At 38.7% G+C, this 72,089-nt stretch overlaps 3 protein-coding genes across 3 annotated transcripts; 1 reads left to right on the top strand and 2 right to left on the bottom strand.

The window, feature by feature from the left end:
* Window positions 1–7,702: 7,702 nt before the first annotated feature.
* Window positions 7,703–10,775, bottom strand: cbln4 (cerebellin 4 precursor). The gene is made up of 3 exons (XM_022763398.1): window positions 10,424–10,775; window positions 8,932–9,048; window positions 7,703–7,900 (listed from the first exon to the last, which is right to left on the bottom strand). Exons 1-3 carry the CDS (start codon window positions 10,688–10,690, stop codon window positions 7,703–7,705), a joined length of 582 nt encoding a protein of 193 aa, XP_022619119.1. The 5' UTR covers window positions 10,691–10,775.
* A 9,988-nt stretch (window positions 10,776–20,763) lies between these two features.
* Window positions 20,764–57,180, bottom strand: LOC111234874 (formin-like protein 13). The gene is made up of 18 exons (XM_022763069.1): window positions 56,987–57,180; window positions 56,042–56,170; window positions 54,218–54,292; window positions 53,084–53,257; window positions 52,694–52,851; window positions 51,487–51,675; window positions 51,008–51,249; window positions 50,610–50,767; window positions 50,132–50,294; window positions 44,384–44,495; window positions 40,396–40,486; window positions 36,289–36,375; window positions 31,876–32,028; window positions 29,244–29,373; window positions 29,083–29,115; window positions 28,609–28,706; window positions 27,421–27,504; window positions 20,764–22,151 (listed from the first exon to the last, which is right to left on the bottom strand). Exons 1-18 carry the CDS (start codon window positions 57,059–57,061, stop codon window positions 22,050–22,052), a joined length of 2,253 nt encoding a protein of 750 aa, XP_022618790.1. The 5' UTR covers window positions 57,062–57,180; the 3' UTR covers window positions 20,764–22,049.
* Window positions 57,181–62,356: 5,176 nt separating this feature from the next.
* On the top strand, window positions 62,357–69,833 carry LOC111234934 (tumor necrosis factor receptor superfamily member 5-like). Its single transcript, XM_022763166.1, has 9 exons — window positions 62,357–62,452; window positions 62,991–63,072; window positions 64,199–64,321; window positions 64,407–64,553; window positions 64,665–64,758; window positions 67,646–67,695; window positions 68,246–68,332; window positions 68,451–68,473; window positions 68,995–69,833. The coding sequence occupies exons 1-9, from the start codon at window positions 62,384–62,386 to the stop codon at window positions 69,307–69,309; spliced, it is 990 nt and encodes a 329-aa protein (XP_022618887.1). The 5' UTR covers window positions 62,357–62,383; the 3' UTR covers window positions 69,310–69,833.
* Window positions 69,834–72,089: the final 2,256 nt, after the last annotated feature.

The raw sequence follows: 72,089 nt of genomic DNA, 5'->3' as shown, positions 1-72,089 counted from the left end.
ATGCTGGTAGTTATGGAATCTCACCAGCACAGATCGTGGTCTCTGGGTAAAGGTGGACTTGGGGGCCAGCGAGCGGTGTGCTCCCTCCAAATTCAGGCGGCAGTTTTTGGGAGCCAGGTCTCAAAAGGCTGCGTTGGATCATTGCCTTCAATGCCCTCAGGGAGTACGACAATGCAAATGTTTTTCCTTCTCCCACTGATGAGTTGTTCAGGGTGCACAAGTTGTGATAGTGGGCCCAGCTTGTCCTCAATAACTTTAGAGATGTTAGTTGTAATTTCACGAATTGCTTCACTAACTGCTGGTTCAAGTGAGCTAACGTTAGCTCCGGCACTAGCTCCGGTGTTGACTCCAGTTTGGAGGTTTGTTGGCTAGGCTTGTCCGAGACTTTGGAGAGTGGGTGTTTCCTGCATGGCATGTTGTCAGCCTGCCTCAAAAAGTAGTTGTTAAGGCTCATTGTAGGCTATGAAGTTATAAAAGTTTGTAGAGTGTAGGGTAAAATGTATGAATCAGTAAATTGGCGCACTAGCTCTCCTGAACAAGGCCGTCCTTCAAGCTGCCATCTTGAAAACCCCAGCTAGTGTAAACTAATGCTGATATTCTCCAACTCCCAGTTTTTAATGTTAATTGTTAAATATGGGGATGTACACGTGAATGGTAGTACCAGAAATAGTTGTGTATAGACACTAAAAGAGAGTTGGAGAGAGAAACTTCTTTCTCACTTCCACATAGCTGGAGTGAAGCATGTGAATATTGGATTTTCAGTTTCGGACAGTTACAGAGATTGTCAGACACAGTGTTTCCCCCCCAGTTCTGACATTGGAAAGGTGTTGGAGTAAGGGGTTTCCAAAGCTATTTGACCACCTGACAGAAGCATACAAGCAGACTAACACAAGTGTGGCTGGAGTTGCTGGAGTGTAAACTTTCCCAAACTAAATAAAGTGCACAACAGTGTCTGTGTTGTTACAAACTCTGAAATAAAAGTATCTTTACTTCCACAGGGTGGATGTTCCAGTCCTCTATATAACCTGTAAGCCCTCAAAATAATGCCATTAGCTAATGGCAAGCTGCTTGCTTGTGGAGGTGATGCTCAGCTCCTGTAGGTAGTAAGTAAGCTACCCAAACATCCTATTTGCAGCTAGGTGCTTAGATTGAACAATTTCTGCTCATGATTGTTATTTTCGTGTAAAGAAAAACATGTAATGAAATGTAAAGTACAAAAAGAGCTTTGAAATGTCTGCACCTTTTACTTAGTTGCTGTTTAAATACATATATTTCCCTGCAGCTGACTGAATGTTTTAGATTTACAGGATTTTTTTGGTGTTGTGTAGCTATGAGAGCAGAGTTGCATGGTACTAATACAGTATGCAGTATCCACTTAGCAAGATTGTTGAAAAAGCAGTGCAAATCCATAATGTAACACAGCACATGCAAAATAATATGTTTTTTTTTTTTTAAGTATGGGTCTTGTGAATACCTTTCACCACGTCTGGGATGAATGTTTTGTTCTGTTTAGAGAAGGCTGGTGTTTTGTTTTACTTGGATTACTGAGTTATAATTCAGTTCAGGGGGTTATGTGTCCCACTGGATGCAATCAAAGTGAACGGTGCTCTGCATATCTCAAACCAAGTGCTGGCAACAATCTGCGTGAAGTGCTACACTGTTTAGAGACAATATATTCAATCACACTTCGCTGTTGTCCTCTGAAATGCCAGCAGAAAGGTCAGAATTAAGTTTGAAATTCCACCAGCGCACCTGCCATCATATAGCTTTGAGGACAATGGGAACTCATGTTGCTTAAATCCTCTTTTCTGCAGTAGAGTTTTGTCCCACAGCTACATGACCATAAAATCACTGAGTGTAAAAGTTCCCCCGATAACCTTCTGTTTGCCGTCTAATGAAATTCATATGAATTCGAGAGATATGCAGTTTACTTAAAATGACTTTCTGGCAGGATGATTCTTATCTCGTAAACAGTCCGTCTGACAGCCTAAACACACCCCGAAACAAATCAAGCTGCAGTGGCAGATAGCCCCCCCCCACCCCCACAAATGATTTTAGGACCAGATTCATTAACAGAGGGTATTATTGCTCTTTCAAGACATAATGTGACATCACAAAACCAGTTTCAACCCATTTACCGCTGCTTTAATTCCAAAGAAATACAACGTGGTAGAAAAAAAGGCATTTTGAAACCTGTGTTCATTGATTATTTGTAATTAATAATGACACAGTCACATTTTTTTTTATTCAAAATGTTTGATATTCATGGAATTGTAGCATCACAGTATATCCTGCACATATCCATGAGTGGTGGGCAAGTATTTTAAGGCAGATACATGCTAAAACACTGAGCTAGACCCATCTTATTGTATAATTATAGATATATTTTATTTTGTAAGTAGTGATTGATATATGATATGATAATATGATTTCCAAATCGTAGTGATACAGTTTAATGAATGCAACCAGCTGTGTTATACACCATCAGTTCAGCTTGCTTCCTTAGAACTTCCCTCATGGGTTCTGATTTTGTGTTTTTTTTTTTTTTTGTGCGTCATCAATGCCCAAAGTCTGCTTTTGATGATTTCCTTTGAAAGTTATCGCCATACTCATCGTACTTTCAAGTAAGTCAAATAAGTCAACATCCGCATCATGTGGCAATCACAACATACAATTGTAAACATATAGTGTTCATTTTATATTTACACCATTCTGTGCATTTGAAATACTACTCTGAGCATCTCTCCCAAAATAAATAAGGAAAAACTACCCAAGGAAAAAAACAACAACTAAAAAACAACAACTTTAGGCTTATATCAAAGGCCTCATGATAAAATCAGGTATCTCTGGTGAGAATATAATGAAAGTACATAGTTACAGTTTCCACAACAGTTTCCACAGTGGATGAGCTTAAGTACCCACTTTAGACCCACCTCTACTGAGCAGTGGTTGATTTGCAAAGACACAGAAATCAAAGAACCAAAATAAAAAAAAAAGATTATATGATATTTAGATATAGATGTATACAAAGGCTGAAAAGTAGTCCCTGCAAAAAATTTGTAAATTTGTAAATTTTTAAACATTTTTTGAACATATAATGAGACAATAAATGTTAGAGAATTTGACAATCTTAGACAGGTATGTAAATACAAACAAATTTGTTTCAAGACTTGAATAAAGTTTCATTCTTGATACTTTGGGAGCCATTTGACATGTTTCAATAATCAATAATCACAATAATCAAGTGAAAGGTACCAGGTGCCAGGTAGATTTGACTGAAAAAATCTGTGTTTTTATGGTTTTACAGTTTCTTTTCTATTTATTATTATTCATCATTACTTTAACATCCCAAATTGAAAATATTCCAATTAAATTAAATCATATTTTCAGATTAAGCCAAGATGTAATGCTAAAAATAATAGAAGTAATAATTTGGAACTTTTGAAGCATGTCAATTAGAGGATTTAAAACTCTGTTTTTTGTTTATAATCATCTCAGTAAAAGAAAATACATTCCATCACCTCCTGGCACTTGTTTCCTATGTGACATATTTCTACAGAAAGCTGAGAAAAAGTTAGTCAGTGTCCTATTTGCAGTAAAGTGGGACTGTACAATACAGAGAGAAAACAGGGCAAAACAATTGACCTTGGTCAAACCATAAATAGCATGTGCCAATGTGAATAGCAGCATTCAAAAGAAGCATACAACATAAGCAGACCACATTACAATTCTGAAACTTCATATGAACAGAAGAAACTCTTTTCAAAATAGCAGTAAATATGACTGACAATACTGACTCTATTTCAACTTTAAAACTGAAAACTAAACTGACTTGATACTGCCGAAAATATGGGTTTGACACATATTTATTCACAATGCAGAATTCCCTATATGTTGTGTGCTACAATAAATACATGTTATAAAGTATATACTGCACATACCATATGGCCAGCTTCAAAAAATAGAATTTCTGCAACCTTGAAATTATTTTAAACATCATGTTTATATATCACATACCAGCACTTGGGGGCTGGAGTGTGCTATAAAGGAAAGTTATTTCACTGTTTATTAGTGTATGTATTAGAATAACAATTTATTGACTTAACCAACCACTTATGGAAAAAGTTTTTTTAAATGGTCATTAATGAATGATGAATACATTAATTCATATTGAAAATAATTTACAATAATTTCTGTTGCTTTATTTACTAATGGGTGTTCTTGTCATATTCTTTTGTGTTTTGTAAATGAAAGAAATTCAGTTAGCTTGTGTGCTATCCTAAAAATGAAATAAGTCCACCTCAAAGAAAAAACAGGAGCTCTGATTGGCCAACTGAAAAGGGAATTTTGCTGACTAGCCAATGACAACTGAAATACCCTTTTCAAAAATTAAAATTTTTATTCATCATTGAAAGTCAGAATTCTCCAATACATTAATTAATTGGAACATTTAATGTTCACATTAAAACATTTTAAACCCATAGATTACCATTTGCATCATTTAAATACTAAATTAAATAATAATAGACCTATCATTAACTACTAATGTGAGCAGAGACAAATGTAAGGTAATGTAGACCCAAAAAACAAACACTATTTCACTATTATGACTATTTCAGTTTAGCAAAAGAAATGCACATAGTGTCATAAAAAAATTGCATTAAGTTACTGATTTAATAAAGACAGTCAGTCTTGTTTTAACAGAGCTGCAATATTAATATCAGTGTGCAGTTTTCAACCTTGTTTCCTTGTGCAGCTGTTGGTATGAAGTGTGACACATCCATAGCTGTAAACATTCAGGAGGCTGATTGAGCTGCACAGTGATTTCATTTCTACCTTTACATCTTTATTCACATCCAAAAGCTGAAAAATCACTTTTCTCAGAGGCTTTCATGGTCATGAAAATTGATAGTGATGCCAAGGGCAACTTATCAATCACTGACCAAAAAATAAATAAATAAATAAAAATCTAAGCAGACAGCAAACAACACTTAGCAACATAAATCTGACCAGTTAAAGTGAACACCCAAAACACATCAGAGAGGAACGTGATGGGAGTGCGTATTATTATTACAGGTTGAAATGATAATTTAAAATAAGCTCCAAAAGAAACAAGCCTCTGCAAGCTTCTGGGTTGATTTTAAAAAATGTAGCTGCACACTGCACCAGCAGCACATACTGCAGTAAGGCCAGCAGTAACTCAGCTGTAGACATGAAGGGGACAGCCATCACATACTGTAAGAGCGCACAGAGCTCAAGAGCAACAATTAAGCAATTTATTAATTCATCATTTATCCCAGGCTGCCCAGTGAAAGCTATTTATGCTCACCAACTGTGACAGGAATAGGTTTATTATCAGCCTGTTAACCAGTTAACATTCTCTGATGGCCATTAAACTTTATTAAGATCCATAAACCATGAGTTGACTTGTGCAAGATTTATTATAAATACACAGGTTGAAATTACATTTATATACCACACATTTTCAGCAGAAGATAACGTTTTAAGAGAAATGTAATGGCGCCTGAACAAACTGTAAATTGTTCAATAACAACATATTTTATTTGTTTTCCCCATAATATCCACTCTTGCAATAAAATATCCACTTGTACTATAGCAGGTCAAGCATTATTAACATTTTTATAGTTGTATTTATAGGCACAATGTCAGGGAAAGATTATGGTATTTGTTGAATATTGAAAAAGGCAACAGTGACTTGAATTATTTACTTTATTAACATGTAACCAAAAATTATGATCTTTCCCTAACCTCATACCTGGAATCACTGATTTTTTTTCTGCTCACTTGGAAGCAGCAGAAACGCGCTGTAAACACAACACTAACATATATTTTCACCTTTTAAGATGACGTGGTGAACTTGTTAGCAAACAGTTGCCTATTTACACACCCAGCAGGTACAGAGCAGCATAAGCGTTCATTTGGATTTTTGCTTCTGGCCACCTGCTGGATGTTAAATGTATTATTCACTCTTCTTTTATAGCGCTGTTTTTGGTCTCCACCAACTCTTGCTCCACTATGTTCACCAGCTAGTCAGTAACATTGTGCTGTTTGGTGCTGATGAGAGCAGTGACGGTGACAGTTGCAGGCCATAAAAAAAGTGAAACTGCATAGCTGTGGGTTCATCACTACGAGCAAAGAAAGAATTACATTTCCCTTAATATGCATGTGGCAAAACAAAATGGTGGAATATAAATGTAACATCAAAGAGACAAGGTGGACAGGTAAGATAAACTGACCACTAGAATTCATCAAAAGCATAACACTAGTATCAGTAGGGAGCCTAAATGATCAGACACGGTAAGACACTATGGGCCCCTGGGCATGGACATGTTAAAGGCCCCACAACTCCCTAAATAGGAGCAATACCCCCATATTGAAAGAAACTCAAAATGGCAACAAAGTCAAATTTTGTGTCTCTCTGGTTGTTTGGCGTCTTGGTGTCTCTTTGTAGTTATTTAGCAGCTCCTTGAGGTTGTTTTGTGTGTCTTTGTAGTCATCTTATATCTCTTTGTGGTTGTTTGGCATTATTCTTCTATTAGTCAGTTTATGTCTCTTTTTAGTTGTTTTGCATTTGTTTTAGTTATTTGATGTCTCTTTGTGGTTGTTTGTAGTGGTCTCTTTATAGTCATTATGTCTCTTTATAGCTGTCTTGCATCTTTTTGTAGTTGTTTTGCATTTGTGGTCATTTAGTGTCTCTTTGTGGTTGTTTGGCATTATTTTGTAGTTATTTTATGTATCATTTTAGTTCTTTTGCAGTTTCGTAGTTATTTGATGTCTCTTTGTGATTGTTTGGTGTCTCTTTTGTGGTCATTATGTGTCTCTTTGCAGCTGTCCTGCATCTATTTGTATATGTTTGGTGTCTATTTGTAGTTGTTTTGCATCTTTAGTTATTTGATGTCTCATGGTAGTTGTCTTGCATCTATTTGTAGTTGTTTTTATTTGTGGTCATTCTGTCTCTCTTTGTGGTAATTTTGCATCTCTTTCAGCAACATATTGGAGTTGAAGCCTAGGGGGCCCCCTGATCTGTTGGGGCCCTGGGCCTGTGCCTCATGGGCCCATTCAGTAATCCATCAGTGCCTCTTGTCATTAATCACTCTTGTCATTGATTCTTGTCATGAATCCCCCTCAAATTCAAATTAATTAGTTAAATCAAGTCATCTTCCATAAACATGGATCTAGGTTATCAGTGACCCATCATCCCTCTTGTTTGACTTGGAACAAGTAGCTCCAAAGAAAATAAATACCCCCCAATACTTAGCAATGTTAAAACTTTGGTGATGACAAGTCACACAAATAACACAGGCGTATAGAATTTACACCCAAGAGGCAGATGTACTAGAATGCAACAGTTGTCATGAAAAAAATCAGTATGCTAAACATATTCCAACAGGTCAAAGTTTGAAGAGTACTTTTGGGATGTTTTAGTGTTCCTCTCTGAGGCTGCTTGAGTGACAGGAACATAGAGCGGGATAGGGAACATTTCAAGTCTCTTTCATCTGGACAGGGACTCAGCACTTCAGAGAATGCAAAAACGAAGTCTTATTTCCTCTCTCTGATGTTATCCATTTCCATTTATCATAATTCAACCATTTGTCAAGATCCGACCGATGCAGCAGTAATGTTTTGATTATACAGTGACAACACATTATGAAGAAGTCAGTAAGCTTACAATCTTCTTTTCTTACAGAGGGAACACAAGAAAGCCAGAAAACGTTGAGTACTGCCATCCACCGACTAGGTTTCCCTTCTCCAGCTTTAGATAGACTTTGTCCTCCTTTTCTAGATAAAGCAGAACTCCATTGGTGGCCGCCTCACGAGTCACATCTTTGTCACCCGCAAAGGCAGAGATCACTGGTTTCCCATTCAACATCAGGTTCACCTGGACAATCCAAAAAATTAACAATAAGCAACCGTAATGGAAAAGGAATAGTAATAGAAGATCTGCTTTTGCATAGTTTACTTAACAACAACAGCAAATACAACAATAAACATATTAGTAATAATGATAATGATAATAATAATAATGATAGTCATTTAAAATACTTTTACAATATGCTAATACAAACTTTGAATTAAAGTTTAGAGATTATTTGGTATAATTTGTGTTTTTGTTATTGCTGGCACATATATTGATTTTTCGAAATATTGTTTTTTTTCTGTGTGTTGTGCTACTGATAAATTTCAGCTCAGTTTTAGATGTGATTGGTTTTTCTTTTGGTGAGCTGTCATTATGAGCCCTTTTGGGTTTTTTTTAAATCTCAATAGCACAATCATTTTTACTATAATGCATTATAATGTTTTTGTGTGAGTGCCTTGTTAATTGTGCAAAAAAACAAAATTAAATTGTAACAAAATTAAAGCACTTCAGCTCTACATTTAAATGAAATACAGCAAATAAAAGTATGAAATAGAACAAAATACCCACTACCCAAAAATACAATAAAAATAAGATGAAAAAAAATTATACATAAAAATAAATAAAAATGAATAAACCAATTAAAAAATTTTGCAGTTAGCATTTTTTTTACATTCTTTTTAAGAGGTTTTGAAAAGTATGTGCAAAGTGAGAATATGTCACTAACTTTTTGTTAATTTGCAAATAACAATAACAAAATGATCAAATACAAAAATAAAAAACAAAAAACCTTATTATAATTATTATTACATTTACAAATCATGGTTCAATTTTACATTGTCTATGCTTTGTCTCTTTTAGTTATAAATGGTGAATAGTGTGAATTGTGTCAATACTAATAATACTAAACTTAAAGGGAGGGTCCAGATAAAACAATGATTTGCTTAGAGAGATAGTCGTCGTCACCCCCCCCCCCCCCCCCAGTCCCAACAATGAAACATTTTTCCAACTCAATCAATTGTACTGTAGCTGTCTGAAGTAAACAGAAATGATACCTGTATGGTTTGACTCTGGTACACTTTAATGACATGGAAGTTAAAACTGTAGATTCCTTTTCTCGGGGACAAAAATACTGATTCAAATGTGAAGTAGTTTCCTATATTCACAAGAACCTATGAGAGGAAGACAAAAAAGACACTGTGACAAAGGTGTTTATATAGTCAGCACCTCAACAAAGGTTTTAATCTAAAGGAATGCTTTGGAATTAGAAATTAGAAATAACCCACTCGCACAGGATTGACTGTAGTGACTACCAGGCTTCCCCCTTGTTCAGACACAAACTGAATGCGACACACTTCAAAAGACATTCAATTCAACCTTTTGTCTGAATGGATTAAAACACAACATTTAACTATTCTACTTCACGAGAAAACAATATGATGTTTGATCAAAGAAATTTGTTGAGAAATGAATCTTGTTAGATTTTATAGACAAAAGAAGGATTTTCCCAGACTTTACCCTGAAAAGAATCAAGCTTGAAAAAATCAGAAGCTTTATTCATCCTGCTTCTTAAAGTGGCACATGCGGAGTAACCTAATGCATATCATAGACTTGTTTAAAAAAAAAAAAAACACATATTCTTACTTTTGCTTAAATGATGCACTCTGTATGTAAGTCAGAATATACAGCGTAGTACTTAACGCTGTCTCATGAGTGTCCCTAATGGTTTTCAATACTCTAAAGTTGCGTTAGACCAAGGCCTACAGTATTTACACTGATACAGAAAATGAACTCCTTTTGGTCATGATTGATGGAGGCAGGAGAAGCTCCTGTCAGTACCTGCAGAGTCTCAAACACTCCAATCCCACCTGTTCAAGACACCCCTGCAGGCTCAGCCAGAACCTTTGACAAATGTTGCTTTCATAGCAACAGCATGCACATGATCCACACCAATCAGATTACTTGCAGTGCGTTATGACACCAAAAAGATCACGTTATGTAATTTAAATGAGAGGGCAGAGGATCAGTTGAGTGATATTGTTACAAACACCTTTACGCGCGGCCCACCGCTGGGTGACTAATCAAATCCTTGTTGTTTGTGCTGTTGCTTGATTTGTTTGGGTGTATTATGTTATGGTGATTGAGTGTGCGTGTGTACGTGCGCGCGCGCGTGCGCATGGTGGGGGTATAGCTTTGAGGCACAACTGATAGGTGCGTGCAGGCTCTGCGGGAAGCCTGCCCTCAGACATAATCCAGTCACTTTCAAGCCTGCCTGCATGTGATTATGTGCACTTGTAGGCTATAGTATCCTCATGCCAACTGCTGCCAGACTCAAACTAAACTCTTAAAACTGCCATGACACTTTAATGTTTTGCATTACATCTCAGAACTGAGCTAAAGGTGGAAGATTTATTAGAAATCAAAGGACTGAAATTGACCAAGACAAAGTATAAGGTTTTGACAGACAGGGAAATACAGAAAAAGTGTTATCAAAGGCAAACTTAACCACTTTTTAACATTTGTACTGTTCAATAAAATTATCTTAACCTGGTCGAAGTAGATTATTCTTGTTTTGTTGCTCATCTCCGAGGGCTCATGGTTGTTGCTCCGGACTGCAGAGAAAGCCACCTTGGAGTTGGCGGCGCGCACTGAGATGCCTAGCGGAGAGGACGAAGCCTTCCAGTCCGTGGTCGGGTTCGAGTCGCACACCACGAGGCATTTACCCTCCAGGACGATCGGTTCCGTGTCATTCTGACCACTCGCCATCTCAAAGATCACAGTCCAGCCGAGCATCAGTATGAGGGAGTTCACCATGGCGTTCTCTCTCTCTCTCTCTCTCGCTCTGACAGCTGTGCCAGCGCCGATTCGAAAAAGAGAGACCGTCTCCTGCACCACACAAGTTTCCGAGTCCCCTCCACTGGTCTCTCCCGTCGCAGACGTGTCTGACGCTGTTGGATTCTCTTATTGGATCCTTAGATATGCCATATCCGAGTTAGACATTAACAAAAAAAACTAACGAATCCTTATTAAGTATAAACCTTATTTTGAAGTCCACAGAGTGAGAGAGATCACTGACTGTTGTCTATGCGTCTCATTTTCAGGCAGACTTTATTTTAAAGCTCGAGGATGAGACAAAAGTACACCATGTGAAATGTTTTAGGGGAGACTGGTCCAATCTGAGAGGCGAATCAGTCGATGAATCGTCCATAGCCCTCACTCCCACTCCGAAAAACGCGTCTGACAGCAGATGTTCTCCGCAGTGATGTGCTGCATGTGTGCGCGCCTAGCCATCCACTTTACGCACGCACGTGGCAAAAGTTATAATTAACTGTCCCCTCGTAATTTGCTTAAAGCTTATATTCCTCTAATTCTCTATAAAATAGCCTCCAACCAAAGTGTACATTCATTAATTGGTCGTAATTATATGACTACCAGAGGACACACTGGATATAATCTGATAGCTCTGACTTTCCATCTCTGAGATTCAGGAGCAAATCCACGAAATAATTATCCCCAAACACATTTCTATTCATTTCCGGTTTTGAGTGATTCTGTAATCTTTAAGTACAGAACTGAATCTGCCCTCAAGCAAGAGTTTGACTCTTTCTTTTTTTTTGTAAGAGCTCCCTGTGTCCACTGTGGCTGTAGGTTTCGCAGTGATGCAGTGACTCATCATAATCTCAGTGCACAGGTGGGCTGAAAATCCTCCAGGTTTGACTTGCAGTTCCACGGCGCAGTGGTGTTCCACAGAAGTCAGTGATGGGGACCTCTACTCTATAAATGCTTGTCTTGGTGACGTCTATGCATTGCTGTCCTCACTTTACCTGAAGTAAAACTTCATGTGTCTGCAGCTTGTCTCATTAAAACCAGATGGTGTAGACTTTTCTCACCTAGTTGAAGAGACCTTCACATCAGATTCATTAATCTCACCTTTAAATTCCCCAATGTGGCAGTTTCACTCTGTTATTGTTATAATTGGATGATGGGTTCATGAATTCATCAACCACTGTAAGATTCATTGTTCTATCCTTTCAACACGTCGCCCAAAGTGTCCCACAAGAATATTGACAAGAGATTAGAGATGTGAGCACATCACCTCTGGCCTTGTGTCACTACAGGCTCCCATAAAACAGCAGATCAATTTTTATGTCCTTTCTCTGACTTACAGACTCATACATTGTCTGGCTCCATCAGGTTTTAACCCAGTTTAATGGATGGATGGATGGATGGATGGATAGGTTTGTCTACAGTCAATCCATCAATCAACCATTGATGGATTTACTTAAGTTCAAACAGACCCATAATTGCATAACTCATTGAATCAACGTAATTAAAATGAAAAAGAATGAAATGAAATGAACTACAACTATTTTTCTCACAAATTACAGAAAACTGTTTTGAATAAACTGTTACGAAAATATTAGGAAATAACAAACCTTTGAAAGAACTATATCATTATATCATCTTGTGCATAATATTTCTTCTCAGACCATCAGTCAAATCTCATATCTTCATCAGCAAATGGACTTGCTCAGCTGTCATGGAGAGTGAAGTATGTATAAATATATGAATAATTCATAAATCGTAGGATGAGTTATAATAGTTGACTGAACACTTAACAATCTTATATTAGTGCATGAGAAAACTATTAATTAAAGGATTCAAAGGTTTATTTCTCATGTAATCATGCAGAAGGTATAGAGAAAGCTTATCTGACATGCTTTTACAGCTTTGCTAAAAGAATAGTGAGAAAAACAAGTTAAATGTCAAGCAATTTTAAAGGTCCTTTATTTTACACTTCTCCAGTGTTTTATTTGAAGTGTTGATCTCGATAAGCAGATATATTTGTGGTTTTAAGAACCAAAAACCATCTCACTGTAGTTTTACATCTCCTCTCTCAGGCTTGTCTGTGGAGCTCTAGCAACAACAGGTCGGTGAGCCGATGATCAGAGGAGAGGCTCTGATCCTTTCTTCTGATTGGCTGACTGTTTTCTCAGTGATAGCATAAAAATATAGCAGATTTCAGGTAAACACTCAGAGAAACCAATTTCTGCAAGGTTGGATGGTGGGTCCAGGCGGGCGGGGCTTGGGGAATGGCTGACGTAGGTGGCTGCTTTGTTGTGACATCACAAAGTTACAGGAAGTCCTGACGGAATGTTTTAAGGCACAATTTCTGAATACGGGCTGTGTGCATTTCTCTGTGGACTGAGCGCTTTGATAAAGTGTTACAGCGAATATGCAATGCAAAAATATGCATGGTGTTTATAAGTGCTGAATGGGCAGATGGATAGATGGATACATAGATAGACTTTGTAAAGTGTGGTCTGTTGCGTTAAACTAAAATAAGCCTGAATCCTGCATCCAGCATTTTTGTTGTTGGGGTTTCATTTTCTTTTCTCATTAAATCTTTGCTCATGACTGCAGCTTTTTGATCTTTGTGGCCGAACAACAACAAATCATTAGATTACACCGTGTTAAGTGCTAAAAAAAATGTGAAACAGCCAGTGACCAAATGGACCTCAACCACAAATAAACTGACCTGTGCCAATACACAATGTGCTTCACATATGAATGTTTTAAAAAAAAAAAAAAGGACATACTGAGAGCAGGCTATTGAGTACAGCTTATCAACAACAGATTTCAGGTGGTGTTGTGTGCATGGAAAAAAAACTGGATATTAGTTATGTCAATGCCATTTTTTGTAGTCAGAGTGACTGCCAACATGTGTGTGTCAGGAAAAAAAAAATCTGAGCTGATTACATTTTGCACAGTTCAACAGGATTTTAAAATACAAAAGAAAGATATCTATCTATCTATCTATCTATCTTTCTATCTACCTATCTGCCTATCTGCCAATTCTTGAACACAGCAGTAAAATTCTGACTTCGCTTGTCAGACACCATGTTGTTGTTGTTGGGCATCAATCCATCTGTAAACAGAAGACAATCTGAGGATATCATCACACCAACCTGAATAGCAGCCATTTTGTGAGATTTGTGTCATCACCCAGCTCTAACAAACAGTTTGGTGCCTAATGTCGTGCATGTCAATATGTTTCCATGGCAATAAGAGTTTTCAGAGCTGAGAGGTGATGGCATGCCATGTGCCAAGAAACACCTTCCTTGGAAATTTAACACTTACAGATTAATTTAAAGAGATAAAAGAAAAAAAGATCCTGGAAATACAAACCCTGTGTGTCATCTTGTGAAGAAAGCAATTGTGTGGTTTTCCTCAATTTTCAATGTGTCACTTGAAAACCTTTTCTTGTTGTCACAGATAAAAAGTGTCAACAAAGAGAAGGTGAATGTGCTGTGTATGGTCAAGCTTCAATACAAAGTCAGTGGTGGACGAGAACATTTGCTCAAGTATATATTATGTCAACAATGTACTTCAGTGCAATGTTGGCAAACAGTATTTCCATTTCATGCTACTTTCTGCTTCTATTGCACCAGATTTCAGAATGAAATATCATCTGACAGCTATAGTTAATTGTCACTTTTCATTTCAACCCACATGATTTTATTAAACCCAAATGTAAAGTAACAATCAGCTAAAATGAGCTGTGACCAGCTACGACATTAAAAGGATGCTTACATATTATATGTAATGATAACAAAAAAATATAATTGGCTATACCAGTGGTCACTGGTGGGCCATGAAAGTATTGCAAGAGGGCCAACAAATCATTTGCAAAACCGTGCAATTTTGGTGAAAAGATGTAATTATATATATATAATGTTTTTAAATTTTTAAAATGAAAGGATCTTTAAAAACACTAAAAAAGTTGAAAAACTCTTTTTTCCTTGTATTGCCTATCACTCTGGTAAGCCAATGATAGGAAGTTGTTGTTGCCGGCCGGACCACTTCTTATACTTGTTTGCTATCTTAGTCTGATTGTGTGCTAAAATTTCAGGATGGAAATGGAGTATCAAAATGGATAAGCTGGTTAGCGAAAGGAAGAATTAAAAAGAAAGAGAGTTCCCTCGGTTCCCTACTTAGTTACTCAGTTCAGTCCTGAATGTTCGATCATTATCACAAACACTAAATGTGTTCTGAGAACGTATTATTTAGCCTCCGTATTGTTATGGGGTCGGATGTGGGTCACTAACATTTTTGAGATTTCAAGTGGGCCATGAATTGAAAAAGGTTGGGAACTACTGGTCTATACGATACGTCAAATTTTTGTTGCCAAAACTTACCAGTACATTACTTAAAGGAATAGTTATACATTCTGGGAAATATGCGTATTCGCTTTCTTGCTGAGAGTTACATGAGAAGATCAATATAGCACTCATGTAAAGTAAACGTATAAAGCTACTGTAGATCCAGCAGGCAGTATCTTAGCATAAAGACTGGCATTAGGGGAAAACAGCTAGCCTGATCTGTCCAAAAGCAAAAGAAAAAAAACATTGTCTACCAGCTAAAGTTCACTATTATTAACTATTTTTTTCTTGTTTGGTTGATCCAAACAAAAACTGTGTGTAAAAAGGGACAAAGCTGCAGTTCTAAGGCTAAATATTTGGTTTTTGAAGCAGTGACATATTTGTAGCAGTAGCAATGAACTGCTTTATCTGGTGGCCAGACTGTCACACCCTCTGCCCCCTCTCCTTGCTAGGAGCTTCTCTCCCTCTCTCTGTCTGTGTTGTGCTCTGATTACAGAAGTGGGATCAGGTGCGCAGGTGTCACATGGCAAGCTACTAATCATCTCCAATCTTCTCTACTTTAAATACTGGGCTTCAACTCCACCACACTGCCATATCATATTTAGTTAGTGTTGGCCTACCTTTTTTTTTTTTTTTTTTTTTTTTTTAAGCTTTTGTGCTTTTTTGTTTCTGACTGCCTGCAGCATTCCTCAGTCAGACTTCTTTCCTCCTGCTCTGCCTGGAAACCGCACTGGATCAGCTCAGCTCTCTGGACTCTCTCTGCCTGGCTTCCCTCTCCCAATTCCCCTGCCTTGCCCTGCTCAGCCTCAACCTTTCCCCTGCTTCCTCCTCGCCCAGCCTCTGCTGTCCTCTGGCCACAAAGACTCTGCTGCCCCTTCTCAACAAATAACATCAGTTTGTTAATAAATCATCCCTTGTTCCAACTCCTAGCCTCTGCCTCTGTGTACTGCACTTGTAGGACACCCCGTAACAAGTGCAGTACACAGAGGTAGAGGCTAGCCCCGTAACACAGACCTTAAACAAGCTAACCAGCCGGGAACATGATAGTGCTACTCACTCAGCGGTTCTTTGAGCTTCTTCCTATTTTCTCTGTTGTGTTTTGCTCTCCTTCCTGGCATTTTGTTATCAGGATTGTTCATCATGTCATTAAATGACAGAGCTTTACTAAAAAAAAATTTACATTAAATATTTTATTAGAAGAAAGAAAAAAGCTCTTCGAGCAGTCTTGCTAATGCTCTCTAAATTTCAGCTGGCAAGTCTGTTAGATTATTTGGAACAATAAGTTCACAGTTTATTCAAAATACATATATTTAGTGTTCTCTCAAAACTGTCTGCAAACCATTTCTCTTCTATGGAGCTATTTATACACCAGTGCATTCACCGAAACGACTAAAATATTGTTAAGGTTACTGCTAATAAATCACTTTCTAACTAATGAAGGTCAACCTTCATGGACAGCAACTAACACTTACAACCTAATACCATATTACAAAAAATTGTTATGCAATACATGAATTTGCACCATTAATCAACGGTTTCTTATCGTCAACCAAACATTTTCTTTCATCCGCCATATTTCTGCGTCCAATTTAAAGGAGCAGGAGCTGGGAAGTTATTTTTTGGATTATTCTAACAACACATGAATGCAGCACAATTCTTGACCGACTCCCCAAAATGCTGAACTATTCCCACAAGTAAACAGAGTATTTTGTTATCTTTTGGTTTTGCTACTTTTACTAAAATTTATGCTTCTACCACTGTACAAATTAAATCTGTTATGTGTCTTACATGGAAAAAGTTCTTGAACATTTTCAAACAGACAAAGTCTAGTCTGCTTTTTTTTTAAAGGATCCATGTTGGAAATGTCTGTCACTGTCTGAATCATAGATCTATCTGTGCAATACAAAATTATTTTGGCAGGAGTAAACCCTGTGATTACTGTCATTCACTGTCTGACAGAGATGATTCCTAAATTGTTTGTGAGAATATAAATGCTTGCTTATTTTGCTGGCCACCCACTAAAACGTTCAAGGGCAACGGCAGCAGCATAACCAGGACCTTAAGGTAAAGAGGCGTATGCCTTTTTCACTCACATTCACTGTAACTTGTGATTTTGATTGAAATCTCATTTTAGAGTGTAAATGCTTTGCAAAATTTCAAATTTTAGAAAATGTTGCAGCATTCGTTGTCTTTTTGTCAGCATCTTTGCATAAAATGCACCGGCTGTTATAAAAATACCTCAAACCTGACCCCATTATCCTCGGTGGTAGTACCGGCAATGCTGCTTGGGGTCCCTGTGCTGAAAACCAAGGAACACACATGACATCATCGCAAGCACTCATGTGTCACAGTGTCAGGCTGAGCTGAAGTTCAGAAATTCAATGATTAGAAATCCAGTCAAAGGAGAAATCCTTTCATCAGATCGTGTGTCTGTGTGTGTGTATGTGTGTGTGTGTGTGTGTGTACAGCGATCTATGTTGCTACTAAACCTACCCTCCAGGTGAAACAATGTCTCTGATAAATATTTTTTCTTCTTATCTGATAGGAAATAAATCACATTAATATTTTACCCGATGCCTCCAGTAATTATTCCCTCTTAAAATGCATTCTGACTTGGAGAGTTGGATCATTTTATCATCTGTAAAGTACAAATAAAAAAGAAAAAAAAAACATGAAGACCCACCACTGGGTCTTGATAAAAAGAACAAGTCTCTAAAGAATTTAATTAGTAGTCAAAAGGAGAAAATGCACTCTTCATATAACACACTGACCATGTCGGACAGCTCTGTCGCACATAATGAGCGGCTTTGGTAATCTTCAAAAAGGCGCGGGCTCATTTTAACGCTGTCATTGTATAGACTTTTACAACTAATTAAACATAAATCTGAAGTAATGCATGAACCGCTTTTCAAAGTCATAAAATAAGCAATAGGTAAAAAGGAAATCAGAGACACAAACTGTCAATCACTGACTGAGGCACCTGCCATCCTTGACAGGGAAATTTTAACATTTCAGCAGTGCAGATTTTCAGAGATTGGCTCAACAATTTAGAAAGTGTCCCAATCAATATCACCCAGACTCTATTCAATTTACATTTGAGTTTGAAGCCTTGAAGACCTAAATGGTAGCAGCAAAATGTTCGCAGATTGCTTCCTTGTGAAGATTGCAGGCTGTGATCAGCCTGGATTCACAGCAGCTACAGCAGAACAAAACTTTTTAAAGCAGAGAGAAATTTATAAAAACATCCCCCAAACCACTCTCCAGCATAATCTCTTCTGCTGGCTATCTGTGCGCTCATTACTTGTATTTCCACCAAAATATGGTGAAATTTACAGTCTCTGTCGCAGTCCTTGTACACAACCTCGGTGAACTGAAGCAGAAGTTTGCTCAGGTTTGTGCACATCAAAGAGTCTTTCATCATCCATTGAGCAAAACACACTTTTACTGCTGATTCCTTAATCAAATAAATGATTTTTTTTTGGTGAGTTTGGGGGACATGCTGTAAATATAACATTGAGATATTAACTCTTAGCTGCTAAATGCTCCACTATGTTCACCAGCCAGTTGCTAACTTTGTTGTTTGGTACTGTTGGATTTATAAGAGCTTTTTATTTTGGAAAATAGCAACCTGGAACTGGAATTAATGAGAGCAGTAAGGCTAGGAAGGTGGCGGCTGTGGAACATCTTGGTTTTTAATGCAGCGCCCATGTTAGCTGACACTGCCTGCGTGAGACGGGCATCTCGATCTAGAGGTTCGGCGTCTCACCTACTTTTCACACGTGATGCGTGTGGTTCCAAGCAAAAATAGACAGGGAAAAGACCTGTTGGTGAGTATTATTGACATCATATGAGCAACATTACATAAAAAATTCAGTTTCAATGTCTCAGTTAAATCTGAATGTTTCAGTGATATTTTATTGGCATTTTCTGTCAAAAATAAATCAGAAATTAATTTATAATGAATAGAAATCCAACATTCGAGTAGCCTGCTGATGCCCATTATTCAAGCCAAACTCTATGGAGCGAGCCGCAGGTAGTGTGTTCCCAGTGTAAGAGTGCAACAAAACAGTAAAGTTTTGCCCGAGGAAGCCAAACACACTAAAACACTCCATAGAGCTGAGGTGATAGTTCTCTCTGGGTTCATTACTATAAGTGACACATTTCACATTACATATAATCATTTGACTCATTATCAATATAAAAAATATTGATTAGAGCAGCTTTAAAGTAATAGTCAGGTTGGCTAAAGCTGTTGAAATGTGACCATGAACAAGTTTACTTTTGTTCAATGTGAATTTGTTTTATTCCATCAGATGCCAATTAAGAAGCAGAATACTCAGGACAAACATATCCCAAAATAGAAATGAATTCAAACATGGCAGCACATACAGTTTTGCATTCAGTATGTGTCTGTTTGTTCTTAAGAAACTATATAAAGTTGGTTAACAATTCAGTGAGCAGAACTCCAACACAACAGGAAATCACATTGACATGTCACAGTAGGAGAAGTACAACATTAATGCAATTAAGCTGCATTGATAAAAAATAATGCAATTTAGCTGCTTCGGATGCAGGGTCCAGGTATTGTACATGCTGGCTCACTGTTGTGGCTTAGTGGGACAGAATAGAACAGAGCCACAATTGTTTGTCTTAGTAACATCTGTGCTTTTATGACTGCCTGCTGTGAGAGAGGCCTCTGGCTGCTGACACAACTGTATTGTAAGCTGATTGAAAATGACGATTTAGGAAATAAAAGAGAAGAAGAAGAAGAAAAAGGCTGGTTGGAGAGGTCGGCGTGCAATGAAAGCATGAAGACATGAACAAAAGCTGGAGATGAGATGAACAGATGGTTTCAAGCAGATGTGAGACATATTTTAGATCAGTTACACACATTCACAAACCATTAGAGGTGGTTATGTGTGAATGTTTTTCCGCAGCCAAATTTTGCTCTCACAGTCGGAATGGTAATAATGAACGCAAACACCTTCACACCAGCAGCCTCCAGCTCCAGCTGCTGGCTAATGAACTTTCTCCACTGGAACACAGAAGTCACAAGTGGCTTGCTCAAAGATGAGGAATTCAAACCACTGATGTTGTTTATACATCCTGATTGTGTATTAAAGGTCCCATATTTTCCACTTTTCCACCAGTGTTTTATTGTAAGTGTTGATATCCATAACAAAATATATTTGTGGTTTTAAGAATCAGTAGTCATCTCAATGTAGTTTTACATCTCCTCTCTCAGGCTTCTCTCTGGAGCTCTAGCAACAATAGGTCAGTCAGCCAATCAGAAGAGAGACTTTGAACCTCTCTTCTGATTGGCTGACTGTTTTCTCAGTGATCGAATAAAAATATAGCTGATTTCAGGTAAACACTGAGAGAAACCAAATCCTGCAAGGTTGGAATGGTGTGTGCAGATGGGCTGGGCTTGGGGAATGGCTGAGAGTGGTGACTGCTTTGTTATGACATCACAAAGTTACAGAAGTCTTGGTAGCTCGTTTTAAGGCTAAGTTTCTGAATACAGGCTGTGTGCATTTCTCTGTGGACTGAGTGCTTTGATACTTTCACAGTATTAATATAGAACTTAGACTATGCTTTATAATAAGACTAGAATTACTGATTCAATGCGTTACTGAGATATGCCGTTCACAAGAATGGGATGTCCGTCATGCAAGAGAGGTAATAAAAACAAATGAAATGATGAAAGTTATAGTAATGACATTTAAGGTGTATCGATTGATTTCCAAACGTCATTCATGGCTGTCGCCGGTGTGGAGGCATAGAAAATACATGAATCTCATATTACATAATATGGAAGCTTTAAAAAGGGAAAGTAATTTAGCTTTTACAATGCATATCAAATGGAATAAAATATCCTGTCATTTAAACAAACTTGTACATGTGCAGGGAAAAAATCAGATATGACACCTTGTTTTTATACAAACCCCCTAAAAACTAGGTGATGACTTGGAGAATCGAAAGTAAAAGGCAGTGTCGAGTCCATACAAACAGAGGTTTAACCCTCCTGCAACAAAATGCTTGAGAAACGAAGTGGCACAATACTGATTGTCACGTATAACAAAGGGGCAATAACTGCGCAATTATTGCATTTATGTGTCTGTGATTCTCTTCAAAAATGAAATTAATTCCAAACTAAAAGAAAATGGAGATCTGCACAATTTGAAGTGACTTTTAGCGTTGATTTTGTGTACATGCTCAAGGTTAAGCTACTTATCTGTTTTTAATTTCAAAAGCGGCACAAAGACGTAATGTCTAGAAATATATAAATAAATAAGCCTTAATGATCCATCCAGCTACAACTCTGACAAATTGGAATAAAAAAAAATAAAAATAAGATAAAGCTCTGTGAGGGAAATAATTCATTTCATTTAATGAAATAGTTGTGAGTGTTTCCTGCTCAAAAAAAAATCACCAAAGTTTTGATTAAAATTGGTGGTTTCTTCTGGCTTTTGCATGAGAAAATGTGCAACTTTTCCAAAGTGCAGATGTGGTCCTGAATCAGAGGTGGCCTTGGAGCTCCTCCTGCAGCGCTGGGAGAGCAAATGTCCCTGACCACAGCAAGATTACATATTCAGAATAATCACAAACCCGAAGTTCACCAGCTGGCCTCTCAAGTGTTGTCTATGTTAACTCCTGTCAACTCAAATCAAGCCCATCTCTGACATGAAATAACTCAGCATTGATCAGTTTTATATTCACAAAATTGATTTCAGCATCTGTTGTTCAGGTGCATGAGCATCACTGTGCACTTCTTATGTCTATACAATTAATCACATCCAGGGCACATTGTAAACTGAAATATCTGTGCAACAAAACAGGGGAAAAATATAGAAAATATACTCTAAATCCAATCCAACCCAACTCATCATTATTATTATTTCTAATATCAAGTAATATTCTTATTTCGGAATAGTGACTATAACTTTGTTTGCTCAGTAAGCTTCACTGTAGTCCCAGTGGTCACTAATATTTACTTCATACTGTGTAACTCATATAGTTTCAGCATGTGCCCTCTTGAAGTCGAGGACGAATTGACAGATCAACCCAAAGAGATCCTGAGAGTCTTGATTCGCCGGTTCTCCAAATTTAACCTGGACGAGAGGAAAAAAGAATGATTGGAAGTTAAAAACTTTAGTCTGATATCAATTACACCTCCCAACACCTTTGAACTCATAAAAATTATTTTTACAATTAACAACTGAAGTCACTTTCATCAGTGAACCAGCACCTAGGCCATGCATATTCTTCTTAACAATGGTCTTTTGATATAATTACCTCATGTACTGCCTCAGCATGCAATCCATTCATCGAGTCCACTCATACCATGAGGTAGACGTGTACTGCTGAATTAACACTTACACCTCGTGGTTAAGGGTCGCCAGCATAAAAATGTTAGCAATTCTCAAGTCAGACTTTATCAGAAAGGGTCGCGATGGCTAAGTGAACTAATTGGCTTGTTGTATGCCGTCAACAGTGCAGCCTGAAGTTCAGGCTCAAGCTGCAGCTGCCACTCGCTCCTCAGTTTCTTTACTCCTTATTATGTTTTACAGATTTAAAAATGCCATCACATACTACATTTTCTTAATATGTGGATATGATTGCTGATAAGTAAGCATGTACTATAAAGTTTACAGTATAGTGCAATCGCCAAGGTGATGATATTTTACAGCCTTAAAGGAATAGTTTGACATTTTGGGAAATGCACTTATTCACTTTCTTGCCAAGAGTTTAAAGAGAAAAAACCGTACAACTCTCAGGTCTGTTTGCTAAAACTGTACAGATTAAACAAACAAGACATAACATGCTCATTAGTGAGGTTTAGAGTTGCACGTTAGCAGTTTTTATTAACTTTTGAACAGGCCCGGCTGGCTGTTTCCCCGTTTTTGGTGTTTGTGCTAAGCTAAGTTAAGCTAACCAACTGCTGATTGTAGCTTCATATTAACCGCACGGACCATCTCGTCTAACTCTCAGCAAGTCAGTAAATGAGTATGTGTCCCAAGATGTCAAACTATTCCTTTAAGAATTAGTATTCATCGTCATAGCATTTAGTTTTGGACAGATTGAGTTTTTCTTGAGGCCAGGATCAACACCAGCAGTCAAGGGTGAAACCAAAAAACTTTTCAAAGGATCAAAGCCCATTAGAAAGAGATTCTGGCAAATCAGCCAGTTTGCCGCGGTAGCTTGGTATCGGCAACGGTTTTGGACTTTTTGCAGTCAAGTCTGGAATTTGTGCACATGGTAGTTTTTGTCTTTGGGACTGATCTGATGAAGCACAGAGTTTAATCAGGCAGAGCACTGACGTTGATCTTGCATTAGCTGATTCATTCATGCCTCACAGTCATTGGCTATCAGCAGACTAGTCAGAAACAATAATATCCATGCAGGTGTACATTGCTACTATTATAACCTGACACTTCTCATTGTTAATCTTCTCCATTACTCTGACTTTGTGAGAGCTCCCTCAAACAGCAGAGCCTCTTGCCACCAAATCTAGCCGTATAACTGTTTGCTGTAGATGTTCAGTTCCCATGGTTTATGCAACCAAGAGATGGCAACATGTGATTTGTTTGGACATTTGAATTTGAAAGCGTTATTGCAATATATTCCATTTTATGAGGCATTTCCACCATAAAGTGATGCAGGAAAAGGCACAAATTGGTGCATAAAAATTCAGCAGAATGCAGGAACTAAAGTGTCAGATGCTCCAAATTTCCTGGGGGAGGACACCCAGACCCCTCGCTTAATGTGCCCCTTTCCCCAGTGTTCAAACGAAACCTACGCCCATGGCTGACAGTGAGTATGTTTGTATTTCTGTGACTCCTGACATTTCTGAAAGGTTTACACAGGTGTAAAACGTCTGTTTTGACAGCAAGAGGCAGATGTCAGTTGATTATTAACACTTTGTCCTCTCTACAGTATATTACACTCTCAAATCAGATATCAGATATTGCATTATATTCCCAAAATATCAAATCTACCATCACACTTCAAGTAAGGCTGTGGGAGACATAAAGGCTGTGCTTGTTGTATATCTCAATGTGTTTCCATTTTAACGAGTGAGGATAAGAAGGATAATTAGATTGACTGCTGGTTGCACTGGTTGCATGTGTATTGTACCGTGGCGGTAGACGCTAAGCTACAAAGTAAAAAGAAAAAAAAAAGGTTTGTGATTATTCGGCGCTCCTTTATCTCCAAGCATCAGACATGCATAATTGGTATACTGAATCCAGCAATGTCACTAGCAGAATGTATTAAAAATACATTTAAAGTAAATCAATTATATTTTAACTAACTACAGTCAAACATATATGCAAAAATAAAAGTTAAAGCTACACTTTAATCCCCCCCATTAGTATTTATAAGCACTATACAGATTAAACATTTAATAAATGGTTTATAACACACTATAATGTAGTAATATAAAATGTCTCTTTCCATTTAATGCTTTGAGTGGTTTTTAAAATCATGCCTCCAGAGTAACAACTACAAAAAAGACCTCTCCAAAATCGACCCCTCAAAAATTCCATGAGCCTCATCTATGTTTCATAAATTTGCATGCTGGCTATTCAAGGACATCACTATGAATTCTCCTCTGTGACAAGATGTGACTAAATATGACGCCTTTTCCCCAACCTGCTGCTCTCCCGCAAAACACAACAGCCCAGTCAGTCTCAATCACTTTCTCCAGTGTTGCTTAAGGGGGTTTATTGTATATTCACAATGTTTCAGACAGACACACACACACACACACACACACACACACAATATAGGAACAGGGTCCCCACAAAGTGATATCAAAGGGGGGCAAGGGAATTTCCATCTTCATGTGCCACTGGTCAGATTTTGACTAAACTTTGAGGACTGATGCTTGATGGCACTCTGATATTTAATGTAGACCCAGAATGGCCCAGTAGGGATGCTACAATTCAAAAAGTAAGTTTATTATTAATTAGAGTAAAAAAAAAAAAAAAAAGGAAATCAGCTGAACTATATATCAAATATATCATGATTCTATTGGTCCAACTTTGGCACCACTGCCTGGTGATTAAAAATATAACTCCTAGCCTGAAGGGGCAGGGGACACTACAGTTAAAGGTCAAATTGTTAAACTTTAAAAGGCCACAGCCAAGTCTGCTTTTAATAATACTTGGAGGAGTGGTTTCTGCTAAGAATAATGAATAATATGGAATTTAACTTGTGGGGATATTTCACTTAAAAGGTATAGTTTGACATTTTGGAAAATATATGATTGTTTGCTTTCTTACCAAGAGATAGATTGGATATTATTCCTACAGTAAATAAGATGCTCCAGCCAGGGAGGGAAGTTCACTCATCAGCATATGAGACACGTTTCCTCAAAAATTTAAATAACAAGTCCTTTTTATTTACAGATGCGTTCATACATTAGGCTGACTAAAAACAGATCCACCATGAGGATATACCACTGCAAAGCCTCGCCCTCAAAGGACCCAGATTTCCTGCCCAAATTGAATGCTAACCTTCATCTACTACAACATTCCTGACTCGTAACAGCTTGAAATAATGCTAGTCAACACGACAGGTAATATTTGTGGGCAAATTCCCTTTGATCATCCACAAGTCAGCGAGGGTCCGCTAGAGTTTTCATCATCAGAGGGTGCAAGGCTCTGGACACTGAGTTTGAAGAGGCTGTGTCTGCCGCTAACCTCACCTCTACAATTCATCTGTAAAAGAATACGAAGACAACCAAATGTGTTGTAGTTCTTCTTGCATGGATGTCGCCATTTTGATAAGATTCGTAATGTACATGCGCAGAATACATAGTCACCATTTTCCGTGGTGTCCACAGCTGTCCAAGTACACATCTGCAAGCTATTTTAAAAGACAAATGTGAGGACTCTAAAGGGAGTTCAGTGAGAACCAATACACGTCTTATTGGAGTTCCAGTCTTCATTCTAAACTAAGCTAACCATCTTCTGGTTACAGCTTTAAATAAGTGCATTTCCCATAATGTCAAACTACTCCTTTAGCTTGTGGAAGCCTCGACAATAGACCTAACATCCCCAACATTACCCCTTATTTGTTTCTCTTATTTAATCTACACCAATGACATTGATGGTTGTGACAACTGGCCTGCAACTGAGTACCAGAAGGCTATCCCTATTATTTTGTACTTGTACTTTATAGCACATTGACTGTGTTCAGTAACCTCATCCCTTTGCTTACTTGTGTGTGAGTTGTGGGGAAAATTTTGCAGAACACACGAATCTAATTGTGGGCCTGCTATAACACAATTCCCTACCCGCCCTAAAGCTCAGATCTCATGCCATCATATCTCAGTGCACAAACACAGCAAGAAGGATAAGTGGACTCTCTATGATGATGGATTGTCCATAGAGATATGGGAAAGGTGAGAAAATAGGCACCACTTTTCGTATTGATTGTCTTTGGTGGGGACTCTATAAAAAAAACATAGCACCTGTTAAGATGTCAGAAAATAGGCCTCAGCTCTATAAACCTAATCTAACCAGGCTAGTGAGCAAAGAAAATGTTCTCCTTCATAGGCAGTGTGATGAAAGAACAGGGACCAGTGCCTCCACTAAATCTGATGATATGTGTAACGAAAGGAGTTTTCTGTCTTAGAGATCTGATGTTGAGACTAATGCTTAGTTCTCAACAAAACTCAGTAAAGGCTGTTAGTAAGTTTAGTCTCAGAGAATCCAGCCAACATTAGAGAGCACTTAAATCAAAGTATTCAAGTATGAATTAATGCATTCTAACATGATACAGGTTTACTTTCAATGAGATATCACTAAATGGGAAAAAAATGAGTAACTTCTCCAAAAAAGAAAAAAAAACTTGCTGTATGTGTCCTTGTGCTCTAATACATTGCTTTTATTAAAACCATATCAGAAAGCCACCACAGGTGCTCTTACAGTCTCTCGCCTTAAATCATTCGTAGACCATTCATGGAAGTGACATTGCACATTAAGAGTCAAGATGAACTCGTCTCTCACACTCTCTGTCTACAGGAAACAGTGGAGATTGTTCACTAATCCTGAGGAAATTATCCAAGGGACTGAGCATAACATATTTCAAAGCTGTAAATCAGCGGTGCTTGCTGTGAAATGATGTGTAGGACATGGGTATACATCCTCTAACGGATGCATTAAATCCCCATGTAAGACCTCAAGGACACCTGGTGCAAAAGATGTAACCTTGGGGACTTCTTCCTTTGAAATATATGTACTCTCCCAGTGAAGGGTGGGAAGATCAGATCACAAATAATTGAGGAGGGCCATCTAGACACTACCGGAACAGAGGACCATCCATCTCTGGGGCTGTGCAAAAGAGATATTGAAATAATAACTCAAGAATTACCAGTATGACAGAGTAGAGTTTCTTCATCTCCTCACAAGTCTTTGTCAGTGCTGCGAGATCCGTGTTGAACTTCTCAATCGCTGTCTGGAGTGTAAGAGAAGAGCAAAGGGAACTCCTGGTGAGATCCATTCATATATTCATTCATCCAATCAATCAATCACAGCTCAAACTGATTGTGGTAGTCAAAGGTTTAGAATACAGGGGACCTACCCTACACAATGCATTTTTGGACTGGACATAGCTGTGTGCTTTATATTTTATTTACCATGAAGGAAGGCAGAGAAGGTGTCTGGTCAGAAAAATAGAAGATCACTTATCTGGAAATGTGTTCAATATTAGATTTTTAAGATTTTTAAATGGTGACAAAGTCATATTGGGCTGCCAACGATCAAAACAAGTAGATTTTGATTTGCATGATTTATACAGTATACGTCTTTGTCATGTTTTGTAAAGCACAATAATGTGAAGCAGTATTTTGTCATTTTGGGAAATATGCCTCTTCGCTTTTTTCCGCCAAGAGTTGGATGAGAAGATCGCTACCACTGTCATGTCTATACACTATATATGAAGCTAGAGACAGGGGTCGATTACCTCAGCTTATCTTAGTTTAGGAGAAACACCGAGGCAGCAGGAAACAGCTAATGTGGGGGTGCTATGAATCTTCACAGAATAAGAGTATATCCAAAAAGGTCGAACTATATAATGAAAAACTAACTAACTGACCCAATAGTTATATTTTTTTATATCATTAAATTAGAGCTTTTGACCACTAGCAGTATAGCACTATAGAGCAATGTTTTGATGAGGATTAAAACACAAATTCATGTAATGGATGTAGCAACTGAATGTAGAGACAAAATTATTACTCTATCTCTCGTTTGAATTTACTGGGTAATAGCTACAGTTATTCTAATAAGGCAATTTTAACTTTTCTTTATGTATTTACAGCATTCTTACTCAGACAGCTGTAGTAACTAGTTACTTTGCAGATTTCGATTATTGGTACAAAACATCATCAACCATTAAATTATGGTGTATTATTATAGATTAAACTACTCAGCAGTGTATGAAGTAGTTTAAATTAGCCTCACCTTTAGCAGCTGCAAGAATAGGGTTGTAGGCAGCTTGTTGAGTGTGAAACATGCCATGTTTGTTTACAAGAGACCTTTAAAGTGTTTGCTACTTCACCTTCAGGTCTTTGGAGAAGTTTGGGTGATGAGCTCCAGCATTTCTCTTCTTGGAAGTTTTTCTGTACTGAATGACTTTCTGCAGTTCATTCTTCAGGACTGAAGCAACACGCACAGACACACACACACACACACATTGGTTACCATCCATCATATTTGAGCGCTGAAGCAAATAGCTGCTTTAAATCAGATGCTGTCTCCTGTGTGATCCTGTGAAGTTTCTGGATTTGTGCTTGTGATAACTGTTTGTAAGTCAACACATAGACAATATATTGGATTGAGCCTGAATAGTCCCTGGACAATCAAAAAAGTATACTGAAACTACAATTACAGAAAGATCTAGTAAATGTTGCTATCACACTTCCTCACAAATAACTTGAGTTAGCACAAAAAAAGGAGGGTCGGTATTACACCGGTCTCAGCAAATTTAAGAGCAACAGTCTTTGGACTCAGTAGTAAAATGTGATCTACTCACCATCTACTTCTGCGGTCAGGCCCTTGATGGAAGCTATCCAAAACAGAGAGAAAAAGAACAGAAACACACACAGAAAATACACGTTTCACTCAACAAATCTCGATTGAAAAGAACCACACCGATTTTTTTTCGGATTTGATCAAATCTTGATTAGCAAGTACCTCCAGGGACAGTTTCAAATTCTGCCAGCTCTTCGGTAAAAGTGGCCAAGCACGGTTCATGCAACATGATCTGCTCCACAAGGGCATGGAGCAAGGTGAACTTCCTGTCTCTCCCACGGAGCTGGGCGAGCTGGTGATGGAGAAAACACAGAGTAAAAAAAAGGGCGAAGCCTATACAAACCTGTACTCCCCTGCCACACAGCACAAGGACTTATAACACAAAGGAAAGAAGGCATATGTGCACTCTACATCTATGCCTGTTTGTGCTGTTGCAAAAAATGCAGCTTCTTCACTGAAGGTCGGGGAAAGAATAGGGTGACAATTCAGTGGATACACTTACTCTGTTCTAATTGTAAAGGAGCTTGTAAAAGGGTTTTGTTATTTATCTATTTTTATTATTACTCATAGTGGCAGTGGACAGCAGTAAGTGTAGCAGCAGTAACTGTGACTGTTTTCATATTATATTATATTTGTATAAAATGGTAATGACGACTCTAAAATTCTAGCCATGTTGCACTTGATGGTGCCACATAATTGAAATGCAACAGGGACCTCTATAATCCTGTGATAGGCACTCATAGTCTTTTTCTGGGTTATGTTGTTTACCAATTTAAGGCTCAGGCAAAGCCTCTGAGGGCTACATATACAAGACATGCACCAAGTATTGATGCTCACAAGTAAAAAAAACACAAGAACCCCTAACAAATATATCTGCGCTAACCTCGATGCATTTTTCTTGGAAGCAGTGAGCCTTTAATTTGACGAGTTTGTCTCAAGCAGCAAAAGTTCTCTCCTCTCAATTAGACCTGGAAACACCTCTGAGAGTCACGAGGCCTCAGCTTCATTAAATGGGGCACAGGACGTTTTTCCTCTGTGCCAAGAGCACTGGCCCTTAAAGCTTTCCAGTAGATAGTCTTGCACACAAAAGAGTGGTTCAGACTACATTCAGAGGAAGGAAAGAAAATACTCTCACAAGCCCCTGACAACAGTGGAAAAAAAGGAATAATTTTGGGAAACATACTTATTTGCTTTATTGCTGAGATTTAGATGAGTCAATCGATACCACTCTGTCCGATAGATGAGACTATGCTCTAAAAAACAAGCACACAGGTCGTCTGTGCAAGCAGCTTATTAAATGGACTGCACGTACTGTATGTAGTGCTTTTCTCATCTTAAAAACCACTCAAAGTGCTTTACAATGGAAGCCACATTCACCCATTCACCCATTCACATTCCTACAGCGCTTTTCTACCATGCATGCACAATTCACACAGCAATGACACATCGGGGCAAATTGGGGTTCAGTATCCTGCCCACGAAATGTGGGCAGAGGGAGCCGGGAATCTAAACACCGACCTTCTGATTAGTGGAAGACCGGCTCTACTTCCCGATGGTTACGAGCCATATTACGTTTGATTGTCAGGCAACCTGTCGTGGCCACGTTGATTATGACTGGTGCAAAGGAGGAAGCCAGGTGATGTTTTAAAAAGGAGTCTGTGTCAGGTCGATGGATGAGTCAACAAAATACAGGACCTTGAGGTTGGGAGACCTCTGTTCATTTCCCATTTGAAACCGATAGCTCTCATTTTCGTTTCTTTGGACTACAACTGCTCCATAACCTTAATGGTGTGTTTAATATTGTAACCATAACGACAAAGGTCCTCTAACGATAATGAAGTACTTATTTTAAACCACAATCCTTCCCCAAACCTAATCTTACATACAAAATTCGAGGGAATGAAAACAAGATGATGTGGTTTTTTGGTGATAATGTTTCTTGGCCAGACGCAGTGACTTCCTGTCACTGTGAGGTTGCTCAATAACCAGCAGAGACTTCAGGAAATTACTGATCCTGGCCAAGAAATAATCGTCTTTATACCTTGATTTTTTTTTTTTTTTTTTTAGAGATTAATCAAATGAGATTTAACTTTTTAATTTGTGAGGTTTGGAGGTGCTGGTAAACAAATCTGCTTAGCACTACTTCTAAAGCTCACTAGTTCAGTGCTTCTCAATTTTTTTCACATCAAGGACCCTTAAACTGACAAATTAGATCATGGACCCCCATCTGATAAGATTTTTACTTTTAGATGTTAGGGTTGTTCAAAAACTGATGTGTAACAATAACAAGTTACGGTATTACATCAAGTAATGTACTGGAACTATTTCTTCTAAGTTCTTAAAAGTTAGCACTGGCTGTAGCTGTATATTTACTGGACAAACATGAGAGTGGTATTGATCTTCTCATCTAATCTTGGAAGAAAAACCAAACCATATTTCCCAAATTGTCCAACTACACCTTTTAAATAAACCAGAAAACAAGACTTTATGGCTCAATGAGAATCACTGGCTGGCTGTGCAGTTAATGATGGATCACTTCGAAATGATTCTAAAACTTATGGCCACACTTTGGCCAAAGTTTAATTTCTCCTGTGAAGACGGGCAGTGACACGATCACACAACTGTCCGAATGATTGTGTCAAAGTGTCATAGACCTAAGTGAACCTGAGTGACGGGAACAGGCAGAAAATTGAAAGAAGATGCACAAAAGCCCTGCTGTGTATATCAATGAGTAGTCTTATTAGCCTAGTGCTGTAACTCAATCAAAGGTCAGGCAACAGTGGTGGAGTCGTACTTTAGTTAAGGAGGAGAGGCGGAATCCCTTGGCCTTTTCCTTTCCGGCATTCTCGTTGAGGTAATTGCCAATGGCAAGGAGGTACTCCAGCACGGAAACAAATGACCTACAGTTGTACAGCTGCATGCACATTCTGATCTTCTGGTTAATCAGCTGCAAGACAAACACAGGGACACAGAGCAAAGTCATTTTGTTTTGTAATCCAACCACATACTGGCTCCTGCATTAATTTCTCCGCGCAACAACTTCATGAAATTTAAGTGGAATGAGGCTGAAGCTTGTTTTGGGGTTGTCTGTGCTGACAGCGTGGACAAAAATAACTCCAGGCTTTAGTATTTTACATTATAAAGATAAACAGCCCTCTCACAACACCTCATTTGACCTCATGAAATGAATAATCAGGGCCTTGTTGTTTGGCAAGATTATTATTTGGTATGCAATTGTGTCAAGTACAAGTATCCCTCTAGAATATCACACAATTTCCCTGCTTAACCAGCTCTGAACAGATCCTGTTGAATATGGATAGAAATCGTACTGGAAAAACTGAAAAGAAACGAAAATGGGATTTTTCATTTTGCCAGTGGTGTGTTGGAGAAAAGAGTTGAGCTTTGGGAATCGTAGTCCTTGACAAAGAGTTAGCCATTCCAAATAAGGTGTGTGCCAGCCAGCTACAACACCCCCACCATATGCTCCTGTTTTAACAATAACTTCCAGTGCAACAGTCTCAATTACACAGAAGAGAAAGTAGATATCCAGCCACATTATATCAACTGGCTTTGCACAGGAGCATCTGCACCATCATGCCAAACTATTGTAGTTTGTATAACAGATAACTGAAACAGCGCAGCCCATGTAACCTGCTTTAGTCTTGTGTTTTTTTCAGGGTTTTCTATCAAAATCTCTCATAAATGCATCCAATCAAATGTGATGTGGAGCAGCAAGCTAACCCCTCCCATCATGTCAAAACTTGACTGCTAGCTCTTTGGTCATCGCAATGCATGGTCTAAGCTAGCGAAGTAATATCATCAGCAGGAGGTGTGTGTTTGACATTTCATTTGGCAGGAGCTATATTACATTTCCAAAACAGCATGGTTGTGCTCTAATTTTTTAATATCTCACTCTTTCTCCAACTCTTGATCTAGCAGTACGGGTTCAGGGAGGTGTGAGTGGAGACTAACCGCATTTGTCTCATCCATTGCGTGCAGACAGTCCCTGATGAGTGGCTCTACACTGCTCTTTACTTGAGGTGGGGAGGTCAGTGAGACGTGCATTTGCCAAACCAACCAGTTAGTCCTCATCTTTGAAGTCTTTTCTTTTAAATATTGTTTGAAAACACGTCCAGTATAATAAATGTAAATGAATGAAGTATGAATTTCCCCACCTGTGATAAAGAGGAGCACAAAACCTCTTCCCTGAGCGTTTCTATGGGAACCATCCATGACACAGTCCCAAACAGGGCTAATGAAGATGGAAGCCAAACCACAGATCCATGACACATCTGTGTCACCCAGTTTGACTGTTATCAGGCTATTGAATAGGCGTTACCATTACACATCTGTCTCAAATATTAGTTAGTTAGTATGGCCATACTAAACCTACTAGTAGGTTCGCAAGGCTGTTATCACCCGAGCCAGTGCGGGTGGAGCCTAGTAGGCGCAGAAGGCCTGTTATCAAGCAAGTGCTTTGGTTATCAACTTTTTTCAAAACATTATTTTCAAAAAACTAAAAGTTGTGAATGTCTAATCAAAGATGTTTTTTTTATATGTATGCCTATGTTTATGTTTACAAAACATATGTTTATGTTCAGTAAAAATGTGTATTTGTGTAAATTTGAAAAAAATTATTTGGCACATGCGAAACTACATAATCTGAGCGTGGGCACTCTCTTTGTGTCTCTCACTTCAAGCCCCAATTAAACAGATAATAGAAAATATAACCTTTTTGATATTAAAAGGCTGTCAGATTATTGCGACCTTGCTGTGACACAGTACTTTGGTTGCCAGGCAACTAGTAAGCGACAAATGTACCTGTGTGCAGCGGTAACCTGAAAAAGACCGTGGCAACAGGCTGACAGCAGGGTAGTAACGTTAGCTGTTAGTTACTTAGCTAACAAAATGTTAACAACATAAACAAACACAACAGTTGCAAACATGGTATAAATACAAGCTGTGTCCCAGTTCAGCAGCCACATCCTTTGGAGGACGCAGTCTACGAAGGTGTGGACCTTCGTATTCGTCATAGACCATGAAGGCCGAGCCAAAATGAGACGGTCCAGATTACGGAGGATTTTCAGTTTGCATGAACTGTGCCCACCTTTTCTGTTGTGTCCCAAAGCACAGCTCCCTTCGCCTAGCAACCTTGACAACACAACTTTTTTTCACAAAAACTTGAGGATTCAAGGTTTTTTAACAGTTGTATCGTTAGCTTTTCAGCTGAGCTGACGCTAATACATTTAAAAGTGTAATTGTCAGGCTCTCTGTCAGTGTTGTTTGCTCTCGTATTATCTTCATTACCAGCACAATGAATATTGGGATAGGTCGGGCCATGAAGGATCCAGCCGCTGGAGCCTCAGTTGCCCAAGAAAAGGAGGCCAACTTTGAAGGAGCCTTCGAAATGCAGCCTGCGAAGGATGCACCCCCTGAATTAGGACACAGCTACAGATGTGTAATGATGACACCTATTCAACTGCCTGATAACAGTCAAACTGGGTGTGTTAGTTTAAATCTTTTAATCGAATACAGCCGGACCACAGATTGCGTGTCACAAAGAAATATGTGACATTTCAGAGGCTAACGATGATCTAACTTCTGTTTCACTATGACTTTTAATGGAAAATGGAGGTGCGATTAACAAAAGTGCTGAATCAAACTTCATTTGCTTTTGCTATTCGGTAAATTACAGCTTCAGGGGATACCTCCCTGTGCAGTGTTCTTCCTGTCTACTGCATCACTGGCTTCGGTTCTGTGTCTTTGATTCTCTTATTTATATTTTTGAAATGGGCGCAGACAGAGCACAGCAAAGAGCTGAAAGAAAGGAGCCAGGTCACGGTGAAATCTGTCATCCTGGCAGTGAATTTTAGCACCAACAAGCACCACTGCAGGTGAAAAACATTCCCCAGGTGGTGACTTCTACTTTTTCTCTCCTCAAGCCCTGCCTGTCAGGTGGCGAGTAAATCCTCCTTAATGTTCGAGCCTTAAGAAGCCTGTCATGTCAGAGAATCAAAGGATTTAAAGTATTCTGCGACAGAGAGGACCCTAACCTCTCAAAGAACATGTACTGTGACAGTGGCTCTCCACAGTGTGGATTATAGAGAGCAGCATGCATTTTGTGTGAGCATTTGCACACAAATACTAAAGTTTGATCGAAAAATAACCCTTTTTTTTTTCTTTAATAAATCTGAGGCTGTAGAAAGAGAAACAACATCAGGAAGAAACAACCGAGAGTAAATTGAAACTTAATGAAATTGCTAATCTTTCTTGTCGAGTCATCTCGCCGACACACAATATGTTTGTCTCCGTGTTTTAGACAAAGAAAAATTACTGTCGCTGTCAATGGATTACAGTGCCATCATTCTTATCCATTGTTTCTCCTCGTTCACAGACAGTCAGCAGACAGGAGATTAGGACTGAAGCACTGATGCTGAAAGAAACAGAAGCTTGAGAGAATCAAATAAAAAAAACAACAAAAAAAAAAACAACAGAGGAGCTGAGAGGTATTCTTGTCTGACTGCAATATCTTCACACCCTGCAGTCCCCAATGCCAATAAACAACAATCCTCTATAAGAGTGTTACCAATTAGTCTGACTAATGATATATACTGTATATATATATATATATATATATACATATGTTGTAACCATTTTACCTGTATTCATTTAAGAATACCTGTCTTTGTCAAGAGGCCAGAACTTTGCAGTATGAAGTTAAATTGTGAAAAACCCAAAGTGGGTTTTCATTGGGTTTCTGATGAAGATAAAAAACTTCTGTATGTTTTACACCATCTACAGGAAAATGGAACTTGATTTGATTAAGATCCATCTTTTTCTTCTCTGCGTCAAATGAAGAGAGGTGTCTTAAAGTGCCTCTCAAACCTTTTCTGTTTTCAAGACACTTAACCATCCTGCAAATAGAATAGAAACGACTTCAGTCGGCACTTCAAACGTAAAACTCAAACTGGAGGGGAAAAAAATTGTTCATGTATTAATGTCACTTTGTCCCCAGATGTTCTTTTCTAAATGTATCTGAACATTAGTATTTGCATTATGGAATAAATTTGCATGTTCGTGTTTCATCATGTGCCTGTGGTTTTAGCCTTTTTTTTTTTCAGCTTGTGGGAATGGGCCAGACTTTAAAGCAGCTCAACATCTGATTAAACCTTTGACGTTGCCGTTGCAGGTGATCGAGTAAACTCACGGGCTGCAGGTCGTTCATGCCGATCGGGAGCTCTCTCAGACTCAGCAGCAGGTCGAGTTGTGTGCTCAGGTAGGGGATGTTGCACATCTGCATCGGGGAGGGGGGAAGAAAAAAAGATGCGAGTGTAATAAGCTGTGTGGATTCAGAAGAGAGCACAATTACCACATCGTCGCACAAAGCTATTTCCATGTGATTATTCAGAATTATCTAAAAACAGTGCTGCAGGGAGATAACGTTGCTGGAAGGCTGCAGCTTGTTCTCATAGACTCGAGCACTTTGGCAAGATTACCTCAGGTGAAAGTGGAGCGCTGTGGGCCTGTCGACAGGCTGATTTAACAGAGAAACTTAAGGCTTGACACCTTGAAACGATTGGCTGAGCTGCCTAGTCGACCTTTGTGTCGGTGCTAACCTCTAATAAATCACTCCACGTTGTCAGCCCGAGCTACTCTTGCACAGATACCATCTCTTAAAAGCCAAAGGGCACTTGGTCTGATGGATAGTTAAGGAGAGGTGTAAGGAGTAGTGTTAGAAATTCTGACCATGCAATCATTTATCTATTAAAAAAGAAAAAAGAAAATGTTCCAGCATGTGTCATCCTCCACACTCTCGAGCACCATACTCCTCATCTTGTCACATTTTCTGACATATTTTAAATTTGTGATGGGAGTTTAAAAGATTCCATGTCATGGTAACACCGTTATACTTTAATTCCTCCTGAGCTAAAACTGTGTTCACACATTAGTCACCGAGTTTAGAGTAATCACATTATGAGGTATTTTTCGGTATTTATTTTTCTCAGGTATTTGACTTTTTTTCTCAGATCCAGAAATCAGAAACTCTCATGTTCACCAAATTAGAGATTTAAGAGGGAATTCTCTTTTTGTAGGATTTCTGCAAGATTTAAATTTTCAGTGAAGTGATGACAGGCATGATTTAAGACCTCATACACAGATGTGGCTGAACGTGTTGGTGCCCTTACACCTCAATGAAACAATGCTCTGTTCTTCCTGACAAGTGTTGAAATTAAAAGCTCTTTTGTCATGCATACTATGCACGCCTCTAGTTCACCACAGAATAAAACAAGAGGCTGTGAAGAGAGCTGAATTATTCACTTATTCTACAAAGATCTTCTATAATGGCCTGGACAAAATGATTGACATGAATCAGTGGATTGTGGTGATATTTCAACCAGACCATTGTCTTCAATTAACATCACAGGTTGCCTCAATCTCATAATCCGTCATTCAGAACTGTTTAAATGGAGAGAAGTCCTCATTGTACTGTTTGGATTCATCGTCTGCACCACACTGAATGTGGACAAGAGGAAGAAAAGAAGATGATGAGATGTCTGAGGAGATAAGGAGGAATATAATTGGTTAAGGTAAAGGCTATGAGAACATCTCCAAGCTGCTCAATGTTCCTGTGTCCACAGTTGCTAATGTTATTAGGAGGTTTAAGGTCCATGGGACCCTACCCCACCCTCCTGGACATGGCCCCAAGAGGAAATATTGACCCCAGATTGAACAGAAGAATAGTTTGAACGGTGGAAAAAAGAACCAAGGAAAACTTCAAAACAGATATAAGCTGAACTCCAAGGTCAAGACAGAACAGAACTGCTCTAACAGAAAGTGGGCTCCACTGAGGAAAATGCAGGAAGACCCCACAATAGAAACATAAAGAAAAGCTTGACTGGAGTTTGATAAATTGCATGTTGACAAGCCACAATGCTTCTGGGAGAATGTCCAAACGGCCAAATGAAACTAAATTAAATTAGAGCTTTTTGGTCACATCAGCTTGACGTTCACAGAAGAAAGAAAATTAAGCTTTCAAAGAAAACTACACCATCCCCACTGTGAAACATGGAGGAGGCTCAGTTATGTTATGGGGTTTCTTTGCTGCGTCTGGCACAGGGGGCCTTGAATCTGTGCAGGACGCTGTGAAATCAGAAGATTATTAAGGCATTCTGGAGCAAAACATACTGCATGTTGTCAGAGAGTTGTATCTCAGTCGCAGGATACCTCCAACAGGATAATGACCCAAAAACATACAACATACCCTGAAAGCACGGATGAGAAGTAAACACTGATCCTCTGAAGTGGACTGCTATGAGTTCCTTATTGAACATCTATGGAAAGAGCTGAAACTGGCAATGAGAAGGAAAGCATCAAACCTGAGAGAGCTAGAGCAATTTTCTCAACAAGAATGAGCCAAACCACCAGTTGAGTCACAAAATAGAACAGTTTGTTGCAGTGATTCCCTCACAAGGGTGTGCTACAAAATGTTAGGTTATGGCACATACCATTTTCATTTGTTGTATTATTTAAAATAATATTTTAGATCGACAATCAAAAGCAACATGTCCGTTTTATTAAGTATGGAATAGAAAATAGTGGATGCCAATTGGTTTTTTTGTTTTTGATGTTTGTATGTCCCATTCTATCTCATTAACACCTTGACAGAACTTCTTCAAATTTGGCACACGTCCACTCGGACTCAAACATGAACTTGTAGGATTAGATTCTGGCAGTGAAAGGTCAAAACACGGTTTCGGCCTCTAGAATGCGGTAACTCAAGGCCACCTTGAGGGAATTTGTTTAGATTTGGCACAAACTACACTTTGACCTTGAACTTTGACCTTTGTCCACCAAAATCTCAGTGATCTCACATCTTGTGAACGCAATATATCAGGAACCCCCAGAGGGAATTTCATTGCTTCTGGAAGGCTGTGCCTGTCACCTCACAAAACAGATATTTGGCCATAACTCAAAGTCATCCACTAATTATGAGACAATTTAACTCAAATTTCTATAGCGATAAATTTGGGTGATAACATTTCATATCCAGATGGTCAAAGGTCAACTTCCCTGTGACATCATAATGTTCTGCAAAAACACTTATGGGTATTATTCAATGCTGTAACTCAGGAAGGCAAGATTGTGACCATATTTCCTGCAACTTGGCTGGTTGGTGGAGGCATACAACCATGAGGCGGTAATTCTAGTTGTCAGTTGTGGCTTTTCTTCTTCGAGTGAAAAGGTACGAGAGGAACGATTTTGGCCACGTCTGTACTTGGTAGTGCAAGAAGAGGCTACACTCTGCTACACATCGGAGTGTGAGAGCCCGCAAAGCATGATTGGGATTTGAATGGCTCATTTAAGGAAAAGGTCAGTGTTTCAATATAGTGACATTTTTCTTAAATGGTTTTGTTTCTCATATCCCACTCTTGTGTCTTCCACAGACATGCTGAGAGGACAGTGATTATTCACAACTGTTAGATAATCACACCATTTCCAACTGTAACCCTAACCCTGCAGCCATGCTAACAGCTCTATGAGACTGTATGTTGCAACCGCTAAATGCTAATGTCAGCATACAAGCAAAGACAATATTAACATGCTGATACCATGTGTGTGTTCGCGTGCAATTAGTGCTGCAACTAATGATTATTTTCATCAGCTAAAATAAAATAGTGAAATTATGATGATTCATAACGAACGTGTCAGCCCTTTCATTTTCTTTAATTATTCAATGGGTTTTAGTGGGAGAGTGTGTGGGATGACTGAATATTGCAGAACAAAAAAAAAAAAAGCCCTCAAAGGAGTGAGCAATCATCTCTGATCCTCAACTTCAACTGATGACATCTCACTTTCTATTAAGTGCAGTATTTGAATAGTACCTGCTGCTCTTGGCAATAAAGAGGCCTGTTAATATTGTCCATTTACCAGCATTCAGGGCTGACTGCCACTGAAGCCATGTGCCTTCCAGACGCACATGTGGTTTCCATAGGAGTTGTCACCCTGACTCTTACATAATGGAATATCCTGATAGGCCCATCGGGCTGATCCTGCTGTTTATCTTCTATGCCCCCTGCAGCCTTGAGCCAACCACACATGGGTCAAATGACTGCCAGGCATGCTGGGAGGTGATAAACAGATGTATGGTATAAGAGCTTGTCATGACACCCACATGAATGAATATTCAACAAGCTCTCTCAAAGACAGCGACACATGAGCAAGAGTATTACGTTCGGCTTTGGTCGGGCTGATGCAAGTCAGATCGAAAGGAAGTTACAATATTGATTCTGTAATCATAATTTATATTCTGTACCTCCATCATATACTGGTCCACAATATGTAGTTCTGTCACTGGTCCCTGGTGGGATTTGTACATTTCCACATCATCCACTGTGGGGACATACCTACAACATGAAAACAAACATATCAAAATCACTGTTCTTGTTAGATGCAGATAAAGGCCTTGGAAATGCATTTTCTCAACCATTATACTGTAAGTGATGGGCTTCTACATGAACGCAACATTTTCTGCCAAAGTAAGAACAGGTCTGATATGGCAGCCATGAAATATTTTCTGAATTTATTTGCTCTTCACACTGGTTTGACATCAGGGCTCAGTAGCTGGTGACAGTTGTTGGATTGTTTGGTCACTGTCAGTCAAATCTGATCAAACCACAGCCACCCACTCAAGAACAAGCACACTAGCGGAGTTTTGAGTGTTATATTTTCATTTATTTAAACTCTGATGTTGTTTATTTAGTCACAAATATTTAATGTAGAGAAATACTGGATTCCTTTATGTTTTCAGGGGCTTTAACAGTTGTGCTCCTCCCATTGTGTCTGTATTTATGAAGAAAATTACTTCTTTCTGTTCATCCAAAGCTGGAACACACTTCAAACTAACTAAACTAATTCGAGAGGCTTCCTATCATTTACGCTGTATCTGTTATGTTTAGTCTGCTTTTTGTGAGGCTTGTTTGGTTGTTTGTTTTAACCCATTAATCTCCACAGTGGAAGTTTATAATTTCCTTTACAACACTTAAAGTACTAGCTGAGCCAAGGACAAATCCATTGAATTTTTTCGGATCGGTCAAAGCATGAGGTTACAGCACAAACATCCTTTTATTTAGTCATTAGTCATGAGGGGTTTGATGGCTTTTTGATAATCCAAGAAGACACCTCTAGAAAAACAGATATGAAACGGGAATTTCACATCTTCAACATTTCTGATAGATACATATTCTACTATATAGAAAAATAATAATCTGTTGCTTTTTCTTGGTCCAGTATTTGCATTGTGCAGACTTTAGAAAAAAGTAAAATAAAAACCTCATTTTCATTAATATGTGATTTGCTCCAGATTATTATATATTTGACATGTCAAATGAATGCTAAACTTATTTTTGTGATTTTCCCCATATTTGAAAGAAAATCAATTTGTCTACCAATTAAGGCATGAAACATATGTTAAATCAGAAACTGTGACTGTGTCATGTGTAGCCACATGTCTTGACAGTTTCCAAAGCAAATTTTGTTTCCACCTCCAACAGAAAAAAATCTGTGGGGCCTTTCCTTAACATAGCCAACTAAATATAGTCATCATTAGTCATTAATGTATAGGATCAACCTGTCCAGGGACTGCAGATGAAAATCAGCCTTTTGGCTAAATCTGACTCATTTACATCATAATGACAGTAAGATTCATTTGTTTGGTACTCACTGAGTAACTGATTTTGGCCACTTGGGGTCAGTGGAAAAAAAGCAATTGTACACATGACTGACATATCACCTTTTAAGTTGTTATGGTGAACATGTTAGCACAGTTGCTTATTTACACATGCGGGGCAACAATCTCATTTATTTGGAGGTGTGTTTGTGTCCACCAATATACCCTCTATCTTCAGCTCTGATTTTGGTCTCCACCGACGCCAGAGGGAAATATCAGGCGTTTTAGCTGCAAAATGCTCCAGTATGTTCACAGACTAGTCGCTTTTTTTGTGTGTCTGCTGTTTGATGCTGGGCAGGTGGTGTACTGTTGGTTTTTTATAGCTTTTTCACGGAAAACTGCTGCAGCCAAAAACAATGATGATGACAGCTGAGAGTGAAGCACAATAGTAAAGCTTTGGGCAATAAAATCAAAGCTCTGAGTTTAAAAAAAATCTTTTTTTTATCACAGACCAGGGAAGAAGACATTACATTTTGGTGCTGGTTTAAGGGGTGTATTCAGGAATTTCTTGTCAAAAAAATCACACATTTATCTTTGACTTTGTACTGTTCAGTGCAGATCCAGATAATGATTTGGATCTGGCAGACATGTGAAGGATTGTTTGGCCTTGTCAGATTCAGAGTGCCCTTCTGGAATCATATGTTGTAAAAATCACTTTTCGGTCCACATCAGACAGGACACAAGGGCACCTGTCACATGGTTAAGAATAAACACATAGGTAACCTGTATTTAGGTCCCATAGTGTACATTTTATTTTTTAAGGGGAAAACGAGCATGTTTAAAATCTAAGGTGATGTTCATAAATAATTCCAGTTTGTAGAGAGAGACTGTGTGAACACAATCTGCAAGCACCTGCCCTCCAACTGGACTCTGCTTTGTGATTGGACTATGTTTGTCCAATTAGATTCAGGTGTAAAAACAAGGTCAAAATGTTTACTTATAACTTTGGAGCATGTTATGAGTCCAACACAGTGTGGAAACTATGAGATGTTGACAACACCACTTCTTCTTTCACTGTGTCTTTGTGTTACCTCATCACTGATATCATCACAGTTTTTATTCACATAGTCTATTTTTTTTTTACAAATACAAATCCCTCTGACACATGCACAATTTTTTTCACATGAATTTCTCATGCAGATTTATTTTTTCAGGTTTACAAATGTTGATTTACTTTGGAATTATTTGTGAACATCAGAGTTATGCATTAGATTTCCTCTGCTTAAATATATTCATTTGGCTGTAAATTTTCAGTGTTTGATAAAGTACATCCTTGGCAAGTGATAGATTCAGAATTTTGGTAGTAACAAGTGTGAATGCAATTCACAATCCAATTTAGGGGATGTCAAAAATGTAGCTCCTATTGTAATGATTTTACATTATAATTATGAATATAAAAGTATATTCATCTGCTTTTTGTATCCTTTTACAGTATGTGTAAAGGTGAGGCAGCAGCACAGAAAATCTGCAGCTGCTGGCATTGCACTGCTGGTTTGTGCAAGCTGAATATATAGGCCATAATTAACACATGTAAACAATGCAGCTCTGTTGATGGTCTGCATATTTGAAAAGCCCCATTTATGCCTTTTAAAGAAGAGAAAAAAAAAATCAGTCCAACAAAAGAATTAAAAACATATGTAAAGGTCTGTTGATTTGTTACTTAGATTACTTTCCCCTTTTTATTATCACATACTCTCTATCTCCCTCCCTTGGACTGATGCCACAACATTGATTTCCAGTGGCCTGGAGAAAGGCAAGTGATTAAAAGCCAAGTAGTGCTGATGGTCCTCGTCAGCTTTTATAAAGCCGGGAGACGCTGATGGGAACAGCCATTTACTCACATGGACTGAATTTGAACCCCGTCATTTCAAATTGGACCTCCTCCTCCTGTCATTTCCATGTGTTCTGACCTCAAACCAAAGGCATTCACTTTTTCATGAGCCCGGCTTTGTGCCATTGGAGTAGCACTAGTCATTAATATTGCAGCACCTGTTGGGAGTGGTTCTCTCAAGACTGTATTCCTCAGGCTTACGCCACAGCGCATTAAAATATATATTACGTTTTCATAGAATAAATAAAATCCTCCACACAGTACATTAGATCACTTGCCTTCCAGGAGGTCAGCATCCAGGGCCACTGAGTAAACGTCAGGTAAGAATCAGGAAGCATTTTAACCGCTTTCAGTGTTATATTCCTGAGGGCATGTCAATAGTTTCCATCTCCACAAATAACACGAAATAAAACTTTTATTAGTAAGCTGCTGTGGTAAAAGGTTCTGGCATCTGCTCTTTAGTATTAGAACACTGTGAAGACTGCTGTGCAAACCGTGTTTCCTCTTCACATGCACTGGCAGTGGTTTCCCCTGCTTCACATTGTCCTAACTGTACCATGTACTCACATACTCTGTTGACAATTTGCTGTGCTGCTATGTTTCCAAAGTTTTTTGTCGCTGCCAGTGAAAAACACACATTAACCGCCCACTGACTCAGGCACAAAAAGTCATTCACCTCTCAGCTTTACTTGTGACACAATAAGGAATGAATACAAATCAGTGTTTTTTGGCACAAAGTCATACCTCCTCAGAGAGGTGATGTGCTCATCAGACAGGCCTCCATCTTCCTCGTTAACGATGAACAGTTTGTCCTTCAGCTCTCCCGGCTGCACTGGAAAACTTTTGAGGAAAATGTCTAGAAGAACAATAGATTAGAAAAAGTCAACACACTCAATGGTACATGAAAGCTTTCCTCTTGACAGATAGTCCTCTTATCCTGCGATGAAATGACTCAAAAAGCATTGTGAAGACAAAGGGTCCTTTGCTTAATTACTTTCCCTCAAATGCCTAAGGGAAATGCACAAATTTGCATTCTATCAAGTCAAAGCTGATGTGATTTTTTTTTTTTGTTTTACAGAAAATGCGTGCATAATTCAGGAGCTGAGAAGAGCATTCATTAGGAGCCTTCTTCAGGAATTTTAGACATATATGTAAAATACATTGTGAATTTTACAAAATATAGTTATTTGAGCCTGTCAGACACTCAGGCATTTATTGGTTGACACTATTTTCTTTTTCTGTGGAAGTATCCCATCCATCTTTCTTTTGTTAAGTTGTGTGGTTGTCTTTTAACTTGCATTCAAAATTTTTTTGATATAGTTAATTCTTCACATAGTGTTTGTCATGTCATTGGTATGTATATTGTGCTGCTAAAACGTCATGTATATCATGATCTAAAGCCAATAACATGTTTATTTTTATTTTTTCTCGTGAGTTGTATCTTGTTTGTTTAAAGGAGCTATTTTTAAATTTTGCTATTGCTACATAGCCAATGTTAGATTTAACAGCTGTTAACTTACCAGTCTTGGCAAGAGCTTGAGACATTGTTGTATTTTCAAGACAAGAGGTTATAATATGCCCTCTCAGCAGCGCTACTTCTTCAGGGCAGATTGGAGGCTACAGTGACTCAGTATCAGAAAGTGGCGAGACAGCCCCACTGGACTGGGGCTAGCTGGTTAGCATGCTAACTTCAGTAGAAGAAAAGAAGTGATAGAAATAGATGAAAACAAGAAGGTTGCTTTTGGAGACAGCCCCTGGCGAGTAAAGGAATGAAGTGTGATGATGAACTCATAATGTTTCTTCTAGACTGGTAGACAGCTGTTAATGCTAATGTTGGCAATGTATCAATAGCAACAACTCCTTTAAAGGAGCTATTTGTAAGTTTTGCTGTTACTACAGAGCCAATATTAGCATTAACGGCTGTTTACTTACCAGTCTTTCCAAGAGCTTTAGCCATTGTTGTGTTTACAATACAAGATACGATGTACCAATAGCAAAACTTGACTGATCACTGACCTGATCAAGAAATAGTTCCAGCAACAGAACAGAGTAAAACAAACCAGATATAACATGTTAACTTTTGAGCTTCTGACGTGCTGGTTGGCAGTGTTCTGTTATTTTTGAACAGAGCGAGGCTGGCTGTTTGTCCCTGTTTCTGCTCTTTAAACCAAGATAAGATAAGCTCCAGCTTCACATTGAACAGACATACTTGAGAGTGGTATCAATCTTCTCCTGTGTAAAGTGGACAAGCGTATCACCCAAAATGCCAAACTAATCCATAAACAGTCCATAAAGGTTTCCTTGAGCATTTCCAATCCAAAACAGGAGCCGAATGTTCTATTACTGAATTAAAATCCTAAAACTCATTGAAAATCTACTCATGATAAAGTGAATAATTATGAATCACAATCAGAATTGAGAAGCATTTTGGAGGTACCGAGCTGTAATCAACACGTCTCCAAATCCTTGACATGAGACAGTATTTACCTCCCCAGAACCAACGGAGGACTTCGTGTCACATTTTCAAACAAGGAAATCACGACAAACGTCAAAAATAATGTCGAGCTCTACTAGTGTCCTCAAGAGTGAGGGTTCAGCTGTCTTATCTGGCCTATTGAAAAAAACATACAAGTGCAAATCAGGCCCATTGTTTCCTGGCACTCAGACAAACTGGGCATTGCCCTAGCAAATTAGAGTATGGAGATGGAGAGCGTATCCCACTGGGTGCACGAAGACACAGGTGTACTTTTAATTAGGAGTGTGACATTTCCACTCTTTAAAAAGGTAGAATTCACTGGGCCGATTGAGGTAAATAACCACATTAGTCGGAAACATATTCTGAACAGAAATGCACTATGATCATATAAAACAACAACAGATCTCTTCCAGAGGTGGACATATTTTAATATAAGTTCTGTATTTAAGTAAATTTTTAAGGTACTTCTACCTTTACATTTTATGCTACTTAATTCATGTACTCCACTACATATCAGAGAGAAATGATTATACTTTTTAATCTTATTATGTGACAAAAATAGTTAGTTTTCAGATTAAGATTTTACCTACAGTATATTGTCTTATTTCTCCTGGCTTGTGAGTCTGTACAAAAAAAGCAGTGTCTAGTTAGTCTTGTCACTTTTTAGATGTCTATGGCTTGTTAGCAGTTCCACTAAAGAGACAGATGGTTTCATTTAAATGAGGCCAAAGGAGGTAAAGATTATCCAAAACTTCATAAAAAAAACAAAAAAAAAAAACAAATACGCAGTTCAGAGTCTAAAATATGACAACAAATTTTTGCAACAGAACATTGTGTTTTTCTTCTATCCTACTGAATTATTCATCTCAGAACCCATCAAATTTATTTTGTCACCCTTTGGAGGGGCCAGACTACTAGGACTGAAGTAAAAACTGTATATCAAGTAGTTCAAACTAGCTCCACCTCCACCAACTACAGTAGTAAATTGCGGCTTAAACTACATGTTGCTCAGTAGAAATAGCCTATAACATCTGATAATATATCAACAAGTCCTCCAACCTGAATAACCATATACTGTAGGTCTTTTTTTTTCCACCTTCTGATACAACCCATAGGAGTGTATCCAGAAATAGCGCCCCTACGGTGGCATCTGTACCTGACTTCAGTTGTTTTGGTTACAATAATAAATACATGGACTTCTAATATATCAGTCAGAGTGGGCATTTAAGTATATTGTGCTACTAAAACATCTATACTTTTACATAACCAGGATTGTGAATGCAGGACTTTTCCTTGTAATGGAGTACTTTTGCTCGTGTGAATACTTGATACACTGATCTCATCAGAGGTGACAGGTGGCTTCAACATATTGCAGAAGGCTGTTCTGTGTGGAGATTTTTCAGTCCATTAGACTGCATCAAAACCGATTTTAAACGTTGTGGTGGCATGCAAAGAGGAGTCACAGCCATTAGAGTTACAGAATGCCATCACCACACACAAACTTTGTATCTCTGTCCTTCATCTGCTCCCCATCAATATGAGCCACATTCTTGTTGTCAAAGGTCTTTTGGATTCCTGTAGAGCACTTAAAATACTATAAATAAGTACATGGATCATTACAGCATTGTCCTATGGACTGATGTTCCTGCTTGCCCACAAGGATCATGTTGATTACCAGAGAGAAACCACTGAAAACCACAGCACAACAGAAACACAACCACCTGCTCAAGCTGTCCACCTCCATCTGCCTCAGTGTGTAACTGCAAACAGTGCTCATCGCTCCGGATAAAATACAGAGCGGCAGCTTTATGCCTCATGCTAATTAACAACTCTGAGTTTCTTCATTAATTATTGATCACATCCTTGACACATATGTGATATTATCTAATGGAGGTGGAGTCTGACTGTCCACTGAGCTGCTGCTATCTTTGTAAAAACAATGCGAGCTCCAGCATTGCACATGGGCTCCCAGTGTAATGGAATCAGATGAATAAAAAGGGTGGCAAAGAATGAGATATGAGCCGAATAAACAACACAAATTTAGGGAGGTTTTGTGGCGATAAACATGCAAACAAGCGCAGTGTGTGTCTTTGTGAGGGATGCCAAGAGATAGACAGAGAAGGAGAGAAAGAGAAGTCCTATTAGCAACTGATTTTTTTTTTTTTTTCATATCTGGCTTCAATGAAATCCGAGTCCTGGGGGAGTTGCAGTGTTTTCACTGAGTAAACAGGCAGAAGTCACCCCTGGACTGATTCTGTTCTGTTGTTATTGCCAAAAAAATGCTTCTATTGATTAAATCGCCCCCTTAAAGTCAGATCCAAAGTGCAATGGTGTAATGTAAGTTCATTTATTCATGTGCTGCACTTAAGTCCAAAATTGAGATCTATACTTGAGTATTTCTGTTCTACACCTCAGAAGGGAATGCTTTTACTGCAGTACATACATTTACATCCATAGTTACTTTACGATATATTTTATATCACTTTATACTTCTACTGTACTTTTTACTTCACTGCATTTATCTGAGAGCTATAATAAGTACATGTACTAGATTAGATTAGATTAGATTTTACATACAAAACATACAAGCTTTTAAAATATGATCTAATAACAGAGTATATAATAGTACAATCAAAGGTGGAACTTTTCTGGATCAAAACCACTTTTACCTTTGGTACTTTAAGTAAAGTTTGCTTACATTGTTGTACTTAAATATTTCCAATGCAGGAATCTTAGTATACGTGGTATACATAGGTTTTCTCTGCTGTCAAATGTGGTTTCTTGCTGGGAGTGGGTGGTGGTGATGATGGTGGTGATGGTCGCTTGACAAGAGCTTCAGCCGTCATTGTGTTTACAAGACAAGAGGTTAGAATATTCCCTCTGGTCAGTGCTACTTCCTCATCCTTTCATGCTGAACTGAGGGCAGACTTGACGCTACAGTGACTCACTATCACAAAGTAGTGTTGAGAGATGTAGTGATAGCAAAAATGTACATACAGCACCTCTAAGTAAACGATCTGAATGCCTTCTTCCACCACTGTTGAAATAGCACTTTTTATCTTGGGATTAATAGGACAGACAGCAAAACAGAGAATGTCCTTTATTCTTCAGATGTCTACATTTTTCTAAAGCTTGCAGCAGAAAGACTCATGGCCTTGGGTTTCCTGCAGGCTGTCATCACTCAGCCCCTGCTCCTGACACAACCAAAGTTTCCAGGTCAGAGAAGAGCACAAACTCTGTCTGCGAGTGAAATCGCTGTCGTTGTCGCTTAGATCCCCTATCCATATTTTATGAACGTGTGAACTCTAATTATGTTGCCAGTCTGCACATTCACTCTTGATTCCGTTTAGCAGCCCACCACCAGCACACATCTGTATCACTTCACAGTGTCTGGGCCTCTTGGAGGACCTCTGAGAGGAAGCTTCTGAAATGCTCTCCCCTGGCTCAGGTCTTGAAATATACAAGCCACATACACTCAGTTAATCAAAAGTGAAAAGCTATTAGATAAGAAATAGAATATGTTCCAATTCACAATAGCTCTGCAGGTTGCATGGGAAGTTATGGGTTGGTGACACACTGCCCCCTGCAGACACACAGGAGGACCAACTGCTTTACAGCCACTTTGGCACCATTAAAGTCTCCACCATTACTTTCAAAAGAGCAAAATGCCAGCATTTATAGACCCTCACCCAAAGAGTTCTCAGGTCAGCTTCCTTTTAATTGGGCTATTAAAATCTAATTCATGAAAACCAAAGAGCCTGACATTAACACTGTTTCTGCAGAGATCCTGATTACTCTTTCTATGCAGTGCTTCCCTCTGGTGGTGGTGAAAGGGATGAGCTTATTTCGCACACAACTTCTAATTCACTGAAGGTACAAGAACCTTTGTTTAACTTAATGAAGAGGAATGGCGTTTCATTACAACCTCTCCCTCCCTAAAATGCTGCAAATTATCTGTTGAACTGGACAATATTTAGAAGCAGCTTCACCACAGCAGTCATTGTTGAGCTACTTACTGAAGTTGTGTGCAATCTTCTGGTTGAGCATAATATGCTGGGTATTGCTCTGCTCAGCCGCACCGAACGTCCCCAGATCTCTAACAGCAAATTGCTCGTATAAGCGTGATGTGTCGATTTCAATCCTCCCGCCGCTTTCTTGTATCCAAAATGATTTTGCAATCTGCAGAGAAACAAATTAATTCAGTGCTGAGACGACCCTGTTTAACGAGGAAATCAATGTTAACATTACAAAGGAGGCAGCACTGGGGAAGCAATAGGCTAAGTGACAGACAAAACAAAGACTAATTCCCAACAATGATGCAATATGAGGAATGATGAAGAGAAACTGAGCTCAAACTGACCTCTCTGTGTTTGCCAAAGTAGTAAAACGCTGCATTTAAATATGAATAAGACCCTCAGTACATTTTATACTTAACTGTGAAAATATGCTAATTTAGAGTCTTCTGATGAATAAAGTTTTTAGTGGCAATGTTACCTTCTCTGAGCCAACTAGGTCCCAGTGGAAAGCCTTGGTATGTATTTTTCTTAAATTTGTCCTCGGTTTGAAGGGTAAAGGTGGGGCGGCCGGGATGCTCGGGGGCGAAGGCCCTTTCACAACCGATGAGCCTGATTCATGTTTAAGAGACTCTGGGACTGTGGAGGAGGATGTGAGGGGAATACGGGAGGGTGAGGGTGGGGGAGAGGTGGGTGATGATAAGGGAACAGCACAGGGAGAGGTTGGCGACGGGACAGGAGGCAAAGTATCATGTCCGATAACTTGAGCAGCAGCCTTCCACGGGCTGCGAGGTGCAGGAACAGGCTTTGTATAATCAGAAGAGGGATAAGTTCCACTTTTGTCACTGCTGGAAGTGGGATCAGCATTTACATAATCACCTGGAGGATAAATGATAGTGCCACCACTAAATCCACCGCTTGACTCAAGATCTCTATTGGTGTCCTCCGCGTCTTCGGCTATGCTGAGATTTTGTAGAATCTTTGTTTCTATGAATGTGTGTTTGTCCTTGGACTTCCTCTTCCACTCTGCACACAGTTTGTCAATGGCATGGATCCAAGCATCTCGCTCCCTCTGGACAGCCCCTTGGGCACTGGTTTGATCTGATACAGGCACCTTGAATCTGCAATGAATCAAAAACATTAAATTTAACTTCCCTTATTAGCAGAGATAAGTCTGGCAATAACACTTCATGCCTATATTTATGAGTTTATCACTTAGACAAGGCTGCATCATGACTGCTACAATTAACTGAAATTACACACTATTACAGGGCTGTAAATTAATGTGAAAAGAAGCTGATAGACAGAATTCATTAATCCCTTGCTGTCATGATATTTCCCTAATAATCCTCACTCACTGGTATTCATTTTTGTGGGTGATCAGGGTGAAAGCGTCCGGGCTGGGAGGTTTCTGTACGCTGGTGTCACCGTCTGACAGGTGAATCACGATGGACACGGGCACTGAGGACGCCACCTCATCGTCAGCGGGGCCTCGACACCTGAAGGGGAACAGTGTTAGCTGGCCCGGGTGAAGCTGGACCTCGTATCTGAAAGAAAATGAAGGAGTGATGTGTAATTTAAACCACAACAACAACAACTAACTGTCATATTTGTAGTTTGTGCCCTTGAAATCCATGTAAATTTTGTACAAACGGAGCATGATGAGCACCAGTGGAAATCAATCAAACTGTAACTTTCTAATGCCACTGTCAATTCACTATACCAAAGAGATTCACCAAAGACTTAAAAATGGTAATACACAATTTGGGAAATACACCTATTTCCTTTCATGCCATAAGTTAGTTAGATGAGAAGATCAATACCACTCTCATCTCTGTCCAGTCAGCTTAGCATAAAGACTGGAAACAATAGGACACAGCTACCTTGGCTCTGCCAAAAGGTTCCAAAATCTGGCAGCACTTCTAAAGCTCACTGATAAATACGTTGTTATTGTTGGTGGTGAATGAGTAAACCATAAACTTTCCGTTTAGTTTTACTGGCTCCGTCATTGTCATTTGTGCGGCCCAGTCCCAGTGGATAAGTCCGTGGCTGAATCCAAGTTCGAGAGGTGTTCCAGCTTGTCTTGGAACTGGCTTTTCTTCTCCTCGGTGTGTAAGTAACTTGATGGATACATGATGTCACATGTCTGTTTTCATTAGTGAGCAGCTACAAAAGTCTCTCGTCGGCTCTCGTGCTCATAGTGGCCGCTTTCACTGGGCTTCGTAACACTTCGTTTATAGAACCTCTGAATACCTCTAGTTGGTTGAGAACACTGATGATCAGTCAGGGTGCAGGTACATGAAATGGTATGTACACTGGCGGAATGACTGGGGAATGAGGAACAGGCGAGCAGGTGGATGTGGCAAAAAGATAAAAGTTATGTTGCATTTGTTAATGGTTTTATGGGGAGTTATGTGCTGGAACTGTTTGGGTCGATCGTAGTGACTCCTTTAACATTTTGGCTTTTATACATATTTGATAAAACAAGAATTCGTTAATTTGTGAGTTTTAGAGGTGCTGGTAGCTGTGTTTTTTAGTGCTACTGCAATAAGGAAACATCCGTACTTCACCCATCTGAATGATGCCAGGCCTCCTCTGTGTAGTAACAAGACGCCTTCCCGAAGGCTCTGTGTTGCCTGAGGCTGCTGATGAGTTTCTGCATTTCCCTCTTCAGGATCCCTGTATATGTTCCCATAAATTATCTGGTTCACAAGCTGCATTATCTGTTCATCCAAAAGAAAAGGAAGAATCACCAGCATGAAAGCATTAATAGCAACTGGTTACAAAGGAATACGGACACATACTACATGATTCCTCATCTTAATTATAATTATATAACTTTCTCTTAAAGTAAACAACAGGCCCAACAGAGATGTTCTCAGTATAAAAGGCTGCTTTGCGCACACTGTTTTTTACAATAATAATAAAATGTAGCCACACTGAGTATAAATTCACCTTGTGTTTGTCTTCCAGTGATGTGGCCTCCAGTTCATAGTCATGATGTCCTTTAAAGGAGATGGAGAATCTTGAACCGACTCCATCATCACAGCTTTTGACAATGGAGAACGGAAGTTGTCGGTTGATGATGCCTTTCTCAATGCTGCACAGCATTTTGGTCTTGAAGTCAACCTGCATGGTTATAATGACAGTGTTTTAATTACAGTATAAGTACAGTTTATGCATTCAGTTGCCAATTTATTAGGTACACCTAGCAAAACTGTTAACTGCTTTAGAGAGGTTTTAATTAAGCCACCCCATTTATATCAGAGAGGGGAGGCTTTATAATAGTAACATCTCATTTTAGTAGCATCACAAATTAGAGCCTCCAAACTAACCATAAAGTTGAATCAACACCTCTATAAAACAGTGTTAACAAAAACCGAACAATATAACCTTCATGAAGGGAGGATTTATTGCAGAGCTGTTTAAGTTAGGCTAGTTAGGCTTAGTTAGTAGCTAGGTGTACCTAACAAACCGGTCACTGAGTTTAAAACACAGCAAAAATGATCACCACTTTTGATATAGTTTTTAGTGGTGTGTCTTGAGAGCTGTTGCTCAGTCAGTCCACCACTTCAGCGCAGGCTGAAAAGATGGATGGATTGCTGTGAAATTTTATACTGATATTCATTTTCCCCTGATGATGAATCCTAGTGACTTTGGCAATCTCTTGACTTTCTGTCGTGTGCCACTAACACTTCAAAGTTTTCTCTTATTTAGCAAAACATCTCAACATGTACTGGATGGGCTGCCACAAAACTTTGAACAGTTCTCCAGTTTTCCTGCATTGCCAAAACAAGTTTGATATTTTTTTCATCTCAACAACTATGAGATGGGTTACGATGAAGTTTGGCACAAACATTTATTTTCCATTCAGAATGAGCTATAATCACTTTGATAATCAATTAATGTGTCATCTAGTGCCACATACATGTAAAACTAATGACATTCCCATCAGCCATAGCTGCACTTTGTGTTTAGTGCTAATTAGCTAATATTAGCATGAAAACACATTGCTGGCTGTAGCCTTCTTACACTTGTTTTATGGAAAGTATACTTAAACTTGTTTTGTTTTGTTTTGTTTTCACTCACCTGAAGAACCCGCTTCTGCCACCTGTAGTGACTGTGTTTATGAACACTGAAGTTGTACTGTGATGGTTGATGCTCCTGCACCCAAAAAAACAAAAACAAATGTCAGACATGATTGTTCAATGGTAAAACATCTTCTAATGAACAACAGGGTAATTTTAAGGAAAGTATCTTTTGTCCTTTGACTGTTTCCTGTTAAGACGCGGAACAAAAGCTGCCTTCATTCCTTCATAAAGATTACTCTGGGCAAATCAAAGTGGCCAGAGACAGATTCATTTTAAAACCGACCCAGCAGGCTGAGCAGCTTGTTAACACAACAGAAGAACAGGACACACGTTGGTTTTTCACAAAGCAATATAGGTTGTAGGTTGTAAATAATGTCTTTAAAGTGATTTGATGTCAAAGATGCAGAGAGTCACATGAGTCTGAGATGAGTGCAGGGGGAAATACTTTGTGGTTTACGGCAGTCCTGTTGGTATTTCTTCAACCTTATAAGTTGATATGGTAAACTTTTTAGCAATCGACTGCCTATTTACACATCTAGGGGAATATTAGAATTCAGTTGTGTTTCTGGCCTCTAGCAGAATGTCCAGTATTATTAACTAACCTTTTATCTCTGTGTTTGTCTCCTGAAGGAAATTTCAGGCTCTTTTGCTGCTAAATGTTTCACTAGCTAGTCACTAGTTTTGTGTGTTTGGTACTGGGCAGTTGGCATACAGTGGATTTTTAAAACTTTGTCAGCTGTTTTTTACAACAGCTGTAAAAAAGAAGAAAAAGATTTCGAATGAAGTTGAAATCCAAATAAGCTGAAAAACACTTAAGCGTTCATAGAACTGAGTTGAACTGTAGAGTCAGGTGATAATTCTGTGGGTTTCACAAGCAAGTTGTCTTGTTGTCCATATAATATATTTATTGTAACTGCTTTAACAAACAACAGTTTATCCATGACCTATCTGCTGGTTGGCTGGCAACCCCACTGTGACAACAAGACTAAGAAGTTATTGCACCATATTCTTTTGTGTACACGGTCAACAAAGAGACACGTTAATTAGTAACACACAGGCATTAGAGTGGTATTGATCTCAGCTCGAAAGCAAATAAGCAAAGAGTTCATAGTACTTTATATACCAATAGAACTCTTCCCTCTCTAAATACAGGCCTATTTGTGGTTCCTAGAGGAGTCCTCAGCTATCACACTCCTCTGTGGAAACAGCTTCCAGTTTGGGTTTGGGAGCCAGACACCCTCTCTACATTTAAGATTAGGCTTAAAACTGTCCTTAAAACTGTGATAAAGCTTATAGTTAGGGCTGGCTCAGGTGAGCCCTGAACCATCCCTTAGTTACGCTGCTATACACCTGGACTGCTGGGGGATCTCCCATGATGCATAGAGCTGGCTCTCTCTTATTATTATTATTATTATTATTATTATTATTATTGTTGTTGTTGTTATTATTATTGTCATTATTATTATTATTATTATTATTGATAACTCTATTGCTTATTGGTATTATTATTTTCCCTATGATAATCAACAATCAACAATGTACACAGCTGTTCCTTCTGCCTACAGCTGTCGTCCCCCCTGACCTTACCCTGTAAAGTGCCTTGAGATAATGTGTGTTACAATATTTGATATTTGCTTAATACATTTGTAATAAAATCAACTCTATCATCATAATCAATGCAATCCCCATTCGTCCCAGAATAGAATGAAAAACTGTCCCACACTCAACGACAGAGGTCAACACGAAAACGAAATGCTATCATGAGAATTTTGGAACGACAGTCGATGAAATATCAAGGAAGCCTGGTTTAAAATGTTGGTACCTCTTCAGCCAGGTTCTGCTGTTTGAGCAGCTGGTCCCGGTCCTTCCTGGCAAGGTTCAGAGCATCCTCGATAGACAACTCTCCGTTCTTCACCTTGTTCATGATGCTCAGCTGCATCTCATTGCTCAGCTGAAATCACAACAAGCCAATCAATCAACTCAAATGTGTTAACGTGGGAAGCTTTGGGTAGTTTTTCTCCCTTTTTACATCCATATTTGAGAGGTTATTCCTGTTGTGAACCATGTTTGAGAGGTTATTCCTGTTGTGAACCATGTTCACAACAGAACAGATTTTGGGCCATATCTCCTAAAATATATGTGATAAAGTGACAAATCCAGCCCATTTGTAGTAGCCTCGCTTTTGGTAAACAAACAAATAACTCATAGAGTACTGCTATAAAATCTTTGGATTTCTTTTAGGTATTTTAATGCTCTTCCTTTTAGCTAACATACCGTGTTTTCACAAAGTGAGAAACATGCATGTGTCAGTCTCAGCTCAGTGGAACAGTAAAGAGGAACCAGTGCGAACAAAGATCAACATCTGTATATGTTTAAGAATGCTATTACAGGAACACACCGCCTTCCTAAATCAGTCACTGTCACATTTCTGAGTAAGTAAGAGCAACTGTTGTGGGAAACTACAGTACAAAAAGCAGGGAAGTCAAATTGAATTGAGGAAGTAGAAATGCTCGAGAGACTACCATAAAGTGCACAAAAACTTTGTCTCTGTCTTGCTTGACAGACCTGACGCTAATGAAAGTGAGAGGGCTGATTTCTCTGGAACAAAGAATACAGTAAAGCTTTTGTTATTTAGTGACTCATCTGCAGACGCATTGATTTTATGCTCTCATAAACATGCTGAATTAAGAACCTGACACTTGCTGTTAAAAGGAACTTACTGCTTGATGCTGGCTTTCTTGTATAAGCACATAAACTGAAGTCTTACCTTTGGCAAGTCCTCAGTGTATCTATCCATTCTGGATAGATTGTCTTTCTTCTTTGATCCTAAATTTGGCATCATTTTTTAGCTATCACACAAAAATCCATGCAAACTGTGAAACAATGAATCTGCTCCTCTGTTGTAGCAAAGATGCAAATGATTATTGGTCTTTTTTATGCCTCACAAATCTTAGACAGAGATCTGCTTCTCTGTCCGGGGAGAAGGAACATTGCTGGGATTTGTGTCACTTTCTATTACCGCCCTCTTTCAGCTCAGGTTGCACTTATAGGTGAAGAGCAGTGAGTGGTTCTACAACCACACCCACAGCAGCGCAGCTCTCTGCAAAACACTTTCTGTCAGTTTACATGTCTGCACTTGCAGGACAATGTGCCTTATCTGATGCTCAACCACTTTTATCCAGGAGAGAGCACTGTAGGAAGCCTGTAGCCCCTTCACAGTACCCATCATACCTCAATGCAATACAATAATACAATTTACATCTCTCATTTAATTTTTTTCCCTAATAGCATTGCTGAGACTTCTCATGGATTCCTAGTCAGAATGTAATTGTCTACCCATATGGAATATGTCCACAGTATATATAGCATGTACAGGGGTATGAGAATAAGACATAATTTTAATGCACATATTTAAGGAAAATGCAGGTGAAGTCACCTGCAAACTCAAAAAGCAACAAAGTGCTATTGCAACGAAAATATTTCAGCACATTATCATCAAGTGTTTTCCCCTGATAAACTGGATTATAATTCTCATGCAGCCCCACAAAGGCAGACATTTTCAAGCTGCCAGACAAACCACGTAACAGATACAAAGGTTGTAATACCTTGATTTTACCTTTTTAGGCTGATTATTTTACCCCAAAGATGCTAGACTGGATAATCTTCACAGAATCTACATACAAAATGTGTTCTCTCAGCTTTCTTGTCCATTTTGAGCCGTGTTCTATATGCCATACATATGTATGATGAGGTGACAGCTAATGAGATCTGCTAAGTTAATGTTAGCAGGAGTTAACTGGGGTTGTTCTCTGTCATGGTTGGAGTTTGCGAGTTTATGTGAAATAACTAACTGTCATCTCATTAAAACTGATAACAGCGAGGGAAAATAGACCTCATATGTCATATGGAAGTGAACCACAGTCCTGATTTATCAAAAGATTTATGAAATAAAATCAAAATGTTTGAACATGTAGCTACAAATCATAGCTGTCTTAAAATACCAGTGCTACTGCAAAAAGGACACATCTGTACTCAAGGCTGGTTGTCATCTGTGCCCCCAAATCCCCAAGTTCACTCTATGTCAGTTGGTTCCACATATTTTGGTTGAAGGAAAAGAAATTTGCATCAACACCAGTAGGATATGACATGTTGTATCATATCCATCATCCTTCTTGTGGTTCTGGTCTGGGACTCTGTGTCAAACCTGTTTAAGTTTATATTGAGCTCATTTGTTAAAGTATTTTTATTTCTGTGTGTGTAAATTAATTATTAATTCATCTGAGATCTGTAAGGCCAACAATTATTTTCATTATCAATACATCTGATAATCATATTCTTTAACAAATCATTAATTGTTTAGTGTGTAAATGTCAAATATCAGAAAAAGTTGTTTTTTTTCAACTATTATAGAAAACTATGAAAAGTAGCAAATGTTCAGATTTGAGAAGCTGGTACCAGTGATTTTTTATCAAAATTGTTGCCAATTTCTTCATTGTCAATCAATGAACCAGCTTATCATTTCAGCATAAGAGTACTAGTTGGTTTCTGGGTGCCTGGGGAAATAATAATACTACCATGTATAGTGGGGGCCCACTTAACAGGCCCAACAACAACTTTTTGCCCTGGGCCCCCTTGGAGGTTGATCTGGCCATCACCTTAATTCACCAATCTGAAGGTTTCCTCTGTGTAATAACAAGACGCCTCCCTGAAGGCTCCTTGTTGCCTGAGGCTGCTGATGAGTTTCTGCATTTCCCTGTTCAGGGTCACTGTATATGTTCCCATAAATTGTTTGATTCACAAGCTGCATTCTCTGTTCAAAAAGAGGGAATCATCAGCATGAGGAAAGTCCCAGTGAGAGCATCAATTACAACTACGCACCAAAGGAATACAACCTCTCCTCCTCTTAGCAGAAATTGGATATGTTCTCAGTAAAAAGCACTTACTGTTTTTTTTTTTTTGTTTAAATGTATACCCACACTAAGTATAGATTCACCTTGTGCTTGTCTTCCAGTGATGTGGCCTCCAGTTAATAGTCTTTATGTCCTTTATAGCAGATGGAGAACCTGGAACTGACATCAAGGGAAGTTAATGTTTGATGATGCCTCTCTCTATGCTGCACATCATTTTCATCTTGAAGTCAATCTGAATGGTCATGACAGTGTTTTAATGAGAGTATTAGTGCATTAGTACAGTATATACATTCAGCTGACAGTTTATTAGGTACACCTAGCTAAAACCAATGTAATACCACAGCCCTGCAATAAATCCTCCTTTATGAAGGTTATAATGTTCACTCGTTGATCATCTGCATGATCATTTTATCTGCTGTTTGTGGTACAAAACTGTCACTTATATCACCTTTGCTTTCAGGTCATGTTCTTAATTTTTCATAGCTTTTATTTGCGTGTCTTACTGTGGTTGTCTATGTTTTCTGCATTTATGTCTTTCTGTGTAATAACCTATATCTGTATTTTATACACTTCATGTGGGCCACCGAGAGGCTCATATTTTCAAGTCGAGTTAGGTCGAATTAAGGTCAAGAGGTCATAAGAAAATGTTCGCATAGAGACAGTTAAAAAAAAGAACCACCTCAGCAGAAACAGAATCTGAGTGAATTAACCAGTGCGTGAAAATTCACACTCCTTTATAATGTGTTGGATTAAACTGACAACACCATTTTTCTGGAAGTGATTATTGTTGTTGTGCTGGCCAGTTTAATAAGCACACATATAACAAACATGTCAAACATGACATAACAACATCACCATATTAGGTGTCTTCTCTCATGTTGTCTGACTTATCTTGTCTGTGTCCACCAGTTATTCCTGTCCTTCCATGTTTTTTTATGGACTGTGACACACTATACATGTGTTACACTCTATGAGAACTTTACTACTTTGTGCATATTTGTTGTGATGTTGACATCAATTTCAATCAAGACATGTCATTTTGTCATTTTTAGGTACCTTTTTAACATGTAGATAGATGAAAATTTGTCTTTTAGGGGGACTTAGACTCACTTCTTGCTGTTGAGCCTGACAGATAAACTCATAATTTAAGCTTAAAACTAATAAGAGGTAGCGAGAATGGATACAGAAGATACAGAAAGAAAGTGACAACGGATAAACATGATGGGTCCTTACATAAAACATAGGCCACATGAAATTGATTTTTAGAATTTTTCAGGACACTTCATGTGCCATTTGTTCTGCTGTACTGTTCATACTGTGTCTGAATTATTTGCCTGGAAATGAACAGGGAAGAAGAGCTGATCATCAGTGACAGCAAATATCACCACACTACACTGTTACACTGAAGGAATTCACCCTTAAAAGGTGGACCAACAACCATAGTCTGTCATTTTATTAATGAGGAGAAATTCAACAGAATTTCAGCAAAACTGTACTGAACTTTTTTATGATTGAAATTGGATTTGAACCTGTATTGAATTCTTAAAAATCATCGAAGGAAATAAAACAAGGTCATATTTTCTGTAGCGTATAAGTAGGAATACAGTGGACTTCACATGTAGATTTATTATTCAAGACAAATGCCAAAATGAGTAGTAGAAAGTGATGAAAAATTTTAATTTTAACACTCCTCACTAACTCTTAATGCGCTCCTCCATCATCCCTCTCTCCTGAATCCTGGTCAACCATGTAGTTTTCAGAGAATTTCAAGAACACAGGACAAGGTAGGGGAGGGTCAGTACCAAAACATAAATAGGCATGAAAATACAATTGCAAAAGAAGAAAAGTGTCAGAAATAACAGATTATGCAGCAGGGATTATATGAAGTCTGCAAACTTGAGGTAACAATTAATTCATTCAATATTTAATGTAGACAAGAACATGCTGAGTATGAGCATATTAATGAAGATTTTACTAAATATATTCAGGTAAAAAAAACATGACGAGTCTAATAGGAGAAAGATGTATAATGTTTATTCCACAAAGAGGCTTTATTTTGATAGGTTGCTGGGACAGAAAAGGACATTGAACGGAATTTCCAACAAGGAAACTGTCATGAGATTCAGTGCTTTTTGGCTGCAGCTGATACCTGATACCGCCGTAACTGCTTGAATAAACGCTCAAGAAAATCTGAACAGCAGCTTTAGTTTGACACAAAATGACTCACTGAATGGTCAGTACATTTACAGAGGGAAGCATATTACAGGTTATACGGCAACAGAGAAGCATCTTCACTAGCCGCTTGACCATGTGATGAAAAACCGCTTCATGAGAAGTTTAAGGGAAATCCCGAGATAAACTGGTGGAGTTTTAGTATCTACCACAGAATGTGAGGTGTGGTCGAGCACAATGAAAACAATACATGTCATTCTGTGATGAGATACCTAAGAACTGCTACAGTTTGTTAACAACACATTTATAGACTTTATCTTTTTTTTCTGTGAAAACATAAAATACACATGTAATAGTAGCCTAATTAAAGCTTCGACTTATTAACCTTTTAAAACGCAACGAGGTCTTTGAGGAAACATTTACTCAAGTACTGTACTTCACTACATTTTTGATGTAGGGCAATTACAATTATTACTAATATTTGTATTTGTGCTACTTCCTACTTATGCTTTACAGCTTGTAAATGAAGGTATTGCACTTTTTTTTTTACTGCATTAGCCCCTATAGCATATTCATGCAGCTAGTTTGCACATTGGAAATACACATTTATTACATTTATTAAATACAAGGCATTGCAATTAAAGGTAATTAAAATTACCTGCACCTGAGCCGGCTACAGCAGGAAAGAGCTGCTTACACATCGCAGCATCAGTAATAATAATTCAATGATATATTGAATTGTATCACTGAAACGGGCCATTCTCCTCCATTAGTAGTACTTTTACTTGTAATATTTTTGCAAACATTTAGGTATAAACAATCTAAGACTTTGACTTATAATGGAGCATTTCCACACAGTGATGTTTTGTTGTACTGAATATTATTGGCACTGAGAGCCTATCTAGGATAATGTAGTGTTACAGCTGACATATAAATACGTATGACACGTTCAAGGTGGAGCTGCGAATTTACAGGAAATGGTCAAAAAAAAAAAAAAATCACGTGGGAAATACCCAGCTCTCAGCTCCTCCCTTAAAAGCGGACTGCAACAGAAACTAAGTCAGTGTCTGAGAGCGAGCAACATGCTGCGACTTCCAACAAAAATCACTAAGATGCGTCTATTGCTGGGGATGATGATTTGCGCTTCTATGGTGAGCAAGCTGATCAATGCATTTCGCTGTAGAAAGGATAGATTTTGATCTGTGACCGCTGTATGTAGCTCAGGTTATACCGCTCTGTGTTATTGTATCATTTAGTTCATTTCAAAGTTGATTTTGTTCGTCCTTTACTCAGATGTGTAGTTTTATCAGCATCAGAGGGTCGAAAATGCGCAGGTTCAGGGTTTTACCAGATACACACGTCTCTTCAAGTTACTTTCACTTTCGGTTCCTTGCGCCAGTATCAGAGCCAAAGGTTGTGGTGAAAATATGTGACTTTTTCTGAATACGTAAGGTTACAATATAACAAATACCTGTAAAACTGTCAGAGAAAGGAGGAGATGCGGCTGCTGTCTCTGAATTCACCAGTTAGTTAAATGTTTGGGACTTTCCGCCACACCACTCGCACACAGCCTGGTCTGAGGAAATGAGCCAACTGCCATTGCACAGAAACCCCCATCATTACTGTAAAGGCTACCAGGCGTTACCATAGCCACACAGTTACAGTACTGTCATGTTTCTTGTTTTGCAGGGGATGACTGCTGCTCAGCCCCGTTGTGACCCTCTAACTCAATATGTGGTGGATGGCCAGTGCTGCAAAATGTGTAGTCCAGGTACGTCCGGTCAATTCCTCTGCTGACTTTGTTGCATAGTGAAAAAAAGTATGTTTATGATCATGTTATTTCTATTATCACCCCTGATAAGTTGGATTGCATACACACAGACACTCTTCCAGTGCACTGTGGCACTATTTGTTGAGGGGTTGCGTCTCATTTACTTACTATGAAAACTGTAGAAAATGGGCCCCTTAAAGACAAAAATGTGAACAATAACTTCTAATTAAACATAAAATATACAGTATATAGAAGACAAAAGAGATTCTCAAACAGCATCATCATTGGTACTAACAAACATTTAGTTTTGCTTTCAGTTTGCTTCCTGCTTTTCCTTCATTTGATACTCTTTCACTTTTGTCCATCATTTGTCCTCAGCACCTTAAAGGGACAGTATTAAAGAAATACACTTATTTGCTTTGTGGCCGATAGTTAGATGAAAAGATTGATACCACTCAAGTGTCTTTCTGGTCAATATGAAGCTACGGCCAAGTAGAGCAGAAACAATGAGTCGATTAAGTGATTAGTCAAGCATCAGATAAAACAATTGTCAACTAGATTGATAATTAGTTAATCGTTTCAATCATTTTTCAAGCAAAAAAATATAATGTCATGAAAAATATCTCAAACATTCTCTGGCTACAGCTTCTCAGATGAGAAGATTTGCTAATTTTCACTGTTTATATCATTGAGAACTGAATATCTGCTTGTTGGACGTCTGTTTGAAATTTGTAATGGTCATGTTTTCATAATTTTTGACACAAACTAATCTATTAACCCATTCATCAAAAAAAAAAAAATGGCAGATTAAATAGTTTTTTGTGTGCAACTTAAACAAACCAAACATAATGTGCTAATTAATGAACTTTAGAGATGCTGTAGGGCGGAGTTTGTTACCTATGGGCAGAACCAGGCCAGCTGTTCTGCTCTGGCTGTAGCTTTGTATTCATGAGACAGATGTGAGACTGGAATCAGTCCTTTCATTTAACAAGAAAGACAACTCGGCAAGAATGTGCTGTCTCCAAAATGTTAAACTATTCCTTTCAATCACATGCTCCCATATTCTATGTACAGTATTATGCAGAGTTAGGTATATTTTAGAATGTATTATCATTATGTTTTTCAGGCAACCACATGTTGAGCAGCAGATCTTGTCAGGAACCTCAATGCAAAGAATGTGGGGAGAATGAATATCAAGATAAATACACAACTGACAGCAAGTGTCAACGTCAGCCGTACTGTGACGCAAGTAAGACCTTGTGACAAATTACACATTGAGAGATTTTTGGTTGATGTAGCACAACTCAAACAACTCGTGCCCTTTCTCCTTTCAGATAAAAACTTTCGGGCCGCTACCAATGACAACAAAAAGAAACGAATCACCTGCATGTGTAAGGTGGGATTCCACTGCTCCAGTGATGCCTGTATAACCTGTGTGCCGCACACCACCTGTAAACCAGGACACGGGGCTCTGTCCATAGGTACGGCACATCTTTCTTATGCAGGGATTATTTTACACTTAATATCAGGAGTGATCAGATTTGGTTTTGCAATGTGAAGAATCTTTTCTGGCTGTCATTCTTGGCTTTCAGGAAATCAGACGCATGACACAGTGTGTCAGAAATGTCCCGAAGGATCATTTTCCAATGAGGACTCATGGAGCAGTGACTGTAAGAAATGGAAAGAGTAAGTATATGAACTCCAATACATTTACATATGAAATGAGACAACAGAGCTCCAAAAACATACCAAAACTATGGCCTCAGTTTGACTTTTATTTTGGTGGTCCAATGCATTTCAACAGAAAAACAGGTGCCAAGTCAACAGGTTGAATTGGACACAACTATCTTGGTTGCTGGAGGCATGCGAGATGCACAAACAAAAGATGAAAAGATAGAACATCTTCGATCATTCCATTTTAGATCCTCCATAAAGTTGTTGTGTACACAGTTTTCATTTCCATTTTTATTATCTGGCTGTCTGGGGGCCCATAAGAGAAAGTTGACAGCAGACCCGTCAGACCACATCCATCCTCCTTCCTTATGTGTGTCACTGAGTCCGATCCAGGAGTCTTCCCTAGTGGGCCTAAAGTTCTTGATCACGGCTTTAACAAAATTATCTTCATCCAGACTGTGGATAGACACCAGGTTGGCATCCTCTGACACACAGTGGAGCTCTGCATCAGCCCAGGTCATTTGTGTGGCCATGTACTTGTAGCAGCGGCCGTTAAAGCTGAACCAGGACATGGTGCAATTTCCTTGCTGTAGCTTCACTTCATGTTCATCTGAAGGATTCTCCGCACCCAGAGCCAGACCAAATAGCAGGAGGAGCAAGATCATGTTGGTGTCTCTCTGTTTAAGAGCAGGACACTGCATCGGTGTGTTGGTTGGACCGTTAAGTGGGATTGACCCCCTGAAGGACTGTGTTCTTTTAGTTGCTTTGGAGAGGGTGTCTTCATTGTTGTTGGGATATGATTGGCCAGATGCACTTGACGAAGACTTTGATTTGTACATAACCACACAGTATCTTGACACAAGCCAAAATAACACTCACTCACCTCGAGATGTCACATATAAACTATAATTTATTCATTTTCAGGTAAATAAAAAACAACACACCAAACACAGGTAGAAATTTACACATTTAAGCTTTAACAGCTTTAACATGACTATTTTTTTTTTTTTTTTTTTTTACAGTCATAACACGAAGTACAGCCTTTTGTTGGCTTCCCCTTGATTTAAGATTTGACACCAGAGGAAAGAGACAGGCATCATCACACTGACTTGCTTGTCCGCTGCCCTCAAGTGGCCACAAAGATAACAGACATTATTGCATAATCAAAGAAAAACAGACCTGAGTTAGACAGAAAGAAAGAAAGAAAGAAAGAAAGTTTGTATTCTGTTTGTACCAGGTCAATAGTCATTTCACCTGGATGTGAATGCTCATTGTACCCTTTTCCATTGCCGACAATAGTTTGATATTAGCGGTTCTTAGCAGGTTTTTTGACCAGTGGAAAAGGGGCTTTAGTTCACTGGGCATTAGAGCCCCATAGATCCATAAAACTGTTATCATTTCTTTTTATTATTGAATTTAGCTTTTCAGTGGAAAAACCTCTAAGAAACTCTTGAGTCCAGTGTGTTACAGAGGATTTTCATGGATCCAGTTAAATAGTGCACATTTTATGCTTTAAAATTGTTCTAACATACAGCGATACATGGGCCAATACTCCAAAAGCAATGCATGTATGATGCCTTTACACTAAATAACCAAAGAGATATACTGGGTTAACTATATTTCAGTGTTCTCTATGGAATTTCCTAAATAGTAGGCTGTATTTTTGAGTTTATCACAAAGAAAAAGAGAATGGCTCAATTATATGCTTCTCAAACAGCTTCATCATGAGCATGTTGAAGGTCCTCTTCCCATCTCTGAAAGAATCTTGCAGAAACAGCTGAAAGGCCATTTTCTATCATATGCTTCAGAGAGGATGTTTGAGCTGTAGCTGTGATTGGTCATCACACAAATGCACAGGGCAAACAATTTCAGGTGTACACAACCACACAGTATCTGAACACAAGCCAACAAAAACTAGAATTACCGCCTTGTGATTGTATGCCCCTGTTACTCAGACTAGCTTCAGGTTACATCCCTGTTTATTCAGAGTTATATAAATGGTTAACCATTTGTGTGAAGTTTTATCATAATTGCTGTGTGAAGTCTTGAGTTATGGCTAAAAAGTGTTTTGTGAGGTCACATTGACCTATACCTTTTGACCTTTGACCACCAAAGTCTAACCAGTTCCCTTGAGGAGTTCTCGAGATATTTCATTGACAAGGCCCAAATCATATTTTGTGAGGTCACTGTGACCTTGACCGTTGACCTTTAACCACCAATATCTAATCCGTTCATCTTTGAGTCCAGGTGAACATTTCTTACCAAATTTGAAGAAGTTCCTTCAGTGCGCTACTGAGATGTCACATTCACAAGGCCAAAACTGTGTTTTGTGAGGTTACTACAACCTTGACCTTTGACCACCAAACTCGGTTCATCCTTAAGTCCAAGTGAATATTTGTGCCAAATTTGAAGAAGTTTCGTCAAGGCGAGATACCATGTCCAAGAGAATGGAATTGACAACCCGAAAACAATATGCCTTCAGCTCTTTGCTGTCGCCGGCGCAGAGGCATAAAAAAACATCAGCTCCCCTGGAGATGTCACATACAACCTATAACTCATTATTCATTTTCAGTAAAATTTTTGATTTAGTAAAACGCAGCTTTAGAAAAGATGTGGCCTCAGATGTTCAAAGGTTGAGGGAAGACATATTGTTTTGTGGTTGACTTTTAAGAAAGACAACAGGTGTTAGTCTCCGTACAGGCCATGAGGGGTCACTAAATGGTTTGATCACTACCATACGTTGGTTTAGTTCAAATGTGTTGTTAATCTGTGCGAACCAAAATTATGTGTCACATTCTTACTAAATTTAAAGCTTAAGTGCTTTTTTCTGTCATTTATTTGCATAAGAAACCAGGAATTGTCCTTTAACACTGTTTTTTTTGTGTGTTTGTTTTTGTAGATGTAAGAATGGACAACAAAAGGGGACAGACATATCTGACAACGTCTGTGGTAAGTTGTGTGTGGGAAGATAAATTATAGACGTTTCTCACTTTTAGCTCCTCTGCAGCTGTGCGGTTAGAGGTGCTTCCTCAAAACGAAACTGTCAAGGTGATGAGACACTACCTCTCATAATTCTATGTTGGTCTGTGGTTTTTAAGTGTGGCATTCACAGCTTTCACCTACACGCAATTTACACTACACTTGTGTTCAAACTGCACAATGATTTAATGGTGAAAGAGTCATTTTTTTTTTTAGCATTAAAATGTAGGCGTGGACTGAAAATCCTCTACTTTCTTTCCGCTAATTTCTCCACACCTTCTTATTTTGTGCTTCCTCTGCTAAAATGCAAATACTTGACAGATGCTACTTTTCCTGTTGTGCATGATGTGCTGTTGTGCATTTGTTGAGAGTTCTGTATTATTCTAAATAAATACCCATATTCTCAAATTATGTTATTATCATTTATTTTTGGAGATTATGAACTGTGAATGTGTGCTAGACACTACTGGAAGGATCGAATATGTAGCTAATTTTTTTCTCTCTTTTTATTTTCTTGCAGTGGAAACTTCACGGCAGCATATAGTTGTGGGTGCGGTTGTGGCTGGTGTGATACTAATTTTAGCCGGTGTAATTTTTGGATGCACAGGTAGGCTGCGCTGTAAATGCTGTCTTTTAAATGATGTCTAATGAGTTACAGTTTCAGTGATCTACTTCAGGCACTCATGTTCTCTGTCTTTTCTTTCCTTTTGTGTTGGGTAAACCAGGAGATGCAAGAAGAAAGGTTAAGGTAAATGTGATTTTCTTTCTTGCTTTGTTGACTCATGCATAATAAATCGCTTCCTTGCAAAGTTAGGTGCGAAGATTGACACCACTTTTATATCAGTATGCTAAATATGATGCTACAACCATTTGGGCGCTTAGCTTAGCTTAGCATAAAGACTAGAAACAGAGGGACACAGCTAACCTGGCTCTGTCCAAATGTAATAAAATCTGCATGGCAGCACCTCTAAAGCTCACTAATTAACATGTTTTATCTCCTTTGTGTATTCAGCACAAATACTTACATTTTAACAAAGCAATGGTAGTTATTTCCCCCCGTTTCCAGTCTTTATGCTAAGCAAAGCTAATCAAAGCCGGGCTCTAGCTTCATATTTTGCATATAGACATGAGAGTTATCTCGATCTTCCCATCAAGCGCTTTGCAAGAAAGCAAATAAGCATATCTCCCAAAATGTTGGAGTTGTATTGAATGTATTTCTTGAATGTAGATTTTAATTTATTGATATTTACTATTATTTTTCTCTTGCAGGGCTGTGTTGCATCATGTCATGGAGAAAGATGGGAGGTACCGAGAGAAACCAGAATACCAGTGACCCCAGATGATGACACTGATAAAGAGCCCATGTTTCCTGTGCGGCAGCTCTCACAAGAGGAAAGTAGTACGAGGACACCAGAGGAAAACTTGGATGAACTGAGCGCGGAGGGGTCCATGGATCCTAACCGCACCGAAAATGGAAACTATGTGGGGCAGGAGATGGGGAAAACAGAAACCCTCTCCCGACAGGAATCACAAACAGAACCACTCCATCGACAGCTATCACAAACACAGACGTTTACAGACTGAAAATGGCCTAATCCCCATTCCACCATTCATACCGCTTATCCTAATAGGGTAGTGAGTGGGACTGTGGTACAATACCAGCTGACTTTGGGCAAGGGAAGGGTACACCCTGGGCAGGTCGCCAGTCCATCACAGGATGGCCTAAACTCCTCATTGTGAATAGTATGTAAATATTAATGTCAGCTGTTGTGTCTCATATTTCACTTGTACATAATTCACCCAACCTAAAGATGTATATAAGTGTTAACAAGAAACGTAAATCATGCTGAAACAATGTTGTTGTAGTGTAACAATAATTGAAGAGTGTGGCGTACTATATGACTTAAATGTATTAGCTTGGTGCTGACAGCATTTTGTAGGTTGTGGGCTTTTTTCAGTGTGTGTTTGTATTGCATTTTAATGTAGTGAACAACTTAATGTACATTGTGTACACACGACTTCTGTTCATATTTGGGCATGATACAAAAGTGTATAACTGCTGTAATTTTGTAGCATGTAATTTAAAATCTTTTGCATTAAAATTTATTAGATTTTTTTAATGCTGTGTGTCAATGTATCCGTCTAAAGCAGGGGTATTCACAGTCTGACATCTCAGATGAGGTCGTAGATGTATCCATAAAGTTTTGGTGGATGTAAGCAGGAAGTAAAATGTTTCTCAGTGAGCTAGGGCTAAAGCTTGAGCCAAAGATACCACCGGTGCCCCGCGGGCACGAGCACCCACGGAAAAGGCCGAGCACCCACGTGCAAAAGCGTACAATAGGGGCCAAATTTATTTAATAACAAATTCCAGGTTGGTGTTAGGTTGCGTCAGCGGTAGAGACTATATGCTGCTGCGTTTTGTTTTGCTATCAGCGGAGCACTTGAGGGGCTCTGGCTGCCAGGCCCCGATGATCCAATCAAGCGTTTAACACACTCCACCTGACCCAGCACACGCTGCGCGTGCGGGCTAGAAACTTGCTTTGACAAAGAGACTTCACTTCAACAAAGTGGAGAAATTTGTGATCAGAAAACCAAAAACACCAAGTGAAACTACTAACAACAGTATCGAAGACAACGACCACCGCAGGAAAAGAAGGGATTGACTTTTCAAGCTAGCTGGAAAATAAAATTCCCTTGGATAGCCTATGACACCACAAAAAATAAGGTATATTGCGAGGCTTGTACCACAGCTAAAGATATGAATGCCCCGCTTCCATCAAGAACACACAAGAATGTATCACGAAATAGGAACCTGGACGTAATCACAGATGAATTCATAAAACGCACGGCTGCAAGGAGCAACACTTTCCTGTGAGTAAAAAACAAAGTTTTAATATTGAGTAACTATGTGGGCCTATGTGTTGATGGTTAATTGCCTGTACCTTACTGTGTAGGCTTATATGCTTTCATTCTGTGTGTAACAGCAGAGGCCTATTGTAACTCGCCTGGCTGTGTCACTGTGTAGTGCTGTGTCACAGTCGCGGTCATGTCGGATTTGTGTTGGATTGTGCACTTGGTCTATGATTTATGTTCATGTGAGCCTCTAAATAATCTTGGTGACGCTTAACATTACTTATCTTGCATTTAATGTTTTGTTATCGTTGGTGGAACCTGTCATCTCCAATCCCTCTGTGTGTATGTTTGACAGTCGTTGCTATTGATCCGGTGGTGAAATGCATACACTCGAATACCTTTTCAAAATCAGTAAAGTAACAAGCTGTCTAGGCTATGGTTTTTGCAGAATGTTTATTTGTGGTGTGATGGTGGCACATTCAACTGGTTAGACCACCGACCCAGAAACATAAATCGGCGCCTATACTTGGGCCCCCTTACTTTTAGCCTGTATTTGTTTCCATTTTGGGAAATTGGCACCAATAAAAATAAGCCGAATTAGCTACAAGCATTTCCTGTTTGCATTGTACCCGCGACTGTACTGTCAAGTGTCACTGAATTATTTAAATACTGAGGGAAATTTAAAAATGGGGAGATTCTCGTGCGAGTTCTGGAGTTACAAGTCGCGTCTGTTTGTTTCTTTTCCCCCCCTTTCCTGATTCCTGGGCAGATTTCTGGACGTTAATTTCGCGCTGGACACCGAAAGTGTGAAAGTTTAAGAAGCACTGAATCTAAAAATACGTGTATCATGATAGTGTGTTCAGATTTGACTGAGTTTTGACTTCAAGGGGAAACCATTTTTGACGCAAATTGCCACAATTGGACGCTTGGAGTCTGAAAGTACCTTGCCTCTATGTGTCTTTACAACACCTGCACGCACCTGTGCTTCCCCCTTTAATTATCCCCACAGTTGGGAAAACCCCCCCACGTCTAAATCATGCTGTAGTTACTCTTGATTTCCTCAGGGGGGTGCTACAGGCTCACTATCCTCATGGAATAATATCTCTATAGTGCCCCACTGCTGGATGAAATAGTCAGTGTGAAAGTGAAAATCTAAACTGTCATTAAGTAACATGGGGAGGGAGGGGGTCCACATCAAAAGGAGATTCAGATCAGTCATTCTAAACGTTTTAAAGTTTCAAGACATTATATTCTGTTGTATTCATGTGTTTACTGTGAGAAAGGCAGAAAATAATCTTTGTGTGTGTGTTCCTGTTTGTAGGGATTTGCATGCAGAGGTGAGGCCAGAAGATGACTGCATTGCAAGGCCTTCTACTCCCAGGAGCTTTTTCATTATCCCTGGATTAATGGAGGTACAGTCCTTTGAATTTACATGGAAACCTGGGTGATTTGATAGAGAAGAATCCCTTTGGGAAACTCTAAACATTACTAACACCTTAACGGGTTTGCGG

This window comes from Seriola dumerili, unplaced genomic scaffold (assembly GCF_002260705.1).
Source record: "Seriola dumerili isolate Sdu_G_001 unplaced genomic scaffold, Sdu_1.0 BDQW01000468.1, whole genome shotgun sequence".
Classification (NCBI taxonomy): domain Eukaryota; kingdom Metazoa; phylum Chordata; class Actinopteri; order Carangiformes; family Carangidae; genus Seriola; species Seriola dumerili.
The sequence above is the reverse complement of the archived record's forward strand: the minus strand, read 5'-3'. Positions and strand labels throughout refer to the sequence as shown.

Bases quoted from the DNA above. Each gene is read 5' to 3' on its own strand.
- cbln4 (XM_022763398.1), bottom strand. From the start codon at position 10,690: ATGGTGAACTCCCTCATACTGATGCTCGGCTGGACTGTGATCTTTGAG. The intron at 9,049-10,423 runs GTTAAGATAATT...TTCCTCTCATAG, and splicing joins GAATAATCTACTTCGACCAG to GTTCTTGTGAATATAGGAAA. The intron at 7,901-8,931 runs GTATCATTTCTG...TGGATTGTCCAG, and splicing joins ACCAGAGTCAAACCATACAG to GTGAACCTGATGTTGAATGG.
- LOC111234934 (XM_022763166.1), top strand. From the start codon at position 62,384: ATGCTGCGACTTCCAACAAAAATCACTAAGATGCGTCTATTGCTGGGG. The intron at 62,453-62,990 runs GTGAGCAAGCTG...CTTGTTTTGCAG, and splicing joins TGATGATTTGCGCTTCTATG to GGGATGACTGCTGCTCAGCC. The intron at 67,696-68,245 runs GTAAGTTGTGTG...ATTTTCTTGCAG, and splicing joins CATATCTGACAACGTCTGTG to TGGAAACTTCACGGCAGCAT.
- LOC111234874 (XM_022763069.1), bottom strand. From the start codon at position 57,061: ATGATGCCAAATTTAGGATCAAAGAAGAAAGACAATCTATCCAGAATG. The intron at 53,258-54,217 runs GTGAGTGAAAAC...ATAACCATGCAG, and splicing joins GGCAGAAGCGGGTTCTTCAG to GTTGACTTCAAGACCAAAAT. The intron at 32,029-36,288 runs GTGAGTTTACTC...TTTGTCTTGCAG, and splicing joins GCATGAACGACCTGCAGCCC to CTGATTAACCAGAAGATCAG.